Here is a 72089-nt window from a genome sequence, read left to right on the forward strand (position 1 = left end):
GCATTCCCCATGGCTGGTTGCCCCAGTGCGCCATCCCCCATAAAAAGTCAGAGCCCGCTCGTTCTCGGCCGTTTCTTTACTACCTGAAAAAAAGATTCGGCCCAGTAAAAACGGGGAAAATACGAAGCGCAGGGGAGCAGCTCGAAGACGGAGACAAGTATGTCGTATAATTTGAAAACGCACCGGCGGGCAGTTAACCCTTCGCGACAGCGGTTAGTCCAAGGCCAACGCGCCTTGACTCTTTGCGGAATCGGAAGGAGCGACACTGGCAAGGGTTGCTCGGGCCCCGCCATAAACCGCACAAAACAACCCTTTTCTCACGGTCCCCTTTTTTACTATCCTTGCGCGTCCTTGGCGCGGCCTTTTTCGTTTTTTAAACTGCGGTTGCCGCGGTTCGGACGGCACGGCGGAATTCGAGGTTCAAACTGTCGCGTCACGGTGATGCTGACCGTCTCGTAGAGATAACAGAGCTCTGACCTTACGCCGTGCCGCCGGTCGGAGATCGAAGAATTTTTCAGCCCGTCTAACACGTCGTGCTCTGTAGATCATTCCGGTACGTGTAGCTATGTGGGTACGGGATCTTTCGAGTGTCGGCTAATTCGAATCGCTCAGCTTAGTTACAGCAATTAACTTCTGCTGCCCGTAACCGTGCCGGGGCTCTAAACGTGATTAACAGGTTATTCAAATTATTTTTACGAGTTTTTAAATCCCGCTGCGGCTGTCCGTCAACGCCTGGACGAAAATCGAGAAGGAAAGAAGACGAAAACGAATCGCAACAAGCAGGAATTATTGGCACCTCTATTCCAGTGGGGCAGGTTCAAAAAACATTACGACTCGTCCCTCTGCACCTAACTAACTATATTACCTATAACCCTGACTTCGAAGGTGGAACCCATAGTTTTTTTACGGTAGGGTGAGTAGAATTTTATTGGCTACTCGGAGACCCGGGAAGGATAGGCTTGTATTCTTTCTTTCAAAGGGTTGTTATTTTGACAAGGTCGCTTGGACAAGGCTGTTCGGATTTTCGTCCTGTCGTGCTACCTGAGCAAACCACGCAACTAATCGCGTTTTTTTGCGTCCGCCGGTACAAGTGCCGAGTTTTTTCGTTCAGTCTCTCTTCGCCAAAACAATCGTGCCCGTCTGCGGAGACGGAGAGAAGAAATGCAATCTTGATAAAATTCTTGCAAATCCGGCTGCGAAGGAACGCCGCCGTGTATCGCCGGCGTCGCGACGCTCGCGACCCGACGCAAGCCAAGTCCGTTTCACCGGATGATTTACGTTCGTTTGATGGTTTGTGTGTGCAGTCGCGAGTTTTATGTGAGCGTTTTAAATGGGAGATAGACATAAACAGGTCTTTTATGATCCCATCAAATAAACAACTTGACTCCTTCGCGTATTTCGCGACCGGCCCACAGCACCAGGAGCTAGACTGGCTGACTTTAAAGCAGCTGATGCGTACGCACAAGCTGTTTGTCATGTTCGTTCGCATCGTGGAAATCGTGAGGTAAATTAGCGAGTGACCCTAGAGCCAATTACAACTCACCTGAGCTAATCGTTCGTTTTTTTTTTTTTTTTTTATTCTTGAGATTGAATTTTCTACCACGCTTCACTCGCTGCCTCTTATATCGTAAAGTCAAATATTAAACCCAATATTTTACCCCTGCAGCACAGTGCCAATTTCTCGGACTTAATTAACCCTCCGGCGTATATAACTCTTTTACGCTTCGTACAATTGAAACTTCAGTGAAATTGATGTCACGGACGTTGATTCGCTTCGCAGATTCTAGACAATTAGTTGAATACGTCGAGTCGATGTCTCGCGCGATTATAATTGTTACGGCAATTCACACGTTTCCAAGCAATTCGCATCAACTTCTGGAGTGTTCCAGTTATTGATGGGACATGTGCGATGATACAACAAGGAGTGTTTGAACGATAATTCCACGTGGTAACACTTTTTTTTTCTCTCTCCGCAAATAAATGTCCATATATTTTTTTTTCCTCTTCAAAGTATTTTTACCGCCACGTGGCCAAGGTGGCAAAGTACGCACGCTATCTGAGACGCCAAAGTAGTACATATACGTCGAACATGTGGGACGAATGAAACGAAATTTCGTAATTTAATTTATTCGTTAGACACTTAGAGTCACGGTTGTGGTAGTTTAAAAAATATGAAGTTTCGTTTGACTGGCTGCTTATTATATTACACAATGTTTACCATCGCTGTTGGAGTTTCTAGCGAATCGGTTGAAATACTGATTCGCTCATCAAAATGTCAGATTCAATTTACCGCGTTTTTGGAGATAAAAGTTTCGACAAGATTCTTACCTGTCTGTCCGAATATTAGTCCGGCGTCTCGCATAGTTGAAATATCAACTTTTTGTAAGGAATAATAAAAAAGAAGAAAAAGAGGAATTGTTAAAAGCAATATGAAGTAAAACAAAATTGATGCAGTATTCGACCTGACCACTTAAATTCTCTATAAATAATCTCCCAAAACTTGGACAACACGTCTCCAACGTCACGAAATAATCGATGGAAGAAAAAGAGGATCAAAATTTGGCAGAAATCGATAAACAAAAAAGAAAAAAAAAAAAGAAAAACCATCAACGTACCTTTTTACTCCGTATGTAAATTTATCGTCGAAAAAATTGGATCCGTCGATCAATTAGTCGATCCGTGCAGTCTCGTGGAATATTTCACAGGTTATCAGCGTTAAAAATAACGATTACGCGGCCTCGACGCATAGCTCGGATCCACCGAAACGTCGGTGGTAAAATAATGAAGCGATATCCACTCACCTCAGGCGAAATTCGACGGAAATGCAGCCGGCAAAGTTTTTGTTCACGGGGTGGCGGAGCACTAGGAGGCAGCCATGACGGTCGCAGAGCGTCGCGTCTCGCTGTCAGGCACGCGGTCTCGGAATATCGACCAACGGTTGGGGTTCCTACCACGCCCAACCCCCAGCTAGCGATCGCAACCCCCGAACAGAGCCACCCCCATTTTCCCCAAACATTATCATATATTACGTTTTTACGTCCCCTTTTAGAACTGCACGGGGCTTCGCGGAGGGGGGAAAGGGGGGGGGGGGGGGAAGGAAGGGGGTCGGATCTGGTCCAGGGCCGTCCAGCCGGAGGTCGAATCTCTTTCCTCGACGGCCGCAATATCTAGCAGGAATTAAGCCAATGCCCGATCTCGGGGCTTCTTTTCCTCCTTTCCCTCCACCTCGATGGTACGTATTCGCCGTTTCGCCGCGCTTCCTTAATACGATCAAACGGACGCTTCGCGGGATTTTTTTCCTTCTCAGGGAAACACGGGAATAGAGGGAGAGCTCAATTTGTTTTCCCCCGATTTAATGTACGGTACGCGTTTCGGTATACGTATGTACATGTGTTCGTACACGCACCGTCAGGATTTAGTGGAAAACGATTTTCGAGAGCTGTACCTCGGACCGTATGTGTTTGTCTCATCGAGTTTCGTTGACCAGCTCGCTGTTTCTGGGGAGAAAATATTAAGTACGCGTACAGTCGTTAATCAGACGATCACTTTTACATCGTACGACACGACTACAGAACTCGGAATGAAAATTCCTCAACCTCGAAGTGTCCAAATTTGTCGTTTTACGACCTTTGGAAATTAGCATCCGCGTTATTCAGGCCCACAAATTAACCCAAGTTGACGCTCGCTCAGCCTTGTCCAAGTATTGCCTCACTTTGGTGAGAAAATTCATCGAATGACTTGCGCTGCGAGCGATGGTACGATTTTATCGAAAGTTAAGCAAGAGTCGAATGTGGAAACAAAGTGCACGAAAGACACCTAAACCCGTCTTCATCTAAATCTGATTCCCGGAGCGAGCTCGTTGCGCCTCTGTAATGGCTTCTGAGCTTTCCGAATGGGTTTTTTTACCGCGGCGTAGCTGACCTGCCTCATCCTTTGCAAAACAGTTTCGATGCTCGAGTGGATGTTCATAATTCCCGATGTCCATAAACCCGGACGTCTACAACTAGAGCTGCAGCTCAGCGAATTACGTGGTGATAATGGGACCCGTGGTTGGTTTAAATTGTCGACTACGGTGGCTTGCGACGGTGCCGGCATGGCATCAACTCATCCGTTACGCGGTGTAGACGAACCTTCAAAGGACCTCGACGGATCCTCCGCGGGTCGCCCCGGCAGCTTCGCCGTTCCACCTCGGGGTTTGATGGACTGTAAACAAGGATCTGTTTCCCGCCCCCCACGTACCGCCAACGTCGCGTCGCAGACGGCCCGGAGAGCACAATTTCCCGTCTTGAGACCCTCCTCCTCTTCACCTCTCCGCCTCTGTAACTTTGTGGATACACGCACGTGCTCTATCCGTCTCTCTCGCTCTGCGTATACGACTTACGCACGCATCTCCTATGTACATACACACATCGGACCATAACCGCGACGTAACCGTCTCCGCTACGTCACTGGGATCCGGACTTTACGAGGCAAGGCCGTCCATTATGCGCCAATCACAAGCAATCATCCTCCACCCTGCCTCGTAAATTTCCGTGGCTCTCAACCGCCCCGCGTTTTCAACCCTCCGATCTTGCAAGCTTCGCTTGTGTACTCCTGTCGTGTGTTCACCGGTACTTCGTCTGTCACGCGGACGCTTTGCGGGCTCAGACCGGCGATTGTTATCCGAACAATCGAAACGATCATGGAGTTGGATGTAATTCAGTGAAACATGATACCGCGGGGCCTTCACTCGCTGCTGCAAGCCATCCTCCGGATGATTGAGGAGACCTTGTGGAGAACTGGTTTATTCATATACTGCAGCCGCAAAGTCGAAACGATATCGAGGTTTTATTATTATTGTTGGTAAGCACAGAAAAAAAGCTCGATGCGTGAATTATACGATCTGAAAAAGTTTCTCGCACAAACATCGCGGCATGTGAATCAACTCTCTTCTCTCTCTTTTCAAAAATAATTTATACCTCGAATCGTGCGACGTGTGTGTTATTAGTTATACCACTTCATGAAATATCGAGTAGACGGAAAAATTGTCTTCCAAACCGGAAGAAACGCTTCGCAATCTCATCACGTTAATGGATCCTTGTCTAGGAGTAATAAAAGTTGATGTCAGGTCGTCTGAAGAAGCCGGCAACGAGTGTTCGTCGTCTTTGGATATTCAGTCATCGATTTTGAATAGCTGATCGAAACGCGAAGATTCGATTACACCGATGAACGTTGCGCCCCTGAAGAGCCTCGACGAAGGTTGTTGTTGGGCGTTGTTCAGCCGTTTTGTAGTGTGGTCACGGAGCAATGCTAATCAGTTCGCGTTTAATATCAGCCGAATTTGACGCGGACAGGATGCAGCGGCAAAGCTCACCGTGCGGAATCAGCGCACGTTGGCTCGTACACCGTAAAGCCACCTCCGTACACTCGGGTCAAGTCAAACCTTGGCGTGCAGTACGGGTACCCATATCCTATCCGAGTCCCGGTGGCTGCATTCCACAATGAGAATCCAGCCGAGGGAGGAGGGATCGCAGAAGGACTGCGAGAGGAAGGAACGAACCAACGACCACAGAGCTCTGGTGCAAATGGCCCTCCAAGGCCAACGGACCCCAACCCTTCTCCTGCACGCTTGTCCTCCCGGCTAAACTTGTCTTTTTAGTATCACCGTCGCGGCCTTCGAGTCGCCGAGCGAAAAAGCGCAGAATGCTTTGATGCGATTCCATCTACGATAGGTCTAAGGCATGGGTATATGTATGTGTTGGTAACTACGGGGTTTTTCTTGGCGATCACCGTATTGACCGTTCCGTCGTCGAGAGGACGGTTTGCCGTTTACCTACCTACTCCGCAGATTCAGCCTTTTTCTAAACGAGTCGTTGCATATGCCGTGTCACCGCTATTTCGTGCCGATGGTTTTCCGTTCCAGCACGATTTTTGCCCCTTCTTCAAATCATACAACTGATTTTGAATTCGTGGAAGTGTTGCGGATAATAAACGGCACTTCTTGTTCAGTTATTTGTTCGTCACAGTCTCGTGATGAACGATTCGTCACCTCTGGTACGTAATTTGTACAAAGAAATTCAAGAGCTTTGCGATTGCGGTACATTCATACAGAGTTATGGATACATTGTAGGTATCGTGAAATTTTGAATATCGAAATTTAGTGCAAGTCTTTTATTCCGAGAAACGACGCTTAATTACGGGTAAGCCGTATCGATTTTATGTATGCTGTAATAAATTTCAGTAGGGAATTAAATCTCGGAAGCCCCTTTGTTCCTGTTTCGGTCGTTTTTTTTTTTTTTTCAACCTCGTCCAAAATCTCCTGACTTTACGACCTTTTAACAGCTCGTTTCGAAGATAAGAAGTCTAGCCCAGCTGGAGATAAACAACAGCAAACACATACCAATCAGTCCACCCGTCACGTCGTCTCGGGTCGCTCACTCCGGGCAACAAGATCGGTTGATTTTCCAAAGTCGTTCGGCTTTCCTTGAGATCGAGTATTATTTCCGACGTAAAACAAAATGCGGGTTCGGTTCTTCGTCTTCGAGACTGTGGGACATCGGAAGAACGAATCACTGTCGAAGGTTCGCAAGCTGAAGGAACGTTTTCTCAAACCTTGGGATTAAATTGTTTTCTAGCACTCTTTCCGGTATACTTATATTGTACGTACACGCGATGAGACCACGCAAAGTCCGCGATAGAGTATTTTAACTAGAGGAAGCCGACGCTTGGTAGTCGTTCATAGAACAATCGCAGTGCCAAGCCATAAAAGTCTTCGCTATCGTTCAGCGACTTTTGAACGATATCCTTTATCTGTTATTTATTTATTCTTTTTTCTTGTGTTACTCCTCACCAACGACAAGTTGGTCAAAACGTTATTTAAAACGCACTCAGTGAAGATTAAAGGTCTACGACCTTTCTCTGACTAATACAAACTGGTGGTTGTATATCTTCTTTATTTAAGTACCATACATATGTATTGCTAAAGCATCACGCACCCGGAGCATATTTAGTAACGGACCGACGGCTCGAAGTTCCTGACGATCACTTGACTTCTTGTACAGAGAACTGAAATGAGAAAATTCCAGAAATAAGGATGAAACGCGTGCTGTTCTGCGCTACACATTAAGCAGAAATATTTGCGCAATGGATTTACTACGTTTGAGCTTGCAAAAATGTCCGTCAGTTAATTAGTCCGCGGATTGCGTTTGAAAATGAAAGATATAAGAGAAGACGGAAATTAACGGGACCCCCCTACTTTTGTGTCATTTCCCATTACCCAGTTGTCTGAAATAATTTGAATATACAGAGCGGCTCGCGGTTGTCGGGTCGAGATGTAAGAACGTATATAAAATATCACCTCAGACTCTCGGCCCGGCGGTGTAGTGCTCGTCCGTGTGATAATGGGTCATAACGTTTTTATTAGGCAATTACAGTTTTATGATTGTGTCGGCGGCTACCGCACGCGCTCTGTATTGTTGACTAAGCAGAGGTGTCCGACTCCGCGTTTCGGCCACCCAACGGGAGATGTCGGCGAGTGTCTCGAACCCTCCGAACTTCGATAACCCTTTCATTTTTTAACCCACGTCATAGACGGGGATGAAATACGCGTTCCAACCCCCGTCGATCGAACCCTCATCGTTCGTAGATTGGATCAAGAAAGCTCCAAATTTGGCGGAAATATCCGACAATCGGAAAACAGTCATCTTCCGTTAATACCGAATTAAACGATCGTTGTTCGATCCGGAAATACGGCATTTCGATTTTCTTTGGCTTGAGAAAGATACGCAGGGACGAACCCTGCGAAATGCGGGATCTTGTTGTGGTTCGCGGTTTCGAACCCACCGGTTTTTTAAATTCCCGTTAGGGTACGACCCTGGTGTCGGTTTTGGGAACTGATTGCATTTGCGGACGATGCTCCCTGGGTTTGCTACCCTCCTTGCGTCGCTACGGGGTGCGAGGTAAGGGAGGGTCTTGCCAATCGTCTGAAACCTTTACTCTCTCCTTCGTCGGTCGGTCGGTCTTGCAGGGATGTGATCGCGACGTGCCCGACAGCGCAACGGAAGTTGTTGGCCCACCCCGAGAGGGATGACGCCACTGTACACCCTAGCCAAAAATTTCTACCCCGGTCGATCGACTCTGCGGAGCGAATTTTTGCCTCAGGTAAAATAGGCTTCCAAGGGGAATTTCCGAGGTGCAAAAAAAAAAAAAAAAAGACGAATAAGATGTGAAGAAAACTGACCTTCGAAGTTCAAGGTTTTTTTAATTTTTTGTTTTCCCTCGGAATTGGGATAAAAGCGTTTAAGAATCAACTCAGTAAGCAAACTCTTGACTTGACAAGCTTAATTAACGGGTATCTATACTTGGTCGCAATATAGTTACGTGTGTAGCCGGTATATAATTATACACAGAGCACCGTGTGTTTGCCAGCTTTTGCGTGTCGGGATATCGTGCGTGTAATTTACACGGCGACGATTCTAGCTCTGATTACGTAGTTACACCTACCGTTAATGTCTGAAAACTTGGTAAACTCCGACCATACATTTGACGAATAACTTAATTTCACCGCGACCACTCGAGCCTTAGCGAGTTGAAAAACCCAGGAAATAAATTTAGACTCCCTCCGCTACAGCTAATACAAAACTACCGGCACGTGTTTTTGATTAGTTTTTTTTTTCTTCTTCCTTTGTTCGTAAACCAATCGTGCTAAAATTGAATTAATTTAATAAAATTTAATAATTACCCCGACATTGCATCACTTAGACTTAGGGGTGGTTAACTTAAACAGCTTTTGATTTTCGTTCATGTAATGGAAGCTTGCGGCCACCGCCGTGTACGTAATGTTTGAGAGTGAGGATACTGAACGTCGTAGTTTGAATTATGCGAGATCCGTCGGAAGCGAAGCTACAGTCGGGAATATTAAAGTAGGGTCTGGCCATCGGAGGTGAGGGTGAGGGTGAGGGGGTGTGAGATTTACTTTCTGAGCTGGGCGTAATTATTTAATTCAGAAACTGGTTCGGAATATTCGGAAGTAGCGGCGAACGAGGGACCATTTCTGGCTACGGGGTTATTGATTTCCGCGCGGGAAAGCGCAGCTTCCCGCCCCTGGCCGCGTCTCTCTCTCTTCCCTCTTCCCTCTTCCCTCATTCCCCTTTCCTCTTCCCTTCTCACGATGCTTCTGCCTCTGCCTCGGTGGTTTCACCCCCGAGCACGCCCCCGACAAAACCACCCCCCTTTACGCCACGCCGAATTTCCTAGCAGTCCTTTTCTCCTCGAGCTTTTCGTACCTGATTTTATCCGAGTTTAATCATACGTGTTCGAAAAGCATGGAAATCGTCCGATCATGCGTTATTCCTGGTTGTATAGAAATTCTATTCAGCAATTTCGATCTTTTACATTTTTCTGTTAAGGGGAAAAAATCCATAAAAATAATGAACGCGAGACGCTTGAAAAGCTTTATTCGATGCTCCTCCCGGCCGGGATGCTGCCTAATGGAATTGGCCAGTTCACCATATTATCATCGACTTCTGGTTTTCCAAAAACATTTACAGTGACACGTAGCAGATTCTTGGGGCGATTCACGAAAGAGGGAAAGAGAGCGGAGAAACGAGGAGGCAAAAAATACCGAATGAAAGAAAGAAAGAAAGAAAGTTGAAGTAAGAGAGAGAGAGAGAGCGATACGGAGGAACCCAGGGTGCGAGAAGCGGGAGAGGAAGAGCGCGTGCGCGCTCCCGCCGGTATTTTATGTTTTGATGGCGCAGTAAAGCGTCGTAAAGTAGCAGTAAAACGCATTGAGTCACAAGTCCGCTCAGCTGATGTCGTTAAGTGGTTCGCAGGACTGTCAGTTGCTTGCTTACGTCACACATCGTGCAGTCACGTGCCCGTCGACAGCGTGTTTCTCTACGCACGCATCGCCTACGGTCAAAATTTTCTCACCTGCAGGGAGACGAGCGCGTTCAAACACTGGCGTGTAACACGCGCTTCTGTTGCACGCCGGTATCACGCTTGTAATTAAAAAAATAAATATATAATAATAACAACAACGACAATAAAACCATGAAATACGTGAAATATAGTAAAATTCAGCTCTGCCAGTCACAGATCTATACCGTAGATATAAAATTCCTGTTAGGGGTACCGGTACAAGTTATGGACGGATAATTTTGTGCTACTCATGATTCTCGTTCTAACAATTTTGTGTCAAGCTTTTCTGTAGAAAGTATAAAGTTCACAGGATAAAGATAAATATAATAATTCAGTATGAATCTCGAAGTTATTGTTAAGATAATGTTTGAAGAATGAAGAATACTTTCACTTCAGAACGACTAAACTTCCGGGGTGATTATTGGTTGATTGCAATTGTCACGAGTGTTCGTATCCGATAAAAAAAAATTTTGAGTGAAACTTGAAGTATATGTATATATGAAATGAGAAAAAAAATTTACTAATCGATAACACCGAAATATCAATTGTACAGGCGATTACGTGGCTTGCGAAACATTTTTATGGTGAACGTGAATAAGATTTCATTGATTGTAAAAATAGGCTGACGATTCTGTTATTTTTTCTAGCGAAGAGAGTGACGTAGTTTTGAAAAGTCAGTGTGATGCAGGGACTTACTCGATACCGCAAGCTAGTTCCTGCGCATTTCGTTGGCGACTGCGGCGCCGGTTGGTCGTCGATGACGTAGGGCGACAAGGGTTCACCTCGAATCGTCCGTAGGGAGAACTTGAGGGGTTTTAGGGTGCGACACGTACCTGAAAACTCTTCTTTCCCGGGAAGTCGGGTCCTCTCCTCTCCTCTCTTTCTCTTTCTCTTTCTCTTTCTCTTTCTCTTCCTCTTCTTCTTTCTCCTTCGCTTCCGTTTCACATACGCGAGGGATGCACACCGTGGGTCAAGGATTCGGAGCTTAGAGATCGCTCGTCACGGACAGCGAACAGCACGCGAGAATTCGCGAAAGGGAAACGAAATTTCGGAAGGGAAACGCAGGACGGAGGGACACGTCGCGAGAGATGAGAGCTTATCTGTGCCACGTCGACGTCCGACGACGGATCGCCCACATCGGGAGAACTGCTACACACCGACCCCAGCTTTTCGCATCCCTCCTTCTACCGCCGCGTCCTCGAGAGGCCATCTCCGGGAGCGTGATGTCAACTGGTTTCTGCCGGAGCCGTCGACGAGGGAATCAATTTTTATTGCCATTCCGCATCGCTTTTACCCAACGTTGAAAAGCGGCCGTTTTCATTATCGTTTATTTTCGTTTTCATTCCGCGTGCTGCTCTCTTTTCTATCGTTAATTAACGACCCGCGACTAATCAGCTATACGGATTTAATTCCAACTCACTGGCAAGGGGTGAAAAATCGTTTCAACGAACCACCCCGCCATGCTGGATTTGCCCCTCACACCGATACCTTGCGATTCTCATTCCATCCTCACGAAACTCCCATGAAATAGTTTTTTTTTTTTTTTTTAACTATCTCAGTACGCAGAGTAACTCAAATAAGGGAAATGCAAACTGCGGTCTACGGTGAACCCCTTAATTCGAAGCTGGCGTTCGATTTTGGTGATACGGTTGGCTGGATAATTTTCGGAGACATTATTGAGTTATGGAAGAGGAGGAGCCTGTCCCTGTGGAGGGATGAAATTATTTTTACAGACAAGTTTCATTAAGTTGTTGATTACAGTTGATGTTATTGAATGTCATCTTGATTGGACGGTTAATTGAAAATATCGCCTCTATAGCCGCAGTCGTACTTCAGGATAATTTGTAGAGAGGAATGAGCAGCCGATGATCCGACCCAGAATGTGCCAGTTTGATGGAAAACGTTTCAAGTAATCTTCATCGCGGATATGGATGAAGGGGTAATTTATCTGGTCCGCCGCACATGTCGAGGGTAATTTCCCCGCTTTACGATCGCCCCGCGAGAGTTTGTACGTTTATTGAAAGTTTGAACATTCCGCAGCTACTTTGCTGCGACTGAAATTTGTTCAAGATATTATCTTATATCGAAGTTGTCCCACTGAATTATACAGATTCTCTGCCACTTTTAATGAAATGAATTTGCAAACTAACTTTTCAGCTTGTTGAAATTCTCTTGCAATATTCAATGGTCACACTTTTCACAGACAGCCTAGAAATCTCTAGGGGCTAAGGATGAAGCCAGTCGAGTATGAATTTTTGATACATTTTGTGATCCAGGTACAGACGCGTTTCACAAGTTGCGAGCAGCTTCGCGGTCGGTAAGATATCCATCCACTAGCTGAGAAAATTAGGAAAACTCCTCAGGTACACGAAGCCCAGGTTTCGTCTGAGCGTCACGAAGGCTGTTGGTAAGGGAGGGGTTCTGTTTTACCTTTTCCAAAGCGATCGTAGCCCCCTCACGATCATGAAAAATTTGAAAATAAAGTGTCCAGTTTTTAATGACCACAGCAAAAGGAATAGTCTCGAGTGTTCAGTGAATCCTTCGACGATATCAATTCATATGTCATCGTTCTAAATTACTTCCACATTGGTATAGATTGAAACAACGTTTCGGTCCAACGAAAGTGGGTGAATTGCACGTAGAAATAATCCGATTAGCTGAAAAAAATGATCTTTCTAGCTCATCGCGAGATTGACACACTGTTAATGGCGCAGATACCGTATTACCGCGGTGAAAATCACTTTCAAGACCGATATTTGTGTCGATACTATTCGAATGAAACGTGAGAGCAAAAATAGATAAGAATTTGAAATCATTTTACACGCACGTACAGAAGCGTAGCTTCGCTACAGCTCAAAACGATAGTAGGTTTCTGAAACGCGGGACGTTGAAATACCAGCAGTGTATATGCATAGTAGACAAGTGCAGTTTACCGAGGAAACCATCTCAATTGAAAATGGAACGAGCGTGGTTTCGTCTCTCGAACGAGAGAACGACCCTTTTGCACCTGTGACCCCAGCTCCGATCATTCATTTATTGCAGACTATCAAGAACAGCGGCGTTGACGGGTTTTTTTCGTTCGAGCTTTTCCACTCTCAGTTTTGTCGGAAGGTTCAGTCCGGGCCGTAAGGCGTCAAGGGTTGCCTTACGGTTCTTAGGTTTAGCTTTATCTCCCCGTAGATGGTGCGCTAGGTGCCACGTACGATCTCTGGGGCGTCTTCTCTCGGCGATGGTCCAACGATCGGATTCGAATCTCTAACCACCATCGGCTGGGCTGACAATGACGCCGCCCATTTCCTTTCACTCCTTGCTTGCGTCTCCTTCCATGTGTCTGTCTCACCGGCGTACACCTTCGGTTCGAAGTGGAAAGAGGAGGAAAGACCGAGAAAAGAAGGAGATGGAACAAAGAGACGGACTTTGGGCAGCCCTTCCTCGGATCGGAATCCTCGGACATGGAACACGTCCGAGATCGTCCTTATCGTCGTGTATCTAGTCGCAGTCCGCTTTGTTAACGCGCACCGTCACAATTTACACCTTCTACGACGCTTAATCTTACTTTTTATGGATATGTACAGCCGGTGGATACTTTGTATGTGCTTGAATTTCATTCACGAATTAATGACAACAGTTTTTGAAACACGCGGCGAGTCGTTACTCAAATTTTTTTTCAACGATAACTTTGATTCCTTATCTCGCAAGTAGGTACGTACCTATCCGTGTTGTGAAATAGAAATATCAGTCACATCATCTCAGTATTCTCTTCACTGTATTCATGACAAACCGTTTTAAGATAAATACCGTACCAATGTACCGACCATCTCCGTTGACTGCTTGTAAACAGGAATCCAGTTTTTTCATACTTAGTATCGATGTTCTCAAATTTGTATGTGATCTGAAAAATCAAAAAATGTGAAGCTGTCAGCTGTGGCGGGTACTTTTCCATTCTCAGGTCTAAACCGTACTCATCGAAATGACCAGAACTACGTCTGAGCAATTTCTCTTGTTCGTAGATTTGAAACCGAATACCCTATCGATCGCCTTACGAGGCGCTAGTATCTGCCTACCTGTTCAGTACGGAATCCGTATGCTAATATCAGTTCATTTTCACACCAGCATCGGGTCTAAGTATAGCCGTAGCTTAATACGTGTCGAGAATTTGCGGTGAGACGACGAATGGCTCATTGATCAGTTTGAGGCGACGTGTCACGTAGGTTAGCGATTCCTGGTGACAGCCGACATGGGTGGCTTCTTCGCGAAGCGTCGACCATTCGCTGTCGCAATAGTTCCGAGACGTTTTATTCGATCTCGAGGCTTTCGGTAGGTATCTGTCAACGTATAATCAAGGGACACTGCACTCGCTGTCTGACCACAGTTTCAACACACTTGGATTTAAGTTACGGAATTGGCTGGAATTTCGGTTCAGAGATTGACCGTTTACGTTTCGATTAGACGTATTTTATATGGTTTTGCGTATTCGTGGCTACGAATTATCACGTTACAAAGTCTTATTGCCGGAAGGTCAAATGTCAGAGAGAAATAGCGACAGCTCTGTTAAATCCTGAATGATGGAATGCGGTAAAATATAAAAACTAGTCGATTGGTGCGTTTGCATTTTTCAATTTGAATTGCAAAGGCGAGAATTAACGTCAGTAATACGTAATTTTTGTTCGACTATCGGCTTGTAGGTTCCTCTCGCTACATTCTCTGCTTCCATGCATCATCGAAAAATCGCGGCAAGTTTATTACCGAAGCGTAACTGCTTAAATACATAAATATTTCATGTTCAAAACGGGTTTCCGTCTTCTTTTCCAGTCGCGTGTGTGTATAAAATGAGGTAACCTTTATCGTTTTTCGATATGCGAACGGATGCTTGTAAGCAGCGAGTATTTTAACAGTGTCGCAACTTGTATTACAGAGCGGTTGTTGCTGGAACGATAAAGGAAAAAATAAGTGAAAATAAAAACAATATAATAGGCTTACATCAGAGCTGATGAAACTTCGAACCTATCCGAGAGATCGATGTTGTACCCGATTGTTTATTCCCCGTAATTTTACGCTCGTTCATTTTAACAACCATTGCGCAGAAATATGGATGAATAAAGGAAGCGAGTAATAATGTTTCGTAAATTTAGACATAAATACCGTGGTTGGCCGTACAAAAATGGGCAATTAAATCGCGTCGCGTGTTTCGTTACTCAGGCTCGACGCAACTAGCGTGAAAATTTCTCTACCAACGAGTTCACACAGTATATTGCTGAAAAATCAAAACTACCATAGACGAATACAGTATTCGAGCCAGTGAGTAAATTTATGGGTCTGGGAGAATCCCGGTCCCCTTTTATCCGCGCGTATAGTTACATATGTCATTCAACGACGATAAATTAAAAGAATATAAATATGTATGTATATATATATATATATATACATGCATGTAATACATAATCCAGCGCAAAATCACGGATCCTCATCTAGCTTCGTTAATCCATGTATAACCCGGAGAGGCGTTATAACAGGTAGATATACATATATTTAAGAGAAAAATGACCCTCTTAACTCTTATCGAGTCCCATTTACTTCGTCACAAATCTTAAGTAAAATAAAAAGGAGAGGAAGAAAAAGATCATTTGAATTTTTTTCATCCTACCGCTGTATAGGGCCTCCCTCTCTCTCTCTCTCGCTCTCGCTCGCTTGCTCTCTTTTCCAAGAGAGAAATAAGGAGAGAGAGAGAGAGAGACCTCCTGTCCAAGAGAAAGATTAACTCGCGCGGACTCGACAAAGGGCTGCAGACATTTTTCTCCATTCTCTCGCTTTCTGTTTCTCTCGTTATTTTTTCAATCTTTTTTTTTTCCTTTTCTTTCTTTCTCTTCTTTATTCCTACCATCATCTATTCCACCGTTTCGTTCTCTCCTCCATCCGAGGCCATATTGAATATCATCTAACGGGCGGCCTCTCAAAAAGATCAGGTGGTTTCAAGTGGGTGGGATATGGCAGGGTCCGACATTCATCTCCATAGATTAGACTTGTGTGGTACCCTTCAGCCCGTTTTCTACTCGACAGAGTCCTTCAGCCTTGCGTTCAGGGTCTCTATATATATCTACCTGTGCCACGCCTGCCCTTTGCGGCTCGTGTATCTCTCCGCCCGAAACAGGTGCCTAGCGGGTGCAAAGGGGGGATGGGGTGTCGAATCGAGAATCATCATCATCACCGTCATCACCGTCGTCACGCGGCCTGTTATTGCGGCAAAGAGAGCTCTTCACGTTCATTTGACACTATAAACATAAAAAACACTAGCAATGCGATAATTTCACGTACGCATGTACAGAATTAAAAGGGGGCACATAGCTTAACGCATCTTCTCTGTTTCAGGTGCGATAAGCCTCCGGATCCCGGTTGGTGAGTAGTTAGATTTTAATTTAATACGTGCATTATCCTCTCGCGTGAATATATTCCGTACACCATAAAGTGATTTGTATACCGAGTGCGTCCTGCACGCATCACTGCGAGACGGTGTGCACGTCGTACATATATGGTAAGGTACTCGTTCAAAAACAACCTACCCCAACGATGTCTCGAGGGCTTAAATCCGGAGTTGTCTACAACGTGTACGGGGCTAATTCTAATCCTACTGTAACCAAAACATAGAGGAAGAGGAGCCTGCGGATCGCGTCAACACCGCGGCATGCAGCGTGGGTATAACGCCTCCGGCGTGACGTAGATCATTCCGTCGTCGTGATCTTATAACGACTCTGAAAAATCAGAAATCGCTACGCTGTGAGTGTAAAAATAGACGTTCCTGTGCGTACGCGTATTAAACACGTGGGAGCGTGTGCGCATGGTGCACACATGTCCAGCGGTGCATCAGTCGGAGTGAGAGATAGAGAGAGCTAGAGATAGAGAGAGATAGAGATAGAGAGAGGGAGAGAGAGAGAGAGAGAGAGGATGGCGTGTTTACGACTGGATTCTAGGCGCACCAGTGTCGGTGAGCTACGTGAGAGGCTTGCGTCTGTGTGTGAAGTTGAGAGACCCGTTCGCGCCCCTACCATGCTGCCCTTGCGAGCGTTACCCTGGTGCTCGGGCACGCCGAGGAGATTCGGTGTCAGTGCAAGTTTCCGATAGTCGCCGAGTGTGCCGCGCGACGGTTCGAACGCGGTCCCCCGGTGCATCGCATTTGGAGGCTCGGTGATTTTTGGTCTTGGTTACCCTGGTGCATCGTTCCGTCTCGACTTGACGGAAGCGTGCGATCGGATTGATTATCTCCCGAAGGGTGGAAAACGACGTGGCGCGAAATTTGATTCGACGGCGAAGAGGGAGCGAGAGAGAGAAAAGAAATAAATAAAATAGAATAAATATAAAAAAAAATAAATAAAAAACAAAACAACAAAAACAAAAAGGAACGTGGTGGAGGAAACGCGCCGAAGGCCTTTGACTGACAGGCGGCGTGGTACTGCAACCCTGTCGGTTCGCGCGCTCTCCGAGAGCAACACGACGACGAGCTGACGGTGAGCTCTCTACCGAGGCCTGCGTGAGTCCCACGACTCGTACACCACCGCGGTGCTTCGACGGAGAGGGCAGAGTGTGTAGATAAGGAAGGAGGCAGAGAGAGAGGGAGAGAGAGAGGGAGAGAGAGAGCGAGAGTAACGGAGCGATAGTGAGCGGGTGGGAAGGCGAAGGAGCGAGAGGGAGCGAGGCGAGAGACCGAGACCCATTCATCTTGGCGCGCCTAGCTCGGCTTCCATTGGCCCCTGCTGGGTAAGGACGCCCGCTGATTGGCCACCTCTGTTTACCAGCTGTGCCGGGTTCGGAGAGAGGGGACCGTGAGACAAGCGGCGCCATTATTGTAAGGGGTTACATTTAGTTGGCCGTGGCGTAGTACGCCGGGTTCGGGATAGGGGGCTATAGTACCTTCATGCATGGCCCATAAAGGATTCGTCGACTATCCGAGAAGAACGCAAGAAACTGCTTCCACCATCTGACAGGCCACGCTCTCCTTTCGTGCTCTCGGTACTCCGCCAGCTACCCGTCGGCCACGGATCAACAATACCTACCGGCGGTCAGCTGGGCTCGTCCGGCGAACTGTAATCAACGCACAAACGCGATACGAGGCGTTCGCACGACGAGATTGTTCCCGATCTCGCGACAGAGAGACGGGAAGGGAAACGAGAGCGAGCGAGAGAGGGAGAGATACAGGGGTGTGCAGGTGCGCGCGGGATTCGGTTTCGATCGTCGTGCATGCTACGTTTCGCGCCTCAAGCTTGCGAGAACGGCCGGAGCTGGTCGAGGCTTCGAAGATCCCGCGGATCCGCGAATGACGGAAATTCATCTGGTTGTTGTGCGTGGTGTGACAAGTTGCGTTTGTAGAAAGTGCATGGAGGGTGAAGGTAAAGATCGCTGATGGTCCGAGTGATTGAATTACACGAATTGCACCACGACGGATCGAGTATCGGGGTGAGTTTCTTGGGCGAGCCGGTGAAGAGCGGACGACACCGGGGCTCGAAGAATCTCCGTTGGTGATCATTGAAAGAGTGAGTATTATTTCATGACGATTGAGTGAGTTCCGATTAACATGTGGCCGCAGAGAGGACGGTGCGACCTCGGGGAAGACGTGCAGTGCTGCGGGTGTTGAGGAACTCGAACGTCCGCTCTTGAGCAGCGATGAGTTCGAAATTCATAATCGATAGTATGCTACCCAAGTACCATCAGCAATTTCACCATCAGCAATTGTTCAGCTCGACAAACCCAGCGTCGGTCCAGGCCTGCACAGCGAGCCCAGCTTCATCCAGCCTTGAATCGAGTCTGTCTGCGGCAGCCGCAGCGGCCGCGGCCGTAAACTACGCACAGCACAACTCACCGTCACCGACGGGCTCGAGTCCTCAGCACTCGGGGAGTTCAGCCTCGACATCGCCAGCGGCTCGAAGCAGTTCCGCAATGTATCCTTACGTCAGCGCGGCCGCTGCCCACCACCACCATCAGCAGCAGCAGGCCGTCGCGGCCGCCGCTTTTGGGGCCACGTCATCCATGGTGCCAGGGTTCGGCTCGTCGGCGGCGTCGAGCGCCGCCTTGGCCGCGGCTGCGGCCGTAGACGCGGCGACGGCCGGCGACAAGTCGTGCAGGTACACGGCTAGCCTGGCCGGAAACGTCGCACCGTCGGCCGGCGACCCCATGGTCAACTACACCCTCGGGCACCACCACCAGAACGGCGGGACACCCGGAAGTCTGGTATCCTCGGCCTCCGCATCGTCCGCGGTTTCCGCAGCCTCCGCTTCCATGGCGGCTGCGGCCCAGTTCTACCACCAGGCCGCGGCGGCTTCCGCCGTCGTCGATCCTCTCGCCTCGTGCCAGCAGCCCACCACCGGACAGCCAGGCATACCGGACATTCCGCGATATCCATGGATGTCCATTACCGGTGAGTCAATACATCTTCGGGATTTTAACGCTCTTGCCACGCATGATGCCTTTTTTGTCCGACCTCCCCCCGATGTCTTGTTATCGTCACCCTTTGATCGAACCCCGTAATATTTGCCGAAGCCTCGAGGGTCGTCTCATTGACGTGAGTTTTCGTAAACGGAAAATGGATAACGCAAGCATCCGACAATCCGACAAGCTCGTTGCTCGGTAACTCGAGTCGACTGCCGTCGGCAAACGTCGAGCTGCTGCAACCTCTGCCTGAACGGACTGTGAAAGTAAATTCAACGACGTGCCGCGGTTTAGAATCATTGCATAATTCTTACGTGGTCGTCCGTCCGTGATACCTTCGTAGTCGGTTCCTAATCACGTTTGGTGAACGTAGAGCCAAGAGAACGTCCTACGTGTTTATTGTTCGTTATATCTGCAGCGCATGCCTGTTAACGGTGATAAACATGACGCTTTCCATAAATCGATATCGTGGAAACGCTCGAACGTAGTTGTGTAAATCATGGAAAACTCGAAGGATGTCGGTGCGTGGTCGTGGATTCGGTTGCGACGGCAAGTACGAGGCGGCGTGGCGTCGGTTCGACGGCCGTCGCGACGCCTGCACGCGTCAAAGGTCTCTTTAATCCCCGGACCAAGGTACTACCGAGCATTGCGTATCTCATTAGGAGTCCGACCCTCCCATTTCTAATTGCATCTTGTTGGCGTAACGTTGTCTAGAACGTGCGTTTCCGGTTGTTAACTTTGCGCAAAGCATGCGCGTTCTCGGTGTTAAATGCCTCCATTATACCCGGGCTTCGCACTGACCACCGTGAAACCCCTTTTGGTAATCAAAATTTTTCATTTTCTTTTTCCAGATTGGATGAGCCCCTTTGACAGAGTCGTGTGTGGTGAGTATATAGGTACATATAAAAATTTCCGCTACGTATTACTATTACTATTATTATTACTACTAATACTACTACTACCACTATTCATGACCTACGCTGCGACAGGATGCGTGTATTTGTACGTGTGAGTCGAGTATACTGAAATCGATTGGTCAGATCGTTATTTTCGTGTGGATTAACCAATTTTACGATCGTCGTCATCATCATCATCATCATCATCATCATCATCATCGTCGTCGTCGTCGTCTCGTGATCGGTTCTCTAAAATATTTGCCCACCTAATCATTGCGCAACGAACGCAATTTACTACACCTGCATACACATGTATTGAAGAGCTTTATTTTCCGGTATTATAACCTTTACCCGCGCTGATTTACGAGTCGGTGAATTTTATATTATGGCCACTTTATTAGCCAATTATCAATTAAGATCTAATTATCGGTGATCCAAAGCTTCGTAATCATGCACTGAATTATTTATGAGCAATAAAAGTTATAGACCTAAACTGCAGCCATCGTGAGATTTGACCAGTCGCTCTTCCCAACGAATGTCTTTTTCTTGCGCACATGTAGTCATTTATTTATACACATATATATACTTGTGTATACACATGTTACAACGAACATTTCTCTTGTGCGCGCGAAGTAACAGAATTCTTAGCGATCAAAATCGTTTCACCAGAACTGGCACAAAACTTATCAAATCGTCTCTCAATTATCACGAAACAGCTCTCTAGATGTGTGTTGCTCGTCTGTAGCGTTATACCATTATTGTAAATGTTTCTGTCCCAATGGAATTGTCATCGTAGCGATAAAATAATGGGACGTGTAACAGCGGTTTAATAGGAATTATGACACAAGCGGTTTCTTTTTTCCGACGATCATTCAGACGAGGAAAAAAAGCGCTTATAGGTACAGTCGGAAATGGTATCCCGCGCATATTTATAAATGTATTACATACACAGTGTACAATTTGTGTATATAATATATATTTTTGCTCATTATCAGTTATCTTTAATTGTTTGTTTACATTCGTATTCCAATCTATGTGTAAACGCTTGTGCATGTATTCATATTGCCCGATCACGCACGTAACGCATTCTTCGTTCGCTTCAATTAATCTCTGGAGTTACTTACCACGCATGCACATACAGGGTCATGCGTTACTCTTCGTCGTCGACGACCTCAGTGACGCCGTTCAAACTGACTAACCGATCGACACTCCGTTGCGACGATGAACTTTCGAAAGACTACCGCGCGATAAGACGTATTACGCACACGATTACCGATAACTTTGTATCTTGAGCTTCAGCCAACCGGTTCGACTGAAGTACTAGTACTTGAGATATGAGCACCATGCGATGAGTACATGGAGGAAAAACGTTTAGCTTTTATTATTCATTGAGAAACGGAACTAGGATCTTTTTTTTTTTCTTCATTTGATAGATATTTTTCTGATTCTGTGTATAATTATTTTATCCTTCCTCGTTGAAAAGCGGTAAAAAGTACCAATCGCTCAACCTTGTATCTCCGTATCGAAGATAGAGTTAGTAAGTAAGTAAGAAAAAAAAATTCCGTATTAATCCATCCTTGAAATAAGATCGAAACTTTGTGTAAGAGTCAACGACTTTTATTCCCTGCTTTCGTTCTCGATTATTTTTAACTCCGTGACTTAAAATCGTCCATTGTATTCCGTAAAAGTTTTGTCTCCATTTGACAACGATAGTTGAACATTTTTTTTCCTCAATGTAATCTTACATTATTACAGATACACGTAAAAATTTTTAGATAGATGCAAAGTAAGCGTTCAGAATGAACTTGAAACTTTTACGAGGCTAATATTTTCTCGGGGTGGGTAATTTTTCCCCGCAAAAGTTAGACGCGAACGATGAAGTCGACCCAAAGACCCGGCTGCTGAAGGCTCGAAGTCCAATTAAGGTATACTCGAAATCCCCGGTTTATACGACGTGTTTATGAATGACTTAGTAAGCCAGCGGTGATATTCGGTGAGGAGCAAACGAGCCGAATTGATACGGGGAGGAGGGTAGCAGCGCGCGCCGGAGACACCATAAACCCATAAAATCATTACACTCGCCGCCCCAGGCTTTATGTGTTTACCGTTAAGAACGTTCCCTGTGAAACGAGCCCAGCTCCCGAGCTGCGAAATTTCCGGAAATGACACCTTGACTCAAAACTTGAACCCCTGCATCCAAGTCATCGCAGGTCTGGCTTGGACGGTTGAATTTTGACTTCGCTGTCCAAGCCCTTCTCTGGCTAAGCTGGAAGGGCTATGGAAGGAAAATGCCCTCGTTCGATGGGAAACTTGGACGGATTCTTTGTCTGATTTCATTCGTTGGATAAAAGAGAAAACAAGCACGATTTTCTGACGAGCCGGTGTGGTAGAGGAACACCGAGGCGTTGGTAAACGGAGTGCCGTTGAAATTTTTATTCGCCGCTTCGGTCTATCGGAGGGTTTTTGCATTAAACGAACGAACCTAGAGAGAATCCATTTGCCGGGGCACTTTAATTCGGCGCGAGCATTTCGGTATATTTAGGTATTTGCGGAATGTGCTTAATTTGCATACGTACTGCCCAATGTTCTCGAGTTCACTAATCAGACTTCTTTCTATAGAATCCGAAGGATGTGTACCGTCTATTGCCACGCAGGAGTCGAAAGCCGAATATCAGAGTCGTATATTTTTCGATTCCACTTGGAAGAATGCCCGCTCCTTTTTTTACTCTCATAGTCGAACCCAATCAATCCCTCGATAAATCGACGTGAAGAGATTGCGGCGCCTCGTTTGTCACGCCTTAATCCTTCTTAGTCTGTATTGAAAAAACACATTGGAAGCGAGCAAGAACGAAGCAAGACGCGTTACTCTATAATAAATTATACTTTGAGAATTAATATTCCCGATACGTATATCCGTCTGAGATATATTTTTATTCTTTTCATAAAAATTAACGTTACGCCGTTGAATTATTCTCGCCTATCGACGCATTCTTCACGCCTATTCCTCCGCCTCAATTCTCCTCACACTATTTTTCTCCCGTTTTCCGTATCGCATTCTCTTTCACGACTTCGTGGGCGTCCCCTTCCCTCCGTAAAAACTCGATCATCCTCCTCCGAACCGTCTACACACGCAGCAAATGGAAGAAAGAGTCGAACTCTTAACTCCTCGGAATCATAAATCGGATGAAACGCATTCGTAACAAGATAGGGGCCGATTATATTCCTCGCCCTTCATACTCGCACTTGTCCCTGCAGTGACTTACACGACGTCTAGAAAGTTGAATAACTTCTATCTTTACGGAAAATATAACTAGAATTGTAATTCCTCTTCCAATGGCGCGGGGTTTGATTCTCTTATTTTGAATACAAGTCATTGTAAGCATTAAAAATGATGTAAACTTTCTCAGCAATTTATCTTTGTCACGATCGACTCGTAAAATAAAATTTTTCTACAAGAGTGCAGGGCAAATGGGGGTGAAATTATTCCCAGTTACCATACCGTGACAGTAGATGCAGCAGTGAGGTTGAGAAAGGGTGGCTTGAAGTGTATAATATGCAGAGTTTAATTTTCGCAATGTGTGTGCCGCTGATTCGGTGACAGTGTGGGTGCAGAGCGTGCGGTGGATGCGGTTTTAATCTATCCCATGTATGGGAGAGAGCATTCCACGTTTTCGGCCCTGGATCGTGGCGGGGGGCGGTTGGGGGCCGGCGGGATGCTGGAACCCGAGATAATGCATAATTTATAATCAGTCCGATCCGGCGGTGCCGCTGCTGCTGTCGCTGCCGCTGCCGCTGCCGTTGCTGCTGCTCTTGGTCCCGCTGGTGCACGGACGGAACACACCAGTTCGAACGAACCCACCCCTCATTAGCATTCGATGATGGCCGCCGCATCGTGCAGAGTCTGTAGGTATTATCCCAACTCGCCTGGGGATCAGGATCAGCCCCCCGTCCTTTCGGCCCCCCGCGTCCTCCGCCCATGACAACCCCTCGCCCCTTCAATTCCACCCCGAGTGAACTAACGAAAAGAGAGGAAAACCTGCGGGAACGAATCGAACTTCCATACCAACACTTTTCGAAGGCAGGCGTATGGACGATATTTAGGTGATATCAAGACTGTGTCTGTGCGTTCGTTACACCCGCGATTTCCGACCTACACACACCAGCCACTCTCTATAACCAGAACCATCGTTTTGGTACGTGCAAACGCGTACAAATCGGTTCTTCGAAGATACTCATTGCACGTAGGGTTGATCCTGTATCTAATTTTTTTTTTTCGCTTTTGCCTCGGTTCCGAACACTTTTGCTGTAATTTCATGCTTACGGTGTTCGATTCGCGTGAAGAACAACTCGAGCGATTCGAACGCGGTAACAATTATTAAATCAGTTTCTTCATTTCGTTATGACATGAAAGTTTTTCGATAGAAAAATTACCCAAGTTACGGGTTTGTCGTATAGAAAAATTGTCACAAATGTGGCATCGGTTGAAGTACAAGGTACCGAAAGAAAACTCTCCTGCAAATAAATCCGTTTTCTGGTTTTTTTCCCTGATCAAAACGGAACTTTTTTGTAACCCGGGGTTAAAGACTCCCGCATCTGGTATACCATCCAGCTGCTTTTTTCTGTTCAACTTCGATCTTTTGGGTGAGAAATCAGCACTCTGTAATGTTTCAAACACTCGACTCAATGTGTCGTCAGCTTAGCCTAACCCAACCCAACTCAGCCGTGAAAATTTCCGGTGCTTTCAACTTACGGTTACATCAAGATTTTCATCAACGAAAAGAGTGAATCATGGCCTCGAGTTCAATTACACTTTTATCGTGTCAACGACTGCACGGTACTGCGTCGGTGTGACGTTTCACGTTTTGACGATCTCAGCTTCGCGTATGGCCAAGACAAGATCCGTGGAACAAGGCACAAGGCAAAGTCTGGGGTGGTGTGGGGGTGCGTATATCTGTTCCGAGAGAGGCGTAAAGTTATATCACGTAACCCAAGATCGAGTCTGTTTGGGTTTTTGACGGTCCGTACGTTGCGGTGTCTACGACTTGTAGACGAAGGCGTGTAGCTGACGTCTGACGTAGACCAGGAGGACTATCTCGTGCAGGTCTCTGCGGCGGCTGCGGTGGTCGCGTGGGAACTTGAAAGAAGAGGAGGAGGAGGAATAAGAAGAAGAAGAAGAAGAAGCGGAAGGCTGACTACGGGCAGGTCAGGATCGTGTTGTCACAGAGATTATTGAAACTGCAGTTTTATGGGTCTTAAAAGCAGTTTAATTGCCGTTATATAAGTGTTTATGTGCCGTCAGGGCCGCCGCCGCCGCCGCCGACGCTACCCCAAACGTTTATTTTATGGTCACGGCGATGCGTGCGCACCACCCCATACTGCACATGGTCGCGTGCCAAGTCCGTAAGGAACCTTCTCAACCCTTACCTTACCGTCTGACTCGATTTTCCTTTCGATGCGATTCCCTGTATTTAGTTATCACATGCAGCAGGTATATGTACGTATTACGTATGTACCCGGGACGAAACCGCAGCCGCGATTTTAACGGCGTGTATACAACTTGTAAATAACTCTACCCGTCTCGAGCAAATTTGTCGCGGTAAAACATTTTTATTACAGTACTTCACCGGTTTTATATTCACTTAATAATTTTTATTTGTATATTTATTTACTTTCGTTTTTTTTTTTCTCTCTCTCTTCTTCCCAATAACTTCAGAGGTAGCAGCATATTTTCGATATTCTATATCTATAATCATTTGTGAAAGATTTTACTGCTTAAAAATATATATATATATATATATATATATTCAAAACGTTGGTTAACGGTAGACAAGAATCCATGCAGTTATGCAAATTGGCGAGTGAATAAGATTGACAACTTTTTTTTTTAATTCGTATAATTTTGGTTAAATAATAATCAGGCGTAAATGCTCGTGTCTTTTGAAGGATAATTGTACACTCTTATATAACACCGGTAAAGTGCCGTAATGAAACAACAGTATCGAGGGGAAAAAAACTCCCTCGATGTCTCCCGGAGTCTTGAAAAAAATTGCCCATTTCGAAGTGTGCGCAGCTTTCTAATTACCATCGCCGACATGAAAACTTCTCGCACCAGACGTCTAGAAAAAGAATATAGAATGAAACATCTCTTCAGAAAAAAAAAAAAAAAAAAACGCCCTTTTCTTTTCGGGGGCGGCCAGTCTGGAATTTCGAGGTGAATAGCTACGCAACGTGAAGAAAATAAAGGGGACGAGTATAGAGTTGGCCAAACGTAGCTGTTTTGCAGTTTTGCCTTAGTCTACGATGAGACGGTGACATTAGAAAGCTTACGTGGCATTTACAACCCGCTCCGTTCATCCGTCCGTGTCCGCTTTCCCCGGGGCTCGTTTCAGGTTCCCCTTTCGGTCGTGAATTTTTCTCTGCTATTTTCCTTTTTTTATTCTTCTCTAGTTCACTCGGTGTTATTTTTTTTTTTCTCCATCTCTGTCTCTCTCTCTCTCTCTCTCTCTCGTTTTCCCTTTTTTACCCTTGACTCGTAACTTTCTCCGCACCCTTTGTTAATGCTTGTTGGACGCTACGAGTACCTTCCCTTTCCCTTCTCCTCCACCTTCAATAAAGTTTACCTGATCCACGACGATGGGTGGGGAAGAAGGGGGAAGAGAGAAGGAAAATGAACGAAGAAACGAAAGGTGTAAAAAAGAAAACAAAAAAACCAAAAAAAAAATTTCGCGCTTCGTGAGTCTGTAAATCACCGACCGGGCAACGAACGCCCGGAGAAAGTAAAGGCTTGGTCAGCCGGGACCCGGTTTTGCGCTGCACGCAGTTCCCTCGTAAAATGGTAAAAACGCGGAATTTAGTTTTCCTTCAAATTCCACGCCGTTACCCAACTTTCACCCCCGTCAGCTCGTCTCTCCTTCACTCCCTCGATCTCTCCGTTTTCCCAAATTTCATCGGGAGCCAAGTAACCTCTGGAATCGATCCGTGGTTAAGAATCAACATTCATTCTATGTCTCGCATTAAAATACAGTTGGACGAATTTCAATGCAATTAACTATAAGTTGCCAATCACGCGATGTATGCGCCGCGAAATTTATCTGTAATGCAGCTTCTTTCTTCTCATGACATCTCACTTGGCATTCTGGGAATATAAGACCATGCTTGCAAATACAGCTAGTAACAATAACAACAGCAACAACAACAACAACAATAATAATAATAATGACAATAATATTCGCTCTTAATTCCGAGGTGAACAAGTAGAAGATAGGAAGGCACTCAACTGTGGATGCTTTTGCAGAAGTGGGTAATTATCATCCTGTACCAATTTACCGCAATTATTCCGTCAACGTTATCTCTATAATGCGCGACGGAAAAAAGGCATACGAGGCAAGTCATCGCTGCTCGTATACCAAGTTGAGTTCGTTCGAGCAGTGTAGGTGCATAACTGTGCAGGTGGAATTACATCGGGAGGATGAAAAGCGGGCATCTTCAGAGGCCATGCATCGAATTACCAGTAGTTATAATACGCGGTGCTCGTACCTTCGGCATCGGGGGTAACGGGAATAGAAATTGCAACTTGTGTATATGGGCATTTATTTACCGGACTTGATTGTTCAATAACAATTTTAACCGATGGTATTCAGACGTGCAACTGAATTCCGCCACCGGGCAGAAAACCTCAGCGATGTTGAGCTATGCATGATAATACTTGAGTATACATTGCCGGTGTAATTATGCTAATCGAACGACTTATTTTAACCGTTCGCAAACGCACAGCCACATTGACTACGTATTGACGTGATTCGTGGGTACCTGTAAAGAGCGTGTGTGGCTATCGAGATCGGTGACAAAGTACCTCGTATACTGATTCGAGACTTAGTGGGAAGATCCGCTGCTGTACGTGCGCGGATTGGAAATCTTTAGAGACCGCGCGCCCTTGATCGAGAGCTTTTTCCTTTTTACCCCGTCTCTCGTTTTTCCTTTTTTTTTTTCTCTTTACCTTGGTATTCTTTCTTTGAGTAAATAATCGAGCAGCTACGCGTTATTCCGAGATCCGACGCTCTTCCTACGCGGCATTAATTCAAATCTGTTTGTACTACCGTCGGTGGTTTTCTTTTTCTTTTTTTTTTTTTCTGGCCCCGTAGCAGACTTCGTGGCGTGTACCGTGTATAGGTATGTATACATATGTATGATCGGAAACGCAGGATTCAACCAGAAATAAATTTTCTGCCTTCCTCTCCGCGGTATCGCGACTTCATTATATTGTATGATAATACATATTCCAACGGAAACGCAGTTCTTGTTCTTATTTCGGTTGCGGATAAATCCTCGATCGCGTTTCGGTAACAGTTTTTCTCTTATTTGTTTGTTTTTATTTATTTTTATTCGTCGTAGAGCAGCAATGGAAGAATCGGAAGCGTCGTGTCAACGTCGGAACAATTTTTATCCCCTTATTCTTCTTTTCGTTTCTTTTATGCTAATTTCATATTTATGTCCATGATTTATCTACCCACTAGCTATCTTCGTGAAACGGATGCGCACTCGCAGAAATAGAATCCTACTGGAAATAAGAAAATTACTTCTTTAACCGTCGATTTATTGCCGCACCCTTCAGGATGTTACCAAATTAACATTTCAGTATCGCAGAGCTTATTTTACGCCCTAAACTCACTATCCGATCCGTCAAATACGTTTTGCAAAATTTGGCAAAAGGTTTCGAACCATCTACAACTGCAGATATTAAATTTTTGAATACACTGACTCCGTTAAGTCAAAGTCGTACAAACATTGCAGTTAGAATTCAGATGGTCATTACGTAAATTTTCAATTCTACAGGTAATCGGCCGTTATATGCGGTTGACAATGCCGGCTATCTGATGTGATAAAACACAAATGCGGTGAGCGCAGTGTGCAAGTATTTTGCGTACGTATATATCAGTTCCAGACATATAACGTCATGGTACTATTTACGTACCAACCCCCGGAAAAGAATAAAACTTTATTTAGTGTCGATACGGATAAAAATACGATACCGCTCGCACGCATGTGCGTACCAACATTTATACACATATGCATACGTGTGTTCTATCAACTTTTAGTTTATATTCGTTGGGGATTTCGAGCGAGCGTAACAACAACGCCTGCGGTTTATGACTCAATCGCTGTTGTTAATTACCCAAATTAATTGTAAATTACTCTAATTATCACGTAGTTATATGCACGTTCTTCATTTTCATTTTGTTCAAGCGTTTATATAATGTTATGTATTATGTACGCACGTATATGTACATATCATCACGTTTCGCGTTCAAACGTTTTGTGTATAATACACTCAGCCTCGTTACGCGGCGTTAATGTCCGGCTCAGGTCTCTGTGTCCACATACATCCACAATTACTCCAAGTTACACGTGTAATTCCGCGTCAAGCGAGACAATCGGACTCTGCGGGGACAAGTTGCGGTTCGGCGGCCAAGCGTTTTTTCGTTCCTTTTCCTGCGTCTCCCGTTCGAATCTCGTTACTGATAACCGGCAAACTTTTCGCCAGAGTGTTACGCGAGTGCATCGGTAACTCGATACGTGCAACCGATTTGCCGTACCGCTGCGATAATAAACCATGACCACCATACACGAGACTGGCATCAAAATTTCACCCCCTCCGCACGTCTTCCTACCTTGTCCAGATTGCTTTAATCTCGCCGAACTATTTCAAACAAAGTTTGTTTTGAACCTTATCGCGGGATGTTGACGACCTCTGAAATTAATATCAGCTGTTCCTTGACGCTGCTGCTGCTGCTGTTGTCGCTGATGCGTCTACGATCGCGTCTGGAATTCAACCGCGGGTTTAATCGACTATGAGAAGTCTCTGCCACGGATCTTCGTGTGAAAATTAACCGGATTTTGTTTAATTATTCATTTTCTTCTTCGCGCTTCTCTCTTCTCCTATCGCTACCACCACTAGCTATTACTTTGTCAAGTTATAAATTAGTTTCTGTATTTCAGTCCTTCCCCATAAAGCTCCCTTCTCATCTTTCGAGAATGGGTATAGGAAAAAAACCCAATTAACAAAACCTCAGCCGATCGCTATCCTAGCACCAAAGTTGGTCGAGAAACTTTTTCGATATCTGAAGGTAGTGGAAGAAAAAAAAAAAAAAAAAAATTGTTCCTTCCCTCCGGTTTTTTCCGGCAAATTCCTGCTGGCAACGTATACACGTATCGCGGCAGCGAAAAATAAGATATGAACGAACAAAGGCGCGCAAATACACGAATAACCGATATAAAATAGTTCGGTGCAGGTCGGCCAATCGGCAAAGGTTATATACCGTACGTGGAGGTACGTTTGTCCAGGAAACGCGGTAGCCACCAACGACTCTTGGACCGTGACGTAGCCGGTTCGGAACGGGCCGCGAAGGGAGGCAGCGGGACGGCAGGGTAGTACAGCCCCCCGGCGAGCACTATCGTAACAAATGCGGCCGTTTGCATAACACGGCGACGAGCAATTCCGGCGAGCTTGACGGCGCGCGATATAGACCTTTAGCTATATAGAGTGGCATCAGGGGCTGACGGGGTGAATGGAGCCTCCGCCTCCCGCCCCTCACCTCGAGGCCTCGGGATACCCCCATCCGGCATCCCAGGGGTCTCGGTGTAATCTACGGGCGCGAGATAGCCAATACGAAATGGGTTGCGTGGGTGGCAGAAGGGGGTGAAGGCTGCGGCGGCTGAGCCGAGGGCGCTTCCTACACGCTGGTACGCTGGTACGCAGCGACGTTCTCTGCCCAAACCCGTTACCGAACCACCGGCCACTGATGGCGGCGATGCCGGTTGGTGGTGGTGGTGGTGGTTTTTGCTACCCCGTTCAGCTCCGGCAGACTTGTGCCGCTGAAACAACGGCGCTAACGTTTGCCAACCAGTTCGATGTCTCCCCAAAGAGCCACGAGGTTTAATGAGGGAAACCCCGAGCCTGCCAAGGCCGCAATGAAAGCATTAGCGTACACCTTCATTCTTCCGACCTTATCTCGACTTCGACTCACCCTCACCCTCACCCTCCGTCGTCGACGAAAGAAAATACCACTCCTTGTAACAATGCCGCGTGGCAGCATTCCGGAGCCGGCTATCGCCCAGCTTCCGTACTTACCTTTTTATACCATCTCCGAAAGTCTTTTCAAGGGAAAAATTTAATGCGATGGCACCATTTTCCGACCTCGAAATCGCGCTACTCCAACCTTGTCGCGATATCTTGTGGACGATTTTTTCGATTGGTAAAAGTGGCCGCGGATTCAGGTGGACGACTATATGCACGTTCTACCGAAGTCGACTTTTTGCCACGATGCTTTCTCTCTCTCTCTCTCTCTCTCGTCTCGCAGTTTTCTTCTATTCGCAAAGGTTATCACGACCTTATCCCCCGATAAAAAGTAAAGTCTCAATTCCCAGCTTTTCTCCCTAGGCAGCCTGCAAGAGAGCTTGTTCGGGGCGCAATGCGCTTCTGCACCTGACCCATGTCACCCTTGTGTGCAAGCCGGAACACACATGACCGTGTATCCGTTTTCATACACAGGTATATATGATACGTATAACACGAAGTAGGAACACATACCTACGTATAACGTGGAGGATGTAAGTACGTGGGTATGTGAATACGGACGTTCGTGAATCCCGAAACGCCGCGGGTGCGATGGGGATGGGGATGGGGATGGGGTTGGGGATGAGGATGAGGATGGGGTGGGCTTGAGGCTGCGGGGTTCAAACGGGAGTCGAATCGTTACGAGCTCGAACTAGTTCGGCGCATGCGCCGAGGAACGAGTCGCGGGGCGCGGCGGGGAATCTCTTTGTCCGCGAACAGGGGTGGGTCGAGACACGCGGCCGGTGGACTCCTGCAGGAGTTTCTTCCCGCTGCCACCCCTTTATACGTCTCTCCTTCCCCTTTCTTCTCTTCGCCGTTCGCCGTTCTCCCTTTCCTCGGCCGCCAGCACCACCTCCTCCTCCTTCTCCTCCTCCTCTATCTTATACTGCTTTTATTATATGTTTGCCCCTCCACCAACCCCCCCCTGACAAAGTACAGTTTGGCCAGCTCGTGGTATGTATACGATTACGACGCTCTTCTGGGTCGATCCTCGGTCCTCCTCGTTCATCCCGTCCCACCCCAACCCCCGCCCCCTTCCCGCACGTTTTCATTAATAAATACGGTACGATTCCTCGATGAGGTTAGGATTATATCCACGCGTTTCTTCCGGGATAACGGGGTAAGAATTTCACCTACTTACTTCCACTTCTTCCTCGAACGACGTAAAGAGGTCCATAAAACTGCTCCTCGCTATCGAGCCGTGATCAAAATATATTATATACCGATACCGCATCGCGTTATTCAAATTCCAAGCGCGCTTTACCCCCGAGGAAGAGAGGGAGAGAGAAAATCATGATACCAGTAATAAAGAAAATTGAGGAATGGAAAAAATTATAATAATAACCTGCAAGCAGGCTCTCGTACCGCCGTAGATTTGAGCGATGTCATATCGCGGTTAGCTATCGACCAAACAGCTATACGACGAGCCCCAATCTTAACCCGTGTAATGATAATTACTCAGCGTTTTGTTATTTCCCAAACGTGTCGTTTACTTGTAGGCCGGAGCTCTTAGTCGTCTAATTACGACGATCTAATCGATTACAAGGTAGTTTCGGACGTAAATAAATTGCTTGATTTTCTTGCCGTCGGGGTTCACGATTAAACACGTGCCTTGAGGGAATTTCGTGACAACCGTATCTGAACATTAATTCTACTACTTGAACGCTGTTTTGCTATTACAAACTGTGTACAACATACTTCATCGAACATGTACCTACTCCACTTTGTTTCGTGGTGTGGTCTTTTAGCGCGCTCGAGGCGGTATAACGTTGCGGTTAAAATTAGCGCCAGTAATGTTTTTCAAACTCACATTATATAGGCACCAAGCACGAAGTGTTGTTACATTCGTTTCCTTCCCACGAAAGGAACAAAGACCAAAGTTCTGCTTCCTTTTTGCAACAGTCGGGTAGCGACAGTCCTACCGGTATGCGTAACTACGTATTCTCCTTTGCAAAACATGTGTACCAAACGCGTGCGTGTATGTTAATAGTTACGCGATCGTGTTTCAATGTGGCGCCTGTACGCGATACTCGCTCCCAAACCAAACAGCGCGTGCCTCCGAATACCCTTTGCCAGTCGGGTGTTACGACGCTTTTTGGAATCTGAAATTCTCCGACCATGTTCCAGGCGTTGTTTCCGCACAATAGGGTAACTTTTTTTTTTACTTGAAAATAAATGCTTTGTTGAGAGTACAAAAGCGCGAGCAAAGTTCCCATTCGTTGTTTGCAATTCAAATCTGAAGTCAATCAATGATATTGAGTTTGAAATTCGTACATCTGTTGTGTTTTTCGTTGATTAGCTGTTTTCTAATTTTGTGAAAAATGCGAAACTGAGATGGCATCGGTAAAATTTGTCCAGTTTTTCGGCATATGCGTGGCTCTCCCGACTGCGCCCGGATTTACAAGCGGTGGCGACATTTTGATGGGGCAGTAATAGCTCGGCCAATATGTACTCCTCGGGCGAACCCCTGGTAGGTACCCACCAACGACCCTCCGCAGTCGGGCGGGCAAACACAGTTAGCAATCCAGCACCTCGACTTCCAGGTCTGCGGCAGGAGGCGGCCGCCGGGGGGGTGGAGGGTTTAGCCCGAGCGGAAAACCAGGAAGCTGGGGGGGTGGCGGGGGCGGTTTAGGTGCGTGCGGAGACGACCAATATCGTAAAGCCGCAACGTGGCCTGATTAAACGTTACGTCGGGGTGATGCAGGCGTTTCTCACCGCGCGCCCTCCGCGTTTCTTTCAATAGCGTCAAGAGGGTGGGGAGGGATAAGGAAAATAGAAAAAATGTATGACCGTTCTTCGACGAAATTCTTTTCCCGGGGCGTATGGACGGGGAATACCTGCGGGGGTACGCGCCTAGGTACGAGCTCGCCGGTAGATTGAACGTAGGCTGCGATATTACGACCTGCTGGGAAATATATGGGGCCAAACGGGAAGATGGAGGAGGAGCTCCGAGGATCGAGGACGAGGCCCGGACTCGTCGAGGTATTTTTCGGGTCGCGGTTTTTGATTTGTCTAAAAAAACAGCGGGATCCTCCATAAAGGGCCGCCAACTTGTTCCTCGCGATCCATTTTGTCTCTTGTTCGCGTATCTTCGGTAGAATGTAGACATTCGGCCAAGGTTGGACGCTGCGGTTCAACCGCGTTAAGACAATTTATACGTGCGTATTATTTTTATTTCAAGACCCGTCGCGGGATTTTGAGAAACGAATTTATAACCTTCTCATCATTTTACCTCGTCTCGTTTCCAGTTCTTCTTATTCTTCTTTTCTTTTTAACCACGCACAAATTTACACGCTCGGATTGCATTCTTTTCGATTCTTTGTTCAGCTGAATACCTTATAACTTGGTTGAAAATTTGGCAACGAATAACTTTGTCTCGCTTTTTATCATCTCGATCCGCATCTCTGTTATTCTCTTCTTCCATTCAAAGCTACAACGAAACCTCCCGCAGACACAGCCTGATGAGTTTAGAATAGACGAACCGGGTGCACAACGGCTGGCTAATTAAGGGGGTCGTAAACGGTGGAAGTATACTCCGGAGTCGAGTTCCTTTCAAAATTGAACAACCATACCCAGCTCCTTCTACCAATGGTACCTCACGTATATCGAGTGCGGTCGAAAGACGTAAATTACAGTCGGTGTTGCTGCAAGTGCATCAAACGCAAGGAGGACCCAGCGAGCACGTATCAGAGGTATAATTATACCCTCTGTACAACATTTTCTTCGTATTTGACATATTTACTTGGTAAGTTTTTGTTTTTTTTTTGTTTTCTTCTTTTCGTTCGTATCGTTGTTGCCGTTGTTGTTGTTGTTGTTTCATTACGTAAAACAGCACGGTGGCATTTGTACCCAACGACGGCTGGGGGTGACGGCAATATGGGGGAACTGGTAGGAAAACGTTGCGCTGGGCTGTAATTAGAAGGTGCTGTTCTCTGCTCCTGCAGGGGTAGACAGACAGACGGCGAGGAAGGGGGATGGGGGAGGGGGTGGAATACCGCCGCTGTTCTTTGCCGATGCGTACCCATACATTTTTGCGTGTTACACGTTCACCCGCGCACGGACGTGTAGGTGAGCCTGTAGGGTGCGCGAAACTACCGCCCGCGAGGGAGCCTCGGCTTCGTTTCAATATGTCATCATTTATTTTGAAATTAAAATCTAATCCCAAGGCGAGTCACCGCCGCTATCGGCGACTCCCTTCTACTCTCGTATACATGCGAGATTACATTTAGTTTCGAAACTGCTGCAGCCTGTAACGCGCAGTCGGGTTGGCTCTTGTGTTTTCAAAGTCACGCCTGCCCTCGACGACTTTCCAACCAATGCATTCAAGTAGGGGGTTGTTAGCGGGGATCTATCCCTGTCGTAAAATAGCAATTTGTAAACTCAGGAGGGAAGTTCTCCGCTCGGATTTAGTTGGATTATTTTTTGAATAATAATCTGCGAACGGAGTAGAATGTTCTTAATACCGTTTGCTTGCGAGTTGTAACTTTCAACCTTTAAAATCGAAACGAATCTATAAGGCGTCGAATTTTGCAATAAGACATTTAATTAGGTTATATTGAAAGGTAAAAAATTAATAATAAATTTTTTTGGATTCTAAATCTTGAACTAAATCTGACCCAAGATCGCCGCAAGGTACTCTTTCTAAGTATCGAGAAAGTCGTGCATTCGAATTGAAAAAATTTCGGGGATGGATCGCAGCTTTGAGAGGTCGGAAACCTTCCTTGTAGCCACTTTGGGAATTGAAATTGTATTTTTAGTAGGCACGTAACTTGAATTCAGTGTTTTATTTTCGCTCGGTTTACATATACATAGACGGAGAGAGTAATTTCTTTTTTTCTTCTCTGCCAGTACCCTCCTCGTTGCTTATTTCCAGAGCTCAGATCCAACCGTTCGTGATGCGTGTACGTCGTCCTCTCGTTCATCTCACGTTCACACAATCTCATTGAGCAGCAATGACGTGTGCGTGGTTTAACAGGTCCATGAGCGGAGAACAAAGAAGTCATTCATTCATTCAAGTCCAGACTGTATCAATAGGCTGGTGCGGTGGTCCCTGCTTCTCTTTCTCCCCGCCCTCTCTTGGCTTATCGCAACAATTTACTGTACAGAACAAAAAAAGAAAAGATAAAAAACATTCCAAGACGTATTGAAGTATAGTATATTACGTGCACCGTGCATATTGTACACTACAATGGATTAAACGAGCCAATTAACGGGCCGCAAAATCGCAGTCGCGATAAGGTTTCGATAAATTGGCGAATAAATCGGACTGATCGAGGTAAGCGCCACCGAAATTTCCATATCCTTGAGCGAAATACCCTTCGGCTGCCGTAAAATGATCGCCAAGGTGGTGAGGAGGGAGAAGGATGACGAGATAAGATAAAATATGGAGAAGAAAAAGAGGCGGTAAGAAAAAAAGAAATTACCGCATCGACTCGGCGTGTGGGAATGTGCGATTAGGCGATTCACCGTAAAGAGAATCCAAGCTACGATCCGACGGCGCCGCATCCGTGCATATGGGGTTCGGTTCGTCCCTGCATCGCCACTATTATATTTCTCGACGTGTTCGTGTGGGGGCGATACACGCCCGATAATAGGACGCACCCTTACGGACAGCTCTGGATGGCGTTGGATACCGCTGGGAACAATGGAAGCCCTCTTGCTGTTTCCCTCCCCTCGGCCATCCATCCTTGTCGGAATCCTTTATTGCCCGGTGTACACACACCACTGCACATCCACGGAGCCGGGATGGAATGAGCTGTCCAACCAATCAGGATTTAAGTCTATTGCCAGGCGTGATGGACGCTCGGATTCTCTTCGCCGTCTCTCACCCGCTCAGCTCTCGCCATTGGACCATGCTTTTCTCCCGGAGTCTAGATCCTCGCAGAACCCGGCTAAGCCTGCTTCACCTTACCGTGGTTCTCACCAACGGAGTGAATCTGCCATTTGCGATCAGCGGAGTTCTTTACCCTCGATTTAAATCCCATTTTTCTGTATGTAACCCTCGCCAATGGTTACGGCAACGAGAAAAGGGACAGAAGGGTTGGAATTTTGTGCAGTAGGATAGGAGAAGAGATTCGTGAATCGACTTTGGTTTACAGACCGTGCAACCGCTGCTCCTGAAACGTTTATGGTAAACCGGTGCCGCTGGTTGTTGTTACGTTACGATAATAGCGTCGGGCACACGTGGCGTGTGGTAGAGCCGGCCGTGTAGGAGCCAATGGTGATGTTTAAAAGTGACACTTCGGTAGTATATCAGCATTCACGACACGTTACTATTAACCGTTGAGAGCGCAGGCGCATGGTTGGCAATTACCGTGCGCAGCTCGAGTGTTGAAACCGCAATCAAATACATACAGTCGTTACTCCGAGTCCTAAGAACATCGAAATCGAGAATTGGAAGCTATGAGGAAAGTCTTGACACAAAGTCTGATCCAACAATACGGTACCGGGCGTTTGCGTCTAGTCATCGATCACTGTCAAATTCATCGTATCATTCTCACCGTTCGAGGACCGTAAATCCTGAGACTTACCCGACGTGTGAGAACGAATCGAATGGAAATTGGCGTTATTGGTGGTCGAGCCCGCGCAGCCAGTCATTCGATTGATCGATCTGTTTGCTGGTTCGATTCGTTGATCAGGATCTAAGCGAGCAACGAACCTGCCGAAGGAGTACGTAAATAAATTTGTCAGGCTATTTCGTCGGCTTGGAACTGCGGAGACAACGCACTTCGGGGGATGACGATGACGATGGCTCTGGTCTCAGCGGCAAAGAGTCGGTCTTCACGCGTGGGAAAACGACTCGAAGCTTGGCGGTACGGGCAATGTGTGTCTGTGCTAATTGAGGGTGGGAGACGAGTGGGAGGAATGGATGATTTTCACGTGTAATCGGAACGCGGGGACGAAAGGTCGTTGACAAGTTCATTCGTCGTTGAACCGTGAAGGAGACCTCGGTGGTAATCGCTTTACCTGAGGTGAAACTCAACATTCGCCCATTCGCCCACCACCACAACCACCCGGGATCTTCGCGGCTGAGCCGAGGCTTCGTCGGTAGAGCCGATAACTTCTTCTGCACATCGGTGTAAAATTGGTATACAAGACTTTTCCGCGGCTTCCATTTCCTCGTTCCCATATTTCCCGTTATTCTTCTCCCCCATTTGGCGAGAGCCGCCGCGTTCGCAATTTAAACAAATTGCAGCTTATTTCAAAATATGCCTTTTTCTCCCCCTTTCCGAGCTCCTCCTTCTTCTCGCCTGCTGCATTAACATCTATAGTTATAAATATCGTGTAACGGCTTAATTTAGCCCCGCGGACTCGCTGCCGGAGCGTGAAATCCCACGCGAGTGAAAAACTCAGACGGTCTCGAGACTTCGCCGACAAGGCGAACGCGGAGTAAGAAGGCAATGGTTCGCCGCAACGCGGGAGCCGAGGCTAATCGTTTCTGCGGTCCCATCGGATTCCGCCAACCACTGAACCATGGCTTTGCTCTTGTACCATTTTCCACACAACGTCGGAACATTTTTACTACCTTGCATACTTCTTCTCTATGAGGATACGGTCTTTCTTTGCCTTTTTACCCTGTGAAAATACTACTTCGACGATTATATTTCCTTGGTACTATACATGGCACGCTATCAAGATACGTCCAAACATTTCTTCGCGATTCAGAAGTACGAAAAGTTTTGTCCATTTCTTGAAGATAAAAAAAAAAAAAAAATCGAGCTCTAAAATTTCAGCACTGTTTCTGTAAACGTCAATTACGATCAGCCCGACGGGCTTGAGCGCTCGTTAACCTGACCGTATCGTTTTTGTGTCGTATTCTTAAAGTTATACTTCTCCGTGATAGAATTCCGCCGAGTGACGGTGGTCCGGAAGGTTAATCGACGGTAAAGATTTACGAGAATGATCCTTTCGTACGTCGTTCGTCGTCATTTTCAAGCCGGGAAAAATTTATCGGCCGGGGGATAAGCGTTCGAAGACTGGTTGGTGTCGGGTCCTCCTCAGATTCTGAATATTTCCTTTACCTCTCCTTTTTTGTTTTCCTTTTCCTTTTTCTCGAACCGATAAATAGGCACTTACAATTCCACGCCAAGCCGCGGTTTTCAGAGAATACGATTCGCCCCCGAACCGATTGACTTTCTCGTTTTTGACGCTGAATTCCCCCGACGAATGGAAGTTTATCGCGGGATGAGCCGGAGAGAATCTGGGTACCAGCTACATATATCGATTCCGGGTATTCGGGCGATACTTCGATCCTGAAGTATATTTGCGCAACGTGAAAGTATCCGAAAGAATAAGAATGAGTTGGGAAAAAATGCAGCTGCGCGATGGCTGACAGAATGTTTCACTGGCACGCGGCTTGCGATTGCGACTCGCTGAAAGGTCTGTTTTATTTGAAAACTTTATTACACTCATACCCGTCTAAGACAATCCGCTAATTGTCGAAGCCGTCTGAAGCAACACTTGCATGCTGCGATAATTATCGTTCGTTTCAGGTTAATAAGTTGAAACTCGGCGTTGCTGAGGTGATCTTAAAACGTAACGATAACCGCCAATGATGATGGCGGTAGTTATTTTTATCGCAGGTATAACACGAAGGTGTGCAGTTAAACCGTAGATCAAATTTTCTAGACCAATTAAACCAACCTTGCGACAAATCTATTCCACGTACCTGATATAGAAGCCTTACCCATGCTGCACTAGCCGGGAAAATAGATCCTGAAATCCACCATCGACCCCCTTAAAACAAGGGTGCGAGTATACAAGACGCCCGGCGTTGTTTCGGGACCGAATTTTCCGCGTCCAAGTATTGCCGGGATGGATATCGAGTGTAAGAAACTGGAGGGTTGGGCGGTTGCTGCTGCTCCTCGAAAACGGGGGGATGGATGAGCGAAGGAAAGCTGTTTTCAATGCGGCATCGAGAGTGCCTTTATGTCTCCGAACGTGAGTACACGGGCTATAGGAGGGGTTCGATCGGGGGGTTGGGGTGGGTGGGTGGACGGCAGAGAGTGAAGAGCGAGTAGCGAAGAGCGAAGAGTGAAGAGCGGGGAGATAGGAGGGCTGACTCTGACGTTAACCGTAGCGCGACGATTTATTGCCGTTCGAGATATCTTGGCTCGGGCCTTCCGCCGAGGGGGCGGGGGCGGAGACGGAAGGGGGGGATGGGGGGTGGAGAGTCGGATATCGACGGGGGTTCCGCGCGAGAGGCACGCAGCCGAGCAAACTTCCCCAATATCCGCGGCTCCGCAGCCACCTCGCAACCCCCTCGCAGCGTCGGCAGCCCGGCTTCTGCAGCTCGCGAGAACCGAAAGCAGATATTAAACTTAATATATGGCTGCAATTAGGCGCAGGCCGCACCACTCCACCGCTACATACCTCCGCCTCTTCCCCCGTCCGCCGCCGCCTCTCATCCCTTACCTCGACTCCGGCTCCAGACACCTCCGAGCCGCTGTCAACCGTAACTTTAACCAGTTTAAATCTCCAGAGGCAAAATGCTAAATAGTCTCCAGCGCGAATTAACCCTCCTAGCCCCCCCTCCCCCCTCCCCCCCTTCACCCCTGCCGCCGACGGGGGATCAATTGCGTCTTTTGGACCTCCTCCCCCCCCCATCCCCCCGCCCCTGCCACCGCCACCACGGTTTATATCCAGTACGAGACAAATTCGCGATCGGGAGCCTGAATTAGTGGCTTGCTAATAACGCTCAAACGGATTTTATTGCTCGCAAGATTTCACTTCGTTTTTTTTTTCTCCTCGTACTCAATGTTGTTTCGGCGTTTTATTTGGTATAGGTCGATTTCTTTTCCGTATTATACGCGTGTGCGCGTGTATTTCTCAGAAGTTGAGTAACGAGAAAATTGCAGTCCTTTCGAATCGAAGAAGAATAATTTTATATTTTTTTTTTGTGCTTTGAAAACTCGTCCCGTCTTGAAAACGCAACATTATTCTTTGATTGCTTGTTAAATTAAATTTTACGAGCCTACAGCTTGTTGAGAGGGAAATTCAATTCGTAGTGTTCAAAGTCACGTCTCATGAATCAATAAGATAGGTGTGAAAAAATTGTTGCATGGTTGCATACTTGTGCAGTTTTTTCAATTTTATTCTCGCTGGTTTCTTCATTTTTTTTTTTTTTTTCTCACTCTGTCTTGTCTGTCAGATCGACGCGAAAGATACCTGAGTCATACTAAATTCAGCAGTATCTTCAGCTTCATCAAACCATGAAAGTTTACCAGGGAAGATTTACGTGTCCCGGCTCATAACGCTCGGTTAAAGAAAATCAGATCCGATAACCGCGACAACGACGCTGAACCGATGGCTAAGCTATACCTATAACGCGAAAAAGCGCATCAGGCAGTTGTAGCCGAAATGGGGATATGATTTGATACAATTTTCTTTCGAGACAATTCACCCCGTCGCTTCCCCCCCCGCCCACCCTTCTTGATCACATTTCAAATATGGTTCGTAACAGCGAATATCGCGTACGTACTTCCTCCAACCGACGAATAATCATTCATTCCAGTGTTATTGGTGTATTCGTGTAACCTACGAGTAGAGAAATCCTCGCAACCTGCCAACCCCGTGTATAATATAAGTAAAGCCATAAGTAAAGTCGCTCCTCCAACCCCCCCCCGTGAATTTTCCGCAAGGCGAGTCAGGCCTGCAGTAGCAGCGGGAGGAAAGTGTGCGGGTTACGTGTACAACGCGGGGAAAAAGGAGCAGGGTCAACTTCGAGGAAGGGAGTGATCCGAGAATATGGGAGTCGGGGTGAAGGGAAGGGCGCAGGATCCGGATATCTAAATAAATCTCGCATTAGGCTAATTTCGTTGAATTTATTTTTGATAGCCGGCACAGCGCACCTTGATATCCTCAGATATATTTATGGCCGGTGTGCAGCTACCGCCATAGACGTTCTACCCCCCCCCCCGCATCCCCCGCAACCCCCGACGCCTCTGCCGTCAGCAGGATGAAATGGTCGCCCCTATGCCGTTGCCTTGGCAACCGTGGCTCCGGGATCCGGCGGCTCTCCTCCCTCAGACTTTGCCCGACGACCGCCGCCCCTCGCGAACGCCGGCTGCGGGGGTGAAACTTCGGGAAAATTCCCCCGCCGCTACGTCGCACGCACACGTTTGAACCCGAGAGCGGCGTCGAGGACTGCGGCGAACGGCCATGTTGAATTCAATATCGGCGCTCCCGGCATTCCGGCCAGGAGGAACCCTCACCCTTGGCGATTTTCAACCCCCAACCCTCGTCAACCCGTTGAAAACAAACCTCTTCCTCTTCCGTCGCCGCCCGAGGAAGAACGACCAACAACCACCGGTCAGCTTCTTCCTTCCGGCCCGCGTCCTGGACGCAAGACGGTCGAACAACAACCTCGGCAACGAGCTGTTTGCTCCCCGGGAATATCTTTGACCTCGATAAGAAAATCTCGGACGTCATTATCCCGATGCAGCCGCAGAGTAGCCGAGATATGGACGAAAGTTCCCGATCCTTTCGCTCCATCGTCATTGATCCAATCCTTGAACCGTCGGGTCAGTGTGCAGGTTTTCTGTAAGCCGTGATGTTCCGGGAAGCGAATTTAACAGGGGGTTCTCCGGTGCACGGAAGATCGCGAATCGTGGCAAACTTGGGTCTGCCTTGCGATTTCCATAAACCCGATATGCTCGCGCGCGTAGCTCTTTCACGCCTTCCACGAAGGCCGTGTACCGTGCATGCTGGAAATATCCAAAGGTGCTATGAACTCTGCAGCTGTAAGACGCGTCGTTTTGCACCGAGTTGCGAACAGGCGGCATAACGACCCCGTGACGATAAGTTAGAAAAGGGTCTCACCACACCGCCACGTGGCGTGCATGGCGCGTGCGTGTGTGTGTGTGGGAACGCGAGGTGCATGCCTCGGTATGTATTTACGAATACGAAAAGGACGGACTGCCTCCGGGTTTTAGACCCGATAGCGTGGTGGACGTGGAACGAGAGTTCGAGAAAAAAGAATTGCGTTGGATGCTCGTCACGGCGCCGCCGAGCTGGCGAGTCGCCTCGAACATCTCGGATCTTACCGCCTGTCCTCTTGCTCGCTCCGCAACTTCCATTATGTATTATTTCAAACTCAGACGAGGCGTTAGTCGGTTGGTTCGATTTGCATCTCGGAACGCGCAGAGGAAGGAGGGAAAGGCCGCCGGAGAGGGTTGTTAACGTTTTTAGTTCGCGAACGGTAATATATGTGTATGGTAGTTACTCTAATTTAACCTTTGCGTGCTTCTTCCATTTTTTTTTTTTTTTTTTTTTCATAAATATGGTTCGAACGCCGTTATGTTCAGGCAGGTGTTTACCTGGAAGTTTCTTTTATAACGGCCGTCCGATGGCAAGGAGATAAAGTTTAGGTACCCAAACATCGTAAAAAATGGTCAGTCCCCCGGTCTGCTGTTAGTGTTCGGTATACTACGGCATCGACTCGGGCCGCGTGTCATCGGGGTGTTTACGACTTTGACTCTTTTAGAGAAAGTTAGGCAAGTTCCAGCACTCGTTCTGCGATTATGTCAATGCAGTGTAGGTGAATTTTCGAAAAGGGTTCATCGTCCAGTCGTCGTAACAACGGATCGAAACTTTTTCAAGGAATTTTCCGAAACTTTCTTTCCCCCCTTCTGGAACCCCATCCAGTCACTCTTTCTCTCTCTCTCTCTCTCTCTCTCTCTCGTTCTCTTTTCTTTTTCAGCTTTCCTTTTTTCCCTTGATATTTTTTTACTGCTCCTCAACCCCTGCAATAAACCGCCCATCCGGAATTACCCTTTTGTTAGAAGATAGAAAGAGCGAGGGAGAGCGTAAAAAAAGAGACTCTCTTCGGTCTTCTCGTACCCCCAGGAAGGGTGGACACCAGTTGAGAAATGGGAAAAGTTGAGGCGCTATACCGCGTAAGTGGAAATTCGAACCGCACGAGGCTTTCCTTTTTCTTAACTTTTTAACATTTTCCCTCTCTCTCTCTCTCTCTCTCTCTCTCTCTCGTTCTTTCCGTTACCGTCTCCCCTTTTCCGTTCCAAGTTTCGTCATGGCTCAACCCGGGTATAGACCCAGATCGTGCCTGACCGCGTCTCGTACATTGGAGGAGGTACACGTCGTGGTCGCACCGTAGCCTTCGCGGGAAGAGCAAAGTAGAAAAGGGAAAGAAGGTAAAAAGAACATGAGGAAACGAAAGTAACGAGTGAACAGAAAGGAAAAAAACTACTCGATACAGATCTCTCTCCCACCCCCTATTTCTACGTATATTACCGAGGGCCGGGGAGAGTTGACCGTATCCAAAGATTTTGTTATTTGATAAATGAAAGGTCGTAAACAAGAAGTATCTCTCCTGAGAAAGGTAATTAGCGGTACGCGATGTAAAATACTATATATTCGTGTTCGTTACACAAGTTGATTGCCGTGTTTCGCTCATACCTTACACAGCTTGCCCACGCCGAAGGCACCGATGTTACAAGCTTGTGTTCAAACGAAATAAAAATTTTTAATGAATTAAGTTTGCGTCAGATCCTTAGAATCGATTCGTGGCCAGGTTGAGAAACTGCCTCGTGACTCGTAAACACGTCGGGCTGTGCCTGCCTCTGCTGTAACCCACACAACAGCTCGGAAAGGTGGTCTGGCTCCGTTCGTAGCGTATCGCGAGTTTTCGATCCGAAGTAATTACGAAGCGGGGCAAAGTAAGAGAGAAGAAAAAAGGAGAAAGGGAAATAAAAATAAAGGCTCGAAAGGGTGAAGAATGCGCGAATGTTGCGGCATAGCAGCGTGGGCCGTGATTCGAGGGAGGCGTTCACTCCGTATTCGCGTCTTTATACCAGTTCCTCATTTCTCTGTTACAGGCCCGAACGGGTGTCCGCGACGCAGAGGGCGACAGACCTACACGCGGTTCCAGACGCTGGAGCTCGAGAAGGAGTTCCACTTCAACCACTACCTGACGAGGAGGCGGCGGATCGAGATCGCGCACGCGCTCTGTCTCACCGAGAGGCAGATAAAGATATGGTTTCAGAATCGGCGAATGAAGCTGAAGAAGGAGCTGCGGGCCGTGAAGGAGATAAACGAACAGGCGAGGCGCGAGCGGGAGGAACAAGACAGGATGAAGCAGCAGCAGCAGGAGAAGCAGGCGAAAATGCAGCAGGAACAGCAGAACGCCCTTCAGCATCAGCAGCACCACGTCACCGGCCTCGACAAGGCCCAGAGCGACCTCCTCAAGGCGGTCAGCAAGGTACCGACATAGAACGAGATCGCGACTGAGACACCGAACGCCGCCCCGAGTCTGCAGCGAGAGTTATTATCATTTTATCGTTTTCACACGTACGACGTACGCGAATAGCCGCGCTTGCGTCGCGCGTACGTTACACGCGTTACATTGCGGGGAATGCCGCGTCTGGCCGACTGCGAGCATCCATCATCCCACATCAACTGCGGCTACGACGACGGCAACGACTATAAGACGACGATTATGATAACGAGTGAAACCTTACACCCACAACTACGTACTTACCTGGCCGGTCCCGAATTACTAACAGCACCGCGCGCGAAAGTAGCGCGCGTGTTTGTCTCTTTGAAGGGCCGCCGGAGCCTGACTGATATTCCTTGTAGAATGTAGAATTTTGTTGAAATCGGCAGAGACGCGTGGCGAATTATTGAGGATTGACGAGAAATCGGGATCTAGGGAAGAAGAGGAATAAAAATATATACATGTATGCATGTATATATATATATATGTATGAAGGAACGGAGTGCCGAGTTACGCGAGGACGCTCGTTGCAATCGCACTTACGGCGAACGCGAAGTGGAACTGTACAACATGTACCAGTAAGTGGTGAGGCCGAGTGCGTTGCGAGGTATTTTTTATCGTACCTCCGAATGATATACCTAATATTATATAGGGTGCGTGCAGTATCAATTGTGTTGTGTTTATGCGTTATGTTATACGTATGTCGGGATGTATTCCGCACCCAAGCGAATACCCCATGTTAATTGTTAATGCGCAAACGCAACAATACGCAATCACACACGGACGCAGGCGTGGAAGATGTGCAGTGCTTGCGACTCGAAGTAAGTGCACAATGTCCACTGTATTTCGTCCCTAAGCTACATATACATATAATATATATATATGTATGTAATAATTCGCTGACTCGAGTCGAAGTAATATAATAATTTATGTTACACACGTATACATATATTAATGTGTGCAACGTTTGTCACGCGGTGTGCAGCGTTAGAAAAAGGGCCATTATTACGCGATATTCGAAGAAGATCGTGTTTTTTTCTAATTTTTATTATTATTTCTTTTCTAGTTTTTGTTTTTTTTTTTGTTTTTTTTTTAATTTTATTTTTATTATTATTATTTTTTTTTTACACCTCACTCGTGTTTTTCATGTTAAAACGATACGTGTTGTCTGTATATTTCCATTGATATACATATTATTATTTCTTGGTTGTTTTCTAATTATTATAGTGCATATAAATTAATTAGATCGTTTCGTAAAATCGGTACCTTTATATATTACTATTATATTCTATACATATATGTTTATGTATATAATGTATGTATACATATAACATATACAATCACGTGCAATTGAAATTAAGTTGTGTTTGTCTTCGGAGTTTAATTCGTTAATGTATAAAAATCTTATCCGCGTGCTGGCGAATCGATCGTGTAACAATATGCTGGAACAATTTTTTATTTCACACGGTGTGATGCTGTTTGATTTTTGACACAACAAACGTCGAGTGTCGGACGATCGTCGAGATGAGGTAACAATTTTTCTCGGCATAGATATTTTTTTTTTTCAATGCAATGATAGAAATATTTCATTCTACTACGTACTGCGTAAAATGCTCACAATCGGTATGTTGAACGTTGATTTGAATTACAAGTACTTCTAAATTCCAGCAGCGTGCACAATTTTGTTTCTTCTTTTTTGGTGTATTAGGTAAAATGTTCATCTTCTCTTTTCTCGGGAATCAGACGTTTACATGTATATGAAAATACATAAATAATGTGTCGGAAATTTATATCATATAATTAATAGAATCCCAAAAATTCTTTGACGCTTCAAGTCAAACCACCATGCGCAGCGTAGCGTTATTTGTCATGTTAATTTTGTGTCCATAATATTATCGAGAATTTTACTGTGTTCAAGTTGAAACGCGTTCAAGTTTTTCTCTATTATTTAATCCATACGAACGATCGCGTATAATCCTATTATCGTCTCGTTCTAATTATTATGGTTTTTTCTTTTTTTTTTTTTATTTTTATTTTTCGTTTTCTGGTTTATACCAATTTTGTACAGCATTTTTTTTCCACCCTGAACAAGACTATTATATACATACGCATTTCACGCAGAAATTTGAGACATACTTTAACGCGTCTAACGCAGCCACCTAACGAAGGTGTGCCGTGCGTACACGAAAACTAACCGGACGAGTATTTCACTCTAATTAGTACATTAAATACGTAATTTGGTGTCAGGGTAGACCTTTCCGTAGATATGAAATCTAATATTCGTATTAACTATACGTAGTAGTTGTAAAACACAATACACGCGAAGAGAAAAAACCACACACTACAGACACACACACACACATTTCGAATTATATTATATATAGGTACATATTATTATACGTACACACAGACGCATATACAATCGCTACATAAATTATTATCATTTTATTTTATCCACCCTCCTCGTTCATACGTAATTACAACACATAAATATATCGATCAGATCATTTTGGATTCTATCGTTCGTACAAGGAACCACATCACGAGTTGCCCTCGAGTTTCAAATTAAATAAAAATAATCATTCCCCTCCGCGGTGACGATCGGACGAATTGTATAATCACGGTGAGATTGCGTAAATTGTATAAGAAACTGCTGAGAGGAAACAAACAAAAAAACAAAAAAAATTAATTAACAAACAGAACGAAGATTGATGATAACGGTACTTAATTAGAAACTTATGAAACTTATTTTACATATGTGTAATATTACAAATCGTATGATATGAGAAACGAAGCGTTCCCTTGTGAGCATTAGAATCTGAAACACGCTGACTAGTGAATAGTAGTTTTATTCTGTGAGGCGAACCACAGGTTATAAATATTATTAAAGATGATTATTATTATTATTATTATTATTGTTCTTTAATTATGTCATCATTAATGCATACATGCTATGTACCATAAATTTATTGTATCGTGCTCTGAAGTTAGTATTCGTTATAAGACTAGAATAGGTGGAGTGATAATTACTGTTACGTAAGTACATTATACAATACATATAGTTCAAAATGAAAAAGTATAGACAAAAAAAAAAAAAAACGGAAGAATAGGAGGAAAACTTACAGAGCAGCTCTGAATAGACGTCCCAACTCAACGCGCAAACATAACCGTAACTATTATTATATACACACATACACATGCATATATATTATATATATAGATATATATATATATATATTAGACGTATTGCTAATTTAATGATAATGATAATAATAAGAAGAAGGATAAGAAAAACAAAGCGACTAATAATATCCGTACGATAAAAAATATAATCTACGGTTGACAAACAGTAGCCCACGTAATTATATTGTAACGACTAGCGTCTGTTCACTCGTACTCGATCTAATCAAGTTGTACATTTTAAAAATGGTGAAATTTGTCTCATCGATTAATAGCTCGAAACCGGTGTAATTAACTACGAACATCAATTCACATAAAGTCATGTATAATCTTTTGAACGTAATCTAACGATGAGAATGAAACAACTGTCACAGAGCTGATATCGGAACATGGAAATTCCAAAAATCCAAAGAAAAATTAAAAACAAGATCAAGTGAACGAGAAAGAAAGAAGAGGGAAATTAATTAAACGAAAATAATTAAAGCTATTATATGCCTATACATATTGTATAATATAGATATGTTATTATTGTGTAAAAAGAAGAAAAACAAAACTACTCGATCTAATTATTATATACGAACATATAATAATCGTATATCCGTTCCGTTCCGAGCGTAATATTCTCAGTTTCGAAGACGCATTTGAAAAATGTTAAGTAAATGTTTAAATGAAACAAAAAAGGAAGAAATAAATAAATTCAAAAAAACAAAAACAAAACGCTAAAAATTACCGCGTTTAAACGTCAAAAAGAGTGTGATCGACTGCGCCTGATAAACACGTTATAACCGGCAGATGTATACGGCAAAACGATACGTTACAAGTTTAAGTATTGTACTAAAAAGAAAAGAAAAAGAAAGAATATTGTGTATTTGTAGAAAGCTTTATCTCTCTCTCACTCTCTTTCTCTCTCTCTCTCTCTCTCTCTCTCTCTCTCTCTCTCTCTCTCTCTCTCTCTCTCTCTCTCTCTCTCTTTATATATATATATATATAATATATATAATATATATAACATCAAACGTAACTAGCAATAATAGGTTCGTTATTGATATATATATATATATATATATCAATAACGAACCTATTATTGCTAGTTACGTTTGATGTTATATTGTCGTTAATAATTAGTCTGCCACGTATTATTATTACTATTATTATTATTGTCATTATAATTATTATTATTATCATTATTATTATTGATATTATTATCATTAATTGTTGTAGCTGCTCTGCGACAATGGAGCAGGCAACTTATAAATCATCATTACTTATATCATGCGCACAGCTTATTATTATTATTATCATTATTATTATCATTATTATCATTATTATTATATCACTATTATTGTCATTATTATCGTAATCAAACTTAGCAGCGAGTTATAAAAATTTGTACAGATGAAACAATTGCGATGTTAAAAATTAAGCAAGACATTTTTTAGGCCTGCTTTCTGTATTATAGTACCTTATACATTTTACATGCCATGTTATACATGATAAATAGATACATACATTCATACATTATACATATACGCGCAGAAATACGTACACAAATCAATATGCGATGCGTTAAACGTACATATATTTATACACGGAGAAAATATCTTGACACGTATACTTAGATGTAAACCTTGTAATAAAATCTTTTATCATGCGATGAAACACGTGCCGCGGGGTTTGACGAAAATGCGCAACGATTGTTGGCAAGTTAAACGTTTCGTTTATACACGTGGCGATTTTTTATTTTCAAATATTATACATCTTACACAGTGCGCGGCGCCGTCCATCTTCTAGTTTTTTCTCATCCTAGATTTCCAGATTATTCTTAGTTGACGTATATAAGAGAAATTTTGTCTAATTCGAACGGTTATATTAATGGCTAGTAGACAAGCAGCGCGCGTAAATTCATATCATTGTTGCACGGTCGTGAAACGTTTGCAAAAAGATTCATCTGGCCGCGTAAAAAGAGATATAGGACACACACACAGATATAGGACGACACTTGACGCAAACACGCAATCACGCGTACGGTGAATAATTAAATTACCTATACGTATAATAAACTTACCAATATTATAATATAAATGTAGTATAAATATCGAAATTGACCGGTGTATGTATATACAAATATTTGGTTATAACTTGAGGTGTACGATATGCATATTTATGTATACATACCTTATATAATATAGTAGTACAACTTATGCCCAACTTGCCAAACTTGCGAATTTAGTTTTCCGAACTCGTCGATGTAACGAACAATATGTATCGAGCATCGTGAGATGCATAACTTCTCGTATCCGAATTAAGGGGCGGTGTATAATGTGCAGGTAGAGAAAAATTATTAATTACGGATTACCGGTGTAAAATTGATGAAATGAGGCGAGAGGGGGATTGTGTGTGTGCGTGAGTGAAAAGAAAAGAAAAAGAAATATCGTAACGAGAAATAGAAATGAGGCGGGGAAAACAGAGTGCGGCTCAAGCGACGGATGTGATTGCAACTATACACGCATGCGTACATACGTACATATATATATATATATGTATAAACACACACGCACACACAATATATATATGTATATATATATGTATGCGTTGAGTATAAATTGAGGGGTTGCGACGTGTGACTGAGGGGATTAAATGATTATTGAACGAATGAACGCGTATGCGTGCAGCGTAGATGTCGAAGCGTACTATATTATACATATAATACATAAATTAGTGACTAAATAATAATTAAAGTATGGAAGTAAATACTTGAAAAAAATTGATTAAGTATATAAGTATAAATGAATAAACGAACTAAAATTTAATTTTCCTCTAGTAGGAGTTACGTATAAATAACGTATAATAATAATAATATTATTATAATATTCTAGTAGCCGAATCCGTCTCACGGAACACTCAACGATTAAGTTGAAATTGTTTGTTATTTAATCTTCTTTACTAGATTATTGTTTATTTATGAACTGTTTATTCTACGCGTATATTACATAATTTTTTTTTTGGTAAAAATTGTTTGTTTGTTTGTTGTTTTTTTTTTTATTTTTCTATTCTTCTTTTTCTGATTTGTTGACACGCGTGAAAGCGAGCTAGGCTGATAATTTTGTTATACGTAATTAATTACATGATATTCTGTTATACGAGTCATCGCCTGTTATTTTTATTATTAATTTTTTTTGTTTTTTTTTATCTATCTCTATTACTTTTCATTTAATGGGATCTCAAACAAAACGTTACAAACGTATGTATTGAAAACGAAAAAAAGTGTAAAACGTTGACGAATATTCAGAATATCCGGCATAAACTTGTTTTCGTTCATAAGCAGCAATAAACCTAAATTCTAATGCTGACGAGCACTTTGGAAAGATGCAATTTTGTTAAATTTTCGTTACCTCGATTGATAGTAATATTATTCATCATTTTCATTCATTCCTTGTTTGTAAAACAAATAAAACGTAAATTTGTGATAACACGGTATAATAAAAAAAAAAAGGAGGAGACGGTAAAATATCAACAAGTTTTAAAGTGGTTTTTTCACAATTTTATTTATCGTCTTCTCGAAACGTTACACATTTCACGAGTACACGCATTACTTGTCGCAAGAATTTACCCCAGGTATATTTTCTTCGTAATAATATTGAACGTTTTCGCCACTTACATTCACGAACTACCGACTGACCGCCCGGTGGTAACATAATTACTTTTCTCGGCGCGCATAAAATAGCTATATTACTGACCGTAAGTGCAGGCTTTACTGCCGAGGCAGACCATGAAGTCAGTTTCGTCTACTTGGACGTGGTGCGTACCTGCACCGACTACCGGTTCTTCACGTGGTGGATAAACTTTACGCGTTTACTTCTCTGCATTTTTTTTTACTTTATTTATTCTTTATTATTTGTTTTTAAAATTATTTTCAACGTATTACCGAACTAATCGTCATAATAATAATGAACGAGTTTTGACGAATGGTAATTCAACCCCGGTGATGTGTAAAAATGTTTAACCTGAACAAGTTTTTTGCTTTTTCATCCTACAAACCACGTCAAATTACGCAATTTTCAACGGTATCCATGTAAAGTTGAACGCGTCACGTATCTCGGGTCATTTAATGGGTCGTAAAAGAAAATTTATTCAGCTGCGATCAGGTTCGTAATTTACGTAATTTGTATATGCAGTTATCGAATTGATATTCGAAAATTAACGGACGGACGGGAAATCGATATTACATGTTACAATACAGTCGTTACTGAAACGGATTTTGCATTTTCACGTATGATACCTGAAAAAAGACAAGCTCTATAATATTCGACCGGCACGCGTGTTTTATTTACTCAACCCCGCGTGCAACATCGTCTCTCGGTAAATGTACTCGTGCGCGTCCTTGTTCGCTGGTTAAAGTAAGAGTAAAATTAAAATATGAAATATAAATAAACACAATGAGTAAATTATGATTATAAAAATTGCCGTGCTATGTGTTGTATCGCTGTATACTAAATGGATATTCCCGTGTACTACTTCCTATAATTCTCGGTGTAAATATTAACATTAATTAATTCATACAAATATACATATAATAACACGCCCTGCAGTAAGTGAGAATTTAGTCTCAAGAACGTGTAATATTTCGCTGCAGAAACTGTCCCTCGTCCCCATCCCCTAAGATTATCGCAAAACCTATACAAACACCTAATTAATGTAAGGCTAGTATTACCACATATGCGATAAGAATGCGTAGCTGTCCTAAAATAACATTAGTAATAATAATGATGACGATGATGATGATGATGATGATGAAGAAAGAGAAGAAAAAAAAATAAATAAATAAAAATCCTACACAATATGTTAAGTAATGAAAACTAAAAGTAACGAGGTAAATCTCACGTCTGTACCGACTATTAAACAAACCCAAACAAAACAAAGGAAAATTCATAAAAAAAAAAGAACAAAAACTTGAAAAAAAAAAAAAAAAACAATGAACATAAGGATATAATAAGTAAAATAAAATGAAATGAAATAATAAATTAACTAGTAACATTATAACGCTGACGAAGGCAAGACTTACAAAATGATAACGTCGATGCGACAGCAATGATTTAACGATTATCATTTGATGAGGATATAATGCGACGATATATAATTAATGATATCGATGAATAATCCGTTGACAATGAATGTAAATGTATCCATTTTCGAAACTTGATGTAGAATTATACTCATAAGCTATATCTATAATATACAAACGAAATAAAAACCATAATATAGTAAATATCTTTGACCATCATATATCATTCACGTTTTATAACCGTATACCGGTTTGACAACGAAAAGCGGGCTTCGAACAACTTGGAACTTCCCGCAACCACCGTGCAATTAGTGCGTTAGATAAACGCGACTTATTAAATTTACCCATAATAATTTTCGCAACAGAGTATATGGAAAGTATTTGCAATAGCTGCAACTTGTTATTTTTTATTCTGTAATCTGCTCGGAGCTGTAATACCCAACTTGAGCCGATTGACGGGTATATCGTAAAATATCTTTAATTTTAACCAGCGGTGTTTATGCCTTTACGTAGGTATATCCATCATGGTACGGGGATAGAAAATTTTCTATAGCAATAATTACAGGTATAACGTGAAAAAAAAACGGCTCTGAACTTGTTTTTAACAGTGTAGTTTTTTACGGCATTTAAAGTAATCGCGTCCTCAGCAAGATATAATCAATTTTGTATCGAACGCCATTTTCCAATCAAAAATATTTTACTACGGTAAAAAAAAAAGTTTTTTCAATAATTCTGCGACATACGTCACGCGACACGAACGGAATTGAAACGGAGTTTACTACTCGCAAGTTTTTTTTTGTATTATATTATAAAGATCCGTGAGAGGAAAAATTACGTTTGATTGGCACGTTGAAACGATTTGGTGGCACTCGATACGTAAAAGGTATATTTATAAATATAAATTAGAAGAAACTAAAAACGACTTCCGTGTATAGTTACGGGAATAAAAGCCCCGTTGACGAACTGAGTGAAGCGAAAAGCCATTTGCCATTCCAACTTTTCACTCCAATCAAAAATAATGGGGCACGCTTTTACATCCCAGCAGGGACTCGTTTGCCTCTTCGAGAGGTTCCGTGCCGAATACCCGCGTTCCCCTTTCAACGTTTATTATCTCATCATATATAAAAGAAAGGAAAAAAAAAAATTGCATTCGCGTGTTCTCGGCGCATGATCGTCGTTATATTGGCGTGTACATTTGCAGAAAAATTTTACGGTAATATCTTTACCGTGACGAAATTGTTCGAGAAACAAATTGAGAGTAACGAGTCGATGCTTCCGGTCTATTTATCCCCGTTACATTCCGCGTTCAAATAATTGAGATCTAAATTATCCACCGTAGATTTCTTAGTTGTTTATATATAATTCTCTTCTCTCTCCTTTTTTTATTTTCCTCCATAGGTAGGAAGCTAGAGATTTACGCGTTTGCATGATTTACTCCAGTAGGTATAACCTAATCATCATCGTTAATACGAGCTGTTCGAAAATTCCCAAGAAACAAAGCCACCGTTCCGAGTTCGCAAAGGTAGGTGCATACCCAACTCTTCTATGCGCGAAAAAAAATTATGAAACGCGCGGATTTTTTGTCGATCGTAATTCAATTATACGGGAGAAAAATATTTTCCCTACGACGCGACGTACGTCGGGGAAAGGGAAAAGGGACGGGAAAGAGCGTCTTTGGAAGACGGTCATTGCCGATCGCGGAGTAGTCACATTCCCGTCGGAGTGATGTTCACCCTTTTTTTTCCGCTCCTCGTAGCGTCCACCCTCGCGATCTCGAATTCCCGCCACTTTTACGCTCCGAGGGGCGGAAAATTGAAATGGAAACATTGAGCGGCCGCGTATGGCTGCTGATATTTCCGAATAACCGTTCCGGGCAATGTATAGAGAACCTGACCCGAGGGTTCTTCCGCCCCTTCTTCGGCCTATTTGCAGCAATTTCCGACGGATCAGCGGCCAGTTTTTACCCCAATCGTGTGCTCAAAGGCGATGCCGCTTACGGCTAGATGCCACAGTCCGCTTGCAAGGATAGCTCTGGAGTAATGGAGCTTGCAGCGGAGAGAGATTACGTCGACACTTCGACGCGGCTTGGTTAGCGACGAGTTCACCGAACCGGTTCATCCTGCACGCTATGCATGAACTTGCAAGTTCGCATTGTAGTGTATGACTCGATTATACCTATACCTACTCCTACAATTATTTCGAAGACCAACGGTTGACAGCGGGTGAGAACACGGTGAATTATGTCTGATATTTGACGTATCGTGTCATTTTCCACGCAGGTTGACCGTGACAGGCTTCGAATTTCATCCGCGAAGATACGACGCCCGGTCAATGGCACTCGATTTGTGTTTATGGCACAACTCGGATGGTACTGACCTACCGCAACCGGCCGGTCGTATAAACGATGAGTGGAATTTGTTAATCTGGCGGCATGCAGTGTGCATTCGGCGAGTGTTCGCGTGGCGTGAATGACAAGCTAATTATAGTTTGGAAAAAAGAGGGAGAGAGAGAGAGAGAGAAAGAAAAAAAAAGTTACACTTTACAAGCACCAAGCGCAGCGTTGTAAACTATCATCAAATTGCGATATCGGATTTATTCATCGTGTGCATGAATTTTATTACAAGAGTTAGCTGCAGTGAATCGTGATTGCCGGGATATCTCATTGTAAGATCTACGTTCCCGCGTTCAAATGTCAATGTACATCAGAAGTGTGATCACTTGGATCAAGTAATGGTTGTAAGTATAATGTATCACGCGCATGACTGTCGCCGTCAGCTGCAGAGGCACACATTTACATACAATGCCCGCGGCGTTAAAGTCGCGATAAAACAACGCGGCAACGAGCTAGTGACACGAGATTTTGTCGTAGTTATTAAACCATCACCCCCACTTTATAACAGCAAGCAGGGCAGCGCGATCGCAATGTCTTCTTCACGCCCGCCGAGACTCGGGGCAACGCTGCGAGTTATTCGTAAATCATGAAGCCACCCGTTGCAGGCCGTGAGTACGCGATGTCGGCCTAAAGATATATTGCAATAATTAACACGCCGATGGCATTGACGATAAAAAACCATGGCGAGCGTAAAGGGAAGGAAAAAAAGGAAATGAAAAACGGTACGAGAAAAAAGAGACGCGGATGTGGCGTGTCGAGAGGCAACTATACCGTCAGACAATCGCTAGGTGAGCTTGGCTCTCTATAATGTAGGGTAAGACGCACACCGAGGCAGTCGCCGCAGTGTTAGGCGTCATGTCCGTGTGGCATGGAGTAGAAATCTCCTCGCGATAAGTCCGTTGCTTCGAATACAGGCGTGTACGCGCTTCGCGGTTATGCCGATGCACCATACAGCAGCATAAACAGATCATAACTGCCTCATATTGCTGTCACGACGAACAGGGGTGATGGTGGATAAGGATACATTGTTGGCTTGGAAGCCAATCGGTACCTTCCCTTACTTTTTTTGAAAATTTTACGCGCACGCATGCACCTACAGCTGGTATCCAATTAAGATCCAAAGCGTTGTGCGAGGACACGTGTCTGTGCGTGGGTATCGGTGTCCCTTATAACTCAATGTCAGTGAGCCAAGATGCGCACCGGCCAAAGTATACGACCATCCTTCGGATCCAAGGCTCAGCGAGTCGATCACTTCGTTTCGGTCGCTTGCACGGTGTGGTTTCATTTTCTACTTCTCTCGGCTGGGACTTAAGTAGGTTCACCGCCAAGCCCCCAGTCTTCAGTACCTAAACCCGCTGTTCTCTCGTTTTCTTGTTCCTTATCCTTTATCTCTCTTTCTTTATAACAGTGACCGTATCACCGTTCGTCGTTAAAATTCCGATGATGTGCCTATAAAGTGATGAACAAATTTCATCCCGAACTCCACTCCGCCTTTGCGTGGCGTTCAATCTGTGTGCAGCAACCCAATGCCATGTATGCATACTTCAGAACCGAGTCTGATTTATGATTTCTTAAAGAGTGGCTGTCTCATAGCTGATTCGAGGAAGCATTAAAATCTTTTCGAAAACAGCTGCGGGCGATCAACTACGCGATTGAGTGAACCGTGATGGCCACGTTAGGTGTATGCAAATTATTAACTCTGTCTCTAGAGTTGGATGTGCCGACTTAACATAGATAATGCCTCAATCGTCTTGAGCCAGGAGCCTCGTACACAAGCTTACATACCTGCTCAATACCCGAGTAGGTATATTTATCGCAAATCGGATATGTCGCTCGTTGCCTCGTCGAGGAAAGCACGCGATTTACGGATAGGTATAAGTACGAGGCGGACGGGTTTATGTACACGTATACCTATAACACCGGCAACACTCTGCGGTGCAAAACCGGTATATATCGGTTATTTGTTACGTGACCGATCGAGCCAGCCCTTTGGTAGTACATCCGCGTCGGGAAAACTCGTTTGTCAGTTATACAGATGTGCGTGCCCGCCGTTAGGAGAAATTAGAAATATCTCTAACGTCCGTCGTACTCGGCGATATCGGCACTTTACACCGCTTGATCTTCCGTGGATCGGGCTACCGCAAGCGATTAGAGTAAAAGGCGGCGGTGTTCGGCCGGCGTTTTGTTAACCGGTCATATCTCGAGGGTGAAGTGCCATGCGCGCGAAGCGTCACCCCAACGGCGCAATTGACGTGGACCGAATAATGAAATCAATTAATTTATCTCCTCGGGGCGAGTCGACCAGTTTTGTGCGACCCCGTCGCCTCTTCGCCCCTAGCTGCGGCGGTAAAACGAGGGAGAATAATACATCGATTAAATAACCCGATTTCTAGACTGGTGATGCCGGCGTGGCATGAAGACACCGGAATAGCTGAGAGCTACAAGGGCAGGACGAGCTGGAACGGGTTGGGATGAGATGAAAGGAGAGGAGAGGAGAGGAGAGGAGAGGAGAGGAGACGGGCGGCCAGCTCGTGCAGGTAATATATGTATTTAATGTTACAAGAATGGCTACACGGACCGCTCCTAGGGCCAATGGCGGTCGGCCGACCCACCGTCAGCCTCTCAAACACTCTCACGGTGCCCTCCTGCCGGCTAAGGCCCCTCTTCCTTGGACTGCAGGAGTCGAGAGCCAGGCCGCGGCGCACCTTTCCCATGCGGAGAAAGAAGAACGGCCGCCTCGCCCACCCCTGAGCATCGCGAGCGCTCGCGGTGAGTTTATTTTTCTTTTTCTTTTCTTTCTTCTTTTCTCTCTCTCTCTCTTCTCTTGTTCTCCTCATCCTTTTTTCTCGAATGTATAGGCAACCTATACCTCCGCACACGCGGTGCGAAAGCCTTTTGTGCCCTCATACATCGGAAGATCAAGTTCTGGGCTGGTATATCGAAAATGGTCGGTCTCCGGGGTGCCGGTCGAGTCCACCTCTTCGACCGTGTATCTCAGTCTCATATTTTTTCTACAACACCGTTACCCACCGCTTGAATATTCTATTCACCCCATTGTGAACCGGGCATTAGAAAAATCTCATACGAAACCTACCCTTTCGGTCATCGTTCATTTCCGAACAGACAAACTAACTTCCGTGCACCTATGTAACTACACACCACCCAGTCATTGGTATGCGTCAGTTCCGGTACTAGTACGTTGCGGTTACATAGATATCCAAGATGAAGTTGGCTGACGATCATCGGAATTTGTTGGAATCTAAAACCATCGAATCGGCCAATATAAGCCAGATGTGTGATGTCGTCTGCTGGGAGTAGGTATCGACGCGTACGGACGGTTGATTTGAAAAATATGAAAATCACTGGAGTGAGCGACGAAGGAAAACATGGAAAGCATGAATAATATTACAACGTTATGGTACCCAGTGACGGGCTTTAGAGTTTCTGGACGAGCTTGATACGTGCCTTTACCGTGCACCGAACTCTTTCATTTTTCCCGAAAACTCGAGTTCTGGATGTTCGGATTTCAACTTCCGAGAGATAGCTATTTCCCATGTATACATACGTATCAGAGAGAACGCGGTGCCAAGACTTTTGGCATAGCAGTGCTGCTGATTCAGCTGCACTGCCGATGCGCCGGCATCGGATGGATCTGAGGCGCATCGGGCTCCCGGATCGTTGTACTTTTCTACTACTTTTCCGGCGCTCGACTCGACCCGACCCCAGTTTTTCCACTTTTCCACTCTTTACGAGGGGAATTGAGAGCCGGCGTGTACGTAGTGCGGCCGGGTCGTCCTGGCTTCGGCCATCGGTTGCCATGGCGACTCTATGCACGGGTATGGGTGCCACGCTGGGTACGTTAACCAGCAGACAACACCACGGGCGGGTGTATCTTTGCTCGATGCTACGCGGCGAACGCGTCGAAACCCTGGTAGGTGGGCATGGGTGTGTAAGGTATAGGAAGGTAGGAAGGCACTGTGTTCACCTCGCTAGTTTTATTATACGAACCGAGAGAGAGAGAGAGAGAGAGAGAGAGAAGACCGAGAAATTAAGCCTGGACCTGAAAATACCAACGCTCTCTGCAGCGCGTTTATGTAAATTAACGATTCCACTTACGAAATATACCCGCCCCGTCAGCTTTGCTGCAGTCGGGGTGCAGCATCGTGGGCATGTGCAGCCGCTGCGACGTGAAAAAATAAAGGATCTTGCATCGGGATCGGTTCGTCCCGATGAGGCCATCGTAATCTACGCGTTACCGCCTGCAGTGGACTGGGACAAGCTCTGTCCGAGATAGCGATCGTCCCGCAATTAGCCTTTTTTCGAGACGCTGGTCCTCGCTAAACGTCCCTTCCCAAATTCTCATCGACGGATCGTTCCTCCCTCGCGAAAGGCGCCCGTAACATCATCCGAAAATGCGTACCTCGCGGTTCTCGGGTCGGCTGCAGGTCTGGGGATCGCTCGCTGATCTCGACCTGAAAACCCGTCCAGGACGCCCCGCGACGCCTCCGCGGGCAGCCACCCCACACCCTGGCAATCCGAGGGCCGTGTAAGCGATGCGCGTAAAATATTAACGCGCGGGGAACGCGCCTCCACCATTCCACGCTCTTCTTCCCTTATTTATCGGTTTTTTGTCAGAGCCCTGCAGGGCTGGTTCGCGGGATTTTTTTTCTCTCCCTATATTTTGATTTGTTGATGCTGAACGCGGAAGCTGCAGGGGCGAAATTGTCGCCCCTTGTGCGTCTTCGCGATTCCATTTCACCTTGGTTCTAAAAAAATTCTTGTTCAAAATTCGTGGATAATATTCAAGTATTGCGAAAAATTATCATTCGTAATATTTTAGTCACATCTGTTACAATATCTGGGATATCGATCTGCTTCGCACAGAATCTGTTATAAACAGCCGAAATTATAAAGGTAAGTATCGATCTTCCTGCACACCGGAATTCTCCGCAGATTCAGGATAAAACGGTTTGCAAAAAAGGGTAAAAGAAAGGAATCGATCGCGGATCTATCGGCCCCGGACGGAATTTATAATCTTTCCGTGGTATCTATCGGACCCGCGTATAGGCGTGTAGCGACGGTATCATCGAAGCACAAAATTATCGCGGTGAGGTTGAGATTAGGCGGAACTGGCTGCCTGCTTCGGGTCGCTATCGGGCTCATCCGTGCGGCGGCGGCCCTGCTTCGTGATCCGGGGGCACGAGGGGCGGCAGTGAGCGACTGCGAAGGGGTGGAAGGACCCGCAATTTATTCAGGATGCTCGGACCCACCCCCGTGCTACATCACAGCCCCTACAGGCAGCATCGCTAGTAGCCCTGGACACCTAGAACGCCCCGCAGATGGGGTGAAAGCGAGCCCAGGCCGCGTCTCTAACCCGCACCGAGCTTTCTCCTATTTCTCTCTTCGCGCAGCTTCCTTCCCTTCTCCCGGCACGGCCGGCTCTCTCGGCTTTAATTTTTCCGTCCGATCTCCCCCCCACCCCGCGTTACCTCGCTTCGGTATCCGTATGGCATTCCGGAATAGAAATGCTCCCATAATCATTCATTCGGTCTTGTTGCGATCATATCTACAGCTCCAAGGCGCGCTCCCCTCGCTCGACTCCGTTCTAGCCGGTATATGTATACTTATTCCATATCTTTCAACTATGATGGAAATTCTTATGCAAATATCGAATCGCTTGTACGGGGGAGAGGGAAGAAAAAAGGGAAAGAAACGAACGAAAACACCAATATCCACTATGAAAAACGTGCGTGCACGTGCACACCTAGCTTCCTTTGTATGGGTGTAGATACGCGTGGTCTAGGTACTAGAATTGATAAGCAAACATGCCCATAATACACGAGCTATAACGCGCTCAAGTGCTTATGTTCCCCATACCATTCGAGACGAATTTATCAAACAAAATCACGGGAGAAAAATGAAGAGTGATGAAACCGAATTTTAAAAATACGCATATACATCAAAATACACCGTCTTGAGGTCTGCACATAATCTTTTCGCACACATAGTATCATGTGCCGGATTTCGGTACACCCATAAATTAGATTTTTTTTTTTTTACTAGAAATTTTATTACTCAAGTTATTATTCATCAACCAGGCGATGTCAAATAACGCCTCGTTTCGTTTGTTTCTATAATGTAATAATTAATCAGTCGGTTAATTCGATCAAGTTGAATCAATTTGGCTGTGGAAAATTTCAATTTCTTCGCCAGCAGACGTGTGATAGAAATGTTGTAATTGGTTTCTGTCATTGGTGTCACTGATTTTATTTCCCTCCTCTTTTTTCGACTGAGAAGAGTTTGAAAAATCATCACGACACGGCGGAACGTTATGCCGGCAGATGGAAAACAATGTCAAGAGGTTTTCCGTTCGATTTGGGAACGCTTAAGGGTGAATTTTGGTGGATAGCGAATGGCTACAGACAATTTGCTTACCGTAGTCGGGAACGAGACCCGGGGTTACGATACAATGACGAGGAGTATACAAGAATGATTATGTAACGAGCTGGAGATAAGGTATACGCGTAGGCTCAGGGTGGTTTTCGGGCTTGCGGGGTCCCCGGGTTCTCCGGGCCGCCTTTAGCGAGCTTGACAAAGCTCTCGGCACGCAACGGAGCGGCCTGAGCTCGTGATTGTACGACGTTACGCGCCGAGTCGACCGTCGACGAGCGCCGTTGACACTCCTGACGAGGGGCGTCTGTCTTGTTGCTTTTTATTGCCGCAGATAACTGTCCCACAACACGCTGCCTGGTCCGCCTGCCTGCCTCGTTCTCCGACAGGCCACCCCTGTGGTCTTTTGATCTCGCGATGTCAAATACCTAGTCGTTGCACATATCCCGTATCAGGGAAACTCTTCGCGCTCGATTAGACGCGATTATATATCCTCTGATCCTCTGATTTTACGGCTACCCTGACCTTCGACGATGCAGTTCGATTGTCTGAGAGAAACGATGATTTCCAAATCGTGGCGAATCAATGTTTCTAACTTCTGCCCTTATTGTTATTTCTACAGGTGCCACGGATTTGAACCTGGTTCCATTTCACATACGTACACGATATTTGTAGATCGTGAGGATATAATTGTTCGCGCTATACAGTCGAACTCACCTTATCTCGATTTACCGTGTGAAACCAACCGCATGTTTATTCTGTAAACGGCATGTACAGCAGCTAACAATTAGGCCCGAACCCTGGTTACACGGAATTCAAATCGTGTGTAAAGATATTTTCGTTGTTATTTAAACGATGAAATAATGTATCGATGCGTGTTTTATCGGATCGCACGGCTGCAACAGCAAAGCACGAGCACTCGGTGTTCGAAATTATTTTTATCTTGTACAAAGTCCCTTTGTTGCCTTGTATAATTCGATTCATTTTCAAAAGTGTTATAGGTGCACGAGCCGTCCGATCGGGAGTAGCAACGGCCAATGGAAAAACTGCAGCTAGGACCTCATTATCCGAGACCTTTATGCACTCTGATTCATTGTAAATACGGCTCTTTGTCGGGGCCCCGAAAGCAGCTCCATAGATATCTCTTAATGAAGACAAGCCACCTTAATTACAGGCAGAAGTCAGTGAAACGGCGCCGTTGTATCTCCGTGGTTATAAAAAATGGTAATGGCGCGCAGGGGTTGAACAAGGAAACTAATTTGACTATAATCCACTTATTCAACGCACAAAATCATCGTGTGCACGGTTTTTCTCTCATACCCTGGGCACTGAAATTATTCGACGCTACAGTTTTCGGTTCACCCCTGGCTTCGAAGGACCTCGGATCGAATCGGAGATAACGGCTGCCCGCACTCCATCTCCGAGACGAATCTTGACGAGAGGGTGACAAACGTGTCACCCAACTCGTAAAAATCGTCAGTAGAAACGTCAGTTTCGATAGGTATCAGGTTGCCATGCATTATACAGGGAATTGGTGCCCCGTACGACTGTGGCAAAAGGATTGCCCCAACAGCCCGCGACAGAAATTCCACGATGCAGACGGTGGAAATGAATTTGTTGGATAGGCATGTGGCCTGGCCGAGTATAAGTGCATGGCGCGCATTGTCCACGGCAGGATGTTGTAGTCGAGACTCGACGGGCTTTTAGATGCCCCTCGGATAGCTCTGCAGCGGTTACTTATTACGCTCGGTTTACATCTTTATTTGCTTATCCTTTATCCCTAATTGTTTAATCACGTAATGTTTTCTTTTTAAAGACCTTCAAGACTGTTTTTCACGGCAACGCGCTTCTCAGTCCTGCTGAGATATGATGGACGGTAAGCGTATGGTTTCACTCAGGCAATTATTTCAAACATCCGGATTGATCCGCAACGGATAATGCCAACCGTAACACCTCGCTTTATTCGCAATATATTCGCCAATGTGCAGGTGCAGCGCTAGCTGTAAATAACGAAGTCTTCGCGAAACGTTCTCTCTCTTCTCTTTTCAAACTCCGCTGTTTTCGGTCGATGAAAGATCTCCCTCTACTTACACACCTTTCGTAGCGTTATAGGTACACGTATATTCGCGGATATCGTCGAACGTGAAAGTAGAAAGTCGGCCAAGCCGTTGGACACGCGGAGAATCACCTACCTACCGAGGTTTTACACCCTTAGCTACTTTGAAAGGGCTGCTACGTCGTCGCCTGCATTTTCACTTTTTTACGGCACTCGGACAATCTTCTTCACTTTCTGACCGACCGCCGACGCGACGCCTTCGCAGCACTTTTTCCCCAAGACGTTCAAAGCGTGGAGGGTGCGTATAATACAGGAACCTAATAGTCGTACAGCTGGGTTAAACTTGCAGTGAACACGTATAAAAAGTGAGCGTATAATACAAAATTCACGCATTTGTCGGGCTATTTTTTATGCTGTAAAATTTTTACTCCTGATGCGCAGTGATATAATTAGCCGTAATCACGTTGCCGCAAAAAATCAGTATGCCGGGTTAATGCTGCCGCTTTCTTTACGATCACTTAGCGTCTGGTTTATCATCTTGACACGACGTTTCGTGCCCGGTAATAGGTGAGACAGAACTCGTCTCTCACTATCGTCTATAAAGTCCTCCTTGTTTGCATTCATTTTCCCAGAACACTTAACGGGTAGGTATACCTTGCATGCGCGTGTTGTTTGAATAAAGGTTGTAGATATCTGCGAACTCCCGGCAGAGAAATCGATTTGCAATTTAGCAAACGAGGTGCATTTTCAGACCACTTATCTGTCCCCAAAGTGCCGCATCGCCTATACAGTTTCGCGTTGCATCCTCTGATATTTGCGCGTTTTTTATACTCCTCTTTTACTTCCTCCTCACTCGGTGAAACGAGATTGAAACAGTGATCGGATAACGCTTCGCCATTTGCTGACCTATCTACCCAGCCGCTTTACGACCTATTCGTCAACCCTTATTCTATGCGTTTCCGTCAATAACGCTGAATTAATAAACAGCATGGCCGATCGTTACTTTCGTAGGCAGTCAGTCACCGCGCGATGCACCTGCATTCCAAATTACATGCAATTTCGAGTGTCAACTCCGGCGAGTGGCGTCGTTTTCATCAATTTTTAATTACTTTGCGAGAGGTATACGCAACATCACGAGTAGACGCTATATTTTCCTGTTCGCTAGACGCGGTAAATTTTTTCCTTCTCTCCGAAAGTTATTCGGTTGAAAGGACCTATTTTCCCGTGATCAATGCCTTCATTAACCGCATCGCGCTCCTCGCCGATCCGACTAATCAATGAATAAATATACCGTATATTTCCGAGACCGAATGCGGGGATACCTTGGACAATTCTCGGACGTGACAACGAATCCAGGGTCCATTCATTATACGGATATTTCTGAATCGGTTCGAATCACCGCTGGCAAGCATGCTAGGAGGAAACGACCATCCGAGGTGTGAGTCACTCGTGTACCACGACCCACGCTTTGTCTCCAGCCGTGGTATTCGTTTCCAAAAACCAGAATTACAGCGTTGTCCAGGGTCAGCTAATTAGGTAAACGCGGTTGAGAATGTGTGTTCCTTTCAAGTTTCTTATACATCAGCTCGTGTTGCCCGTGTGTCGAGATTCCGCGGACATTAAGTTTATTCTGCAATATTGCAATGGCTCCTTTCAGTTTGCAGGCCCTTTATTTAGTGTTCGACCAAGCGATTCGTGGAAAAAGTACCTAATATATACCCGCGAGTCAATCGTCGATCGCAATTGTGGACTCAATATATTGCAAATATTCGAAATAGTGGTATTGGACAGGTTTATGAGCAGTTCGCGCAATTAGAACGACATGAAAATAGCCGTAAAAACGATTACGCAATATCGCAAATGGAGCCTTCATCTTGCAGCGCGGACGATTATCTCGGTTTAAAAATAAGTTAAAAGCGTGCTGAACACAGTTTGCTACGGGGAGCTGGTATACCGATACGCGTATACCTCGGTTAACGCACCCGGAGTCAAGGTTTGCCGTCCAAAAGCGCTCTGCTGCGGCAGTCGCGCGTTGCACTGGCTACAACCCATAAAATATAATAACGCGCAAACATGTAAATTGTCGGTGTGGTGCAGCCTGCCTGCAGTCACTGGGAGTGCGATGGTGGGCAGGTATAATTACGTACACACCTACCCGATGTATTCCTAGGTTGATTTTTGTGTTTCAGATATGCAGCCGGAGATAAATTTGCAAGGCGATGAACGAAAAACCGCCTTGATCTTATTCTGCCAAGTCGGATAACCGGGGGCGGATTTAATCGCACGCCGCGAGTGCACTTAAACTCACGGTCAACCTCGATTCTCCACGTATATATATATATTCAACCCCGTATCGCGGATAAAAGAAGAACCGATTTCACCCAATACAGGTTAGTTTCCGTATCGAACCCCGGAGATAAGTTCTGTAAATTTTCGTTCACGTCGAGTTAGACATCTCGTTAATTTCCGTCTCGCGGTTCCTTGATTTGCGATAAGTCCTTCGGGTCCTAATAAGGACGATCGCTTGGAAGAAGGCCGGACTGCTGTGTCAGCTGTGAATCACCTGGCGTTATATATCTGACGTAGAATTAAAGGTGCGTGATACGAAGCGTAGGTGAAGGAGCAGCAGCAATGCCGATATCGGCGGGGTCGTAGCTCGGGCGATCGGAGAGCGCGTAATTAGGAGGGAAGGGCGAGGAGAAAAGTGCTTTGAAAAACGACGTCCAGTGATCAACGTGTCGAAACAACGTCCGTCTGCCGAGATGTTGGCTTCGGAGTAAAAGCCCGACTGACGAGATTAGCTTAGCCTGCGTGCGATCGTTCCTCGCATGCAATTACCCGGTGCCTCCTACGCCCCGGCCTGATTTAATTACTCATAAATTTAATTTTCCCAGTTTTAATTTAGATCCTGAAATTGCTCCACCCCGGTGATGTTCTGCTGCAAGCACTGCATCGCGTTAAGCGCACGCCCGTTTCTATCTGGCGCTAATCTATGACTTCTTATATGTCTAGGAGAATTCATTAGCGGTATATCCGTTGCATTGTTCAGGTACGCGCCTTTCCCTCTATCGACACGTGCCAGGAATGGGCCCTGCGACTTCGACTGGTCCCTGCCCACGCAGTCGTTGTATGAATATAATGCCAACACACGCACGTCTTCGCTCTGGCCTCCAACCGATGCAGATGCTTGTACGCCGACGACGTCCGTACGACGTTGTCATGACGTGAAAGTAATTGATTTTGAAGGGCATTAACGGATGCGTCGGTATGATCGCGGTATCGGTAGAGCTGTTAGGGAAGTTCTCTGATTAACGGGCCTGCGGTTACTCGCGAAAGATGCGTCATTTTTCTCCGAAGAAAAAAAATTATTCGCTACAACAATTTAGAGAAGTCTAATGTCCTGCTAATTGGTATTCACGCACCGTATGCAGGTACCATTATTATACGCATACGACCCATAGAGCATCGTTATAATACCTAAAATTAGACGTCACCCAGTGAGGAGCGCTATCCGTTATTCATTCTCATTGCCTCATTAGCTACCTTCAAGTGTCTTTTCATACTCGATTATAGAGTCGAATATTGTACTGTCTAATTTTTAATGACGCATTAGACGTTCAGTTATCGGTTAATTCCGTTTCTCATTATCAAGCATCAATAACAAGTTGCGAGAGAGTACTTAACTTTTTATCACCATGCGTACAATATTCTGTATAACCTTCGGCATATAATTCACTCTCTTACAGTGCGAACGTTTGAACGTACAAGCTATTGAGAATCTTGGACGGAGGTACATGCTTTTAGCGTTGCTGAGACATGCTTGGAAACACTCAGATTTCAAGGTCGATTCACCATGCGATCACTCCGCAGTCTAATTGGGGTTTAAGGCTTGCAGCATTTCTAAACAGCGACAGTGCAAATCTACGACCTGTATAGCGACATATTTAACGGTAGGTAACGGGCTACACGAGTAAGGTATAAAGTGTTTAAACGTTCCTCGCCTCTGTCCGTTTGATTACGTAGGTACGTAAGACTTCACACTTTGTTGTAGGCGGCGTAGAGACGAGTGTGCCTGGCTAGTTGGTAAATCGATAGATACCATGCTGCCCCTTAGCATCGAGCAAGGCATGGGCTCAGGGTATAAGGTGGAGTATTATGGTACATACCCACCCTGCGAAGAAGTAGGTACGTTTTCTACATGGTGCGAGAGTACGGGATACAGGTACGGTAGGAATGGGGCGGGTATATGGTGTATTGATCTTTTTAGTGGCAGCGCCGGTATCTTCGCATAGACGCAATCCAACTGGTGCAGACTGGAGGTCTATATTTCCCGCGGGACAAATACATTTCACTATTCCTATAAACACAATTTGCCCGGGCCATTGTGCTACGAATTTATATTCGAGGAGGTACGCTGCCCTCGGTGATGGGACCTCGCACCGATGCTCTCGCGGTAATGGTGGCCAAACGCCTTCTCAGGTAGAGAAGAATCATGCTCGACAACAACGCCCTGAATACGATGTTTCGAGGATATCATGGAATCCCCGTTACTTTCTTACGATCAATTTTCATTTAAACAACGCTTACGCCCGCGATTCCTACAGAGCTACAGAGGTACTTGGATCGGTTTTTGCTCTAATAAACTCGAGTCGCGGGAAGTATTGGATTGTAATTAGTTACAACGTATAACTAGCTGTATTTTCCAGTAAGCCATCGCTATCCCGTATATATATATATATAACTGCTTTTTCAGCGCAAGAAACGCGATAGTGGATTATTTAGGAGACTGTGAAGTGGTGTTAAGCAATTTGGAAAACGCAAAGAACTGCCACTATACGTGCACAATATCGTGCCTGTCACTTTCAAGTAAATATATGTGAACTTCTTGTAAGACATCGGTATCTTTATATGCCTGTCAAACGTCCCTTGCAGTGACGGGCATTTAGAGATTGCCCGCAGCAGTTGCTGGTATGGTGTGTCGATGTTTGTGTGGGTCTGGCATCGTATCTAAGTCGCAAATTCAACCCTGAACAAGAAACATCAGCCGGCTCACAGATTGATTAATCACTGCTGAAAGATGAAGCGATGCTCGCTCTGAAAGCGGTTTCTGGTTTCTCATATTTTCAGCTCACGGAATGATGGTGATTGGGCCAAAAACGTGCGACGTATTTAGCCTGAGCTACTGCTTCTCGTTCTTTACATCAGTGAAGATTGAAGACTGAAAATACCGTCCACTCCTGGCTGCAGTGCAATTATACCTGTAGTTGTAATAAGCCCGATATGTGCGGCTTCGAATAATTCAGGTTAGAAGCAGTAGGTACTCTCAACACGAACGTACATATCAATCGCTAAATTTAACCTCGTTTGATCTCGCAGATACCAAAATTCACACATTAATGGAGTTTATGACACCCGTGGAATTCCGGTTTGGAGATGAAATAATTCCAGTTCATGCCTTAACCACGATGTTATTGAGCTCTGGATCTTCAGGTATTCATCGTTGTTAGTTGAGGTATGAATTGCATGTTACATTTGGGAAGCCTCGGATGGATTAAGTTTGAACATGGATCACTGAGTTCCAGAACACATTGGTCACTGTTTATTTTCGTCAGTGTTTGAAAATTGCAATCAACTGTGAAGTTTGCATACTCAAGTAGCTGGTTCATTGCACCGATGTTGGGATCACCCAATGACGTAACGGACGATTCAACGTCTTACATTGGTAATATTTGCGTAAGCAGGACTTTTACGACTTCCAACTCCATGTGAAGGCCGGAGATTCGGTGCCGTCGGCTGGCGGATTTGAAGAACTTTTTCACAAAGATATTCGCACTGCCTGACGGGACGTGGTGCGGTCACGAAAGTCATTGCTGAGGCGAACGCGCGCCACTCGGTCTAGCCTCGGTGCCCTGTCAACGTTTTATATTTAATCCAGAACACTTTAACAAGCAATAAACAAACACTATATCGCTTAAACGGCACTTAAATTAGCCTGAATACCATTTGAAACGGTCGCTCTGCTGCATTCATGAAGATGGCCATGATGGTGGGCAGCCAGCGTGCTCCTCTCGTCGGAGGAGGAACGGCTCGGAGGGAAAGAGACGTGACGTTGGGATGGTGGGGATAGCTGGGGGCGGTAGGGGTATTCTGACGTCATTTACCGCCGAAGCACCGCCCCCATGCCATAGAATGGGCGGGAAGTTCGTAAGGATTTATGACCAGCTATGACTCTGGCATCTAGTGGCGATGCGCCGAACTTTCGAAAGTCACTCGGAGGCCATTACGCTCCTATGATTGGTTAGAATCGTTCCACTACGTTGATCGAATCAATTTTTCCAACATTTTCGCACGATAATAATTGTGAAAATATTCACCATGACGCGATGAATTTACAGGATGCTTATTTTTCGACAACGTCTCACTCTCGGCACCACCGATATTTCTTCGATAAATTAATACCCTCGTGACCACAGCAGTAAATCTATATTTAGCTAATGGTATCGAGAGACTAAGAAAAAAGCGATCTTCGCTACCACATATTAAAGTTTTCTACATCCATTTCTCCAATTCCATACGGTACAGGCACTAGACTACATCATCGATATTCTTTCGTTTTGGTTTCTGGTTTTCATGGTCATATTTAGCTCTAACCGGTTTTCTGGAATAGATTTGAAAACATAATTACTTTGTAAATACCGTTCTGTCGAGCAAAGTATCTTTGTGGATCATTGTTTTACTAACTTCTAAAGGCAATCAGTATTTTTAAGAGATTTCGAAACTTATCGACATATCATGTATGACATGGATGTTCATGTAAACACGGACTTGACTTCTTTTGAAAATATTTTTTGAATTTGGAACTCGAGTATTGATTTCGAGTAAGATGAGAAGCATTCAACCGAAACGACGCGGAATCCTAAAAATGATGTTTAAAAGCTGACTGCCCTTGACCATGGTTGCCACGAACTTGTTGTGTTACGTGAAAACCAGTTCCTCATATTCTATTAATGATGAGAGAAAAATTGAAAAATGATCAAATTGGTCCCCGGTCCCCGCTTAGTCCGTAACGCCGGATATTGTGGAGTTACCAAGGCTAAAGACACTATCGGTTGACTTCTTAACTATATTTTCGATGTTAGTCTGACATAGATGGTAATATCGTGAAGTTGGTACGCTTCCTTAGCATCAACCGGCTGGTTTTTGATTCAAGTGTTGCCGTATACTCCCATTTCCGAGCATCGATAAGGAGAATAAAGCTTGGTGTAAGTTCTAATCCGGTTTTCGAAGACCAGTGCTCTGAACGTAAGATGTGCCAGTTGTGAAAAACATGATTGACTTTGTCGAATCAAGATAACAGCACTTTTCACTCCTAGGCCGTGAAGCAATCGTGGGCAAGTCCTGAACATGGTTCAGCTGTGTTGTCGGTTGGTGGTTACGTCAGATTACGGTCGGT

The 72089-nt window shown here is 45.1% G+C and overlaps 1 protein-coding gene across 2 annotated transcripts; it reads left to right on the top strand.

Moving 5' to 3' along the window:
- The first annotated feature begins 17311 nt into the window (after positions 1 to 17311).
- LOC107224287 (homeobox protein abdominal-A homolog) lies at positions 17312 to 46572 on the top strand. Of its 2 annotated transcripts, none has more exons than XM_046730054.1 (3): positions 17312 to 19303; positions 20166 to 20210; positions 45159 to 46572. In XM_046730054.1, exons 1-3 carry the CDS (start codon positions 18553 to 18555, stop codon positions 45551 to 45553), a joined length of 1191 nt encoding a protein of 396 aa, XP_046586010.1. In that variant the 5' UTR covers positions 17312 to 18552; the 3' UTR covers positions 45554 to 46572. The 2 variants fall into 2 exon arrangements, with proteins under 2 accessions (XP_046586010.1, XP_015519770.1); XM_015664284.2 differs by having other exon boundaries at positions 20166 to 20198.
- Positions 46573 to 72089: the final 25517 nt, after the last annotated feature.

The sequence above is a fragment of the Neodiprion lecontei genome, chromosome 1 (genome assembly GCF_021901455.1).
Source record: "Neodiprion lecontei isolate iyNeoLeco1 chromosome 1, iyNeoLeco1.1, whole genome shotgun sequence".
In the NCBI taxonomy this organism is placed as follows: domain Eukaryota; kingdom Metazoa; phylum Arthropoda; class Insecta; order Hymenoptera; family Diprionidae; genus Neodiprion; species Neodiprion lecontei.

What these genes read in the sequence shown, in the direction of transcription:
- LOC107224287 (XM_046730054.1), top strand. Translation starts at nt 18,553, where the DNA reads ATGAGTTCGAAATTCATAATCGATAGTATGCTACCCAAGTACCATCAG. An exon ending in TCCATGGATGTCCATTACCG is followed by an intron (nt 19,304 to 20,165) that starts GTGAGTCAATAC and finishes TTCTTTTTCCAG; the next exon opens with ATTGGATGAGCCCCTTTGAC. An exon ending in CGTGTGTGGTGAGTATATAG is followed by an intron (nt 20,211 to 45,158) that starts GTACATATAAAA and finishes TCTCTGTTACAG; the next exon opens with GCCCGAACGGGTGTCCGCGA.